The 70,421-nt window shown below is 45.0% G+C and overlaps 1 protein-coding gene across 5 annotated transcripts; it reads left to right on the top strand.

The window, feature by feature from the left end:
- The first annotated feature begins 13,672 nt into the window (after positions 1-13,672).
- LOC115464890 (E3 ubiquitin-protein ligase RNF220-like) lies at positions 13,673-51,679 on the top strand. 5 transcript variants are annotated; one of them, XM_030195258.1, is made up of 14 exons: positions 13,768-13,836; positions 13,935-14,012; positions 15,237-15,822; positions 39,475-39,598; positions 40,581-40,623; positions 41,203-41,274; positions 43,924-43,966; positions 44,646-44,692; positions 45,039-45,159; positions 45,403-45,502; positions 46,529-46,600; positions 47,381-47,483; positions 48,347-48,421; positions 51,334-51,679. In XM_030195258.1, the coding sequence occupies exons 2-14, from the start codon at positions 13,974-13,976 to the stop codon at positions 51,403-51,405; spliced, it is 1,497 nt and encodes a 498-aa protein (XP_030051118.1). In that variant the 5' UTR covers positions 13,768-13,836; positions 13,935-13,973; the 3' UTR covers positions 51,406-51,679. The 5 variants fall into 5 exon arrangements, with proteins under 5 accessions (XP_030051121.1, XP_030051122.1, XP_030051118.1 ...); XM_030195261.1 differs by lacking the exons at positions 13,768-13,836; positions 13,935-14,012 and adding an exon at positions 13,673-13,692; XM_030195262.1 differs by lacking the exon at positions 13,935-14,012 and having other exon boundaries at positions 13,737-13,783.
- The last annotated feature ends 18,742 nt before the right edge of the window (positions 51,680-70,421 follow it).

The raw sequence follows: 70,421 nt of genomic DNA, 5'->3' as shown, positions 1-70,421 counted from the left end.
CTGGATATTGGCCCCGAATATCCCTGTTATCCAGGTGACTCCCTGCTCTCCCCGTTATTCCTGGATATTGGCCCTGAATATCACTTTCAGGTGACTCCCTGCTCTCCCTATTATTCCTGGATATTGACCCTGAATATCACTGTTATCCAGGTGACTCCCTGCTCTCCCCGTTATTCCTGGATATTGGCCCTGAATATCACTTTCAGGTGACTCCCTGCTCTCCCCGTTATTCCTGGCCCTGAATATCACTGTTATCCAGGTGACTCCCTGGCATTGCCCATCGGTTTGCAGTCTGACCCCTCCTACATCAGGTTTAAATCCGCACTAAAATCCTGGTTGTTTAAAAAGGGTTTTTCAGTATGATTCTAAATTTACTGCTTGTCTTTTTGTTTTCTGTTTTTTTTTTTCCGTTATTTTGTCTTAGGTAAATTATTGTTGTGCTGCCTATCATTCCCCTTATTATTATGCTCATTTCTGTTGTTTTATTTTTTGGATTGCTGTTTATGTCTGGTTCATATTTTTGGATTATTGTAAACCGCATTGATACTTGGTGACTTTGCGGTATAACAAATTAAGGGGCCCTTTAACCAAGCGGCAGTAAAACGTGGTCCACGTGGGATTACTGTGGACAAGGCCACCTTTTACTGCGGTGGGAAAAAAAACTTTTTTTGAGTCATTAATGGCCGTCCGGTAATATCAAATTTCACGCCCGGCCATTTACTTCCTAAGCCCTCACCACAACCTATTTAGTAGCCAGTAAGGGCTAATCCAAAGGTAATCAGGCAGGATGTGGCAATGTGCCCACGCTGCCCAATTACCACCGGGAACGACTGCTCCCTGCACTACCGCTGGGCCCCTGGCGCTTCCAGAGGTAGTGCTGTTTTACCGTCCACTACATGCATGAGAGCCCTACCGCCGCTGATAAAAAGGGCAGTTAACAAAGAAGTAAATACCTCTGTTTAAAATTAACCATGGGAGCTGGTGTTTAAAACTGTGGAAACCCGGTGGTGGGAGGCGGGGCTGGTGGTTGGGAGGCGGGGATAGTGCTGGGCAGACTTATACGGTCTATGCCAGAGCCGGTGGTGGGAGGCGGGGCTGGTGGTTGGGAGGCGGGGATAGTGCTGGGCAGACTTATACGGTCTATGCCAGAGCCGGGGGTGGGAGGCGGGGCTGGTGGTTGGGAGGCGGGGATAGTGCTGGGCAGACTTATACGGTCTATGCCAGAGCCGGTGGTGGGAGGCGGGGCTGGTGGTTGGGAGGCAGGTATAGTGCTGGGCAGACTTATACGGTCTATGCCAGAGCCGGTGGTGGGAGGTGGGACTGGTGATTGGGAGGCGGGGATAGTGCTGGCCAGACTTATACAGTCTGTGCCCGGAAGAGGACAGGTACAAATCAAAGTATACACAAAACGTAGCACATATGTATCTTGTTGGGCAGACTGGATGGACCATGCAGGTCTTTTTCTGCCATCATCTACTATGTTAAAACAAATGTTGACTGCCGTCTACTATCAGGTCAATAGATTTGTAGTGGTGTTAATGTTTATGATTTATACCTGGAGTAATGAAAATGACATGAAATCGTTGTCACTTCTGCTTATAAGAATATGTTTTCTATTGCAGGCCCTCCGCAATGGAACAAGTTACCTGTGAGAAAGAAGCCCGACTGACTGCGTTTAAACACCAGTTAATGGACCTTTTGTTCTGTTTGGCTTGTTATGTGCCTGGAGAGCTGGGACTGAATTGATTGTGTTTTGTTATTTATTGTCCTAGTTCGCTTTTCTCAGTGATGCTGTTTAAGGCCCCTGTTTTCAAAGCCTCGCTAGCGGCTGGTGGCGCGGTGATGCCTACAGCCCATTCACTTTGTCAGCAGTGCTGCGCGGCTTTGTAAACAGGGAGGTTAGTGTTTTGTTGTTGAATTTGTTTTTCTTAATGTATGTACTATTGTTCTCTGCCCTGGGTTACAAATAATAAACTATAAACTTTTGTGGTGTTTACTAAATATACAATATTTCAGAATATGTAAATATTTCAAAATGCCTATTATTTCATCAAGATCCTGCTGAAAATGTACTTTAGTGCGGGGGTTCTCAACCCAATCCTCAGGACAGGCTAGTTTGCTTTTCAAGATATCTACAATGAATATGAGCAGAGAAATTTGCATGCACTGCCTCCAAATGTATCTCCTGCGTATTCACTGTGGATATCCTGAAAACCTGACCGGCCGGGTGTGTTCTGAGCAGTGGCATAGCCAAGGGTGGGCTTGGTTGGGCCCAGGCCCACCCACTTTGAGCTCAGGCCCACCAGTAGCAGCACACCTATGATGTGGCCCGCAGAGATTCCCAAGCTGAAAACTCCCAACAACTGTCCCTCCTGCCTGCATACCTTATAAATAGCAGATTTTCGCCTGTATGAAGCAGCAACTGATACATACTGCTTACACCTGCCCCACAGCCTTCCCTCTGATGTATTCCCGCCTATGCGGAAACAGAAAGCTGCATCAGTGGGAAGGATGTGGGGCCTACATAAGTAGTGTGTATTAGTTGCTCCTCACTGAAAATCTGAAATGTAAAAGGTGTGCAGGAGAGGAGGGATATTTGAGAGACCATATGGCATGCAGGCGAGAGGAGAGACCAAATCACCTATGGGATGGGGTGGGGTTCTTCTGCCCACCCATCTTGGGCCCAGGCCCACCCAGAATTGGGTGTCTGGCTAAGTCCCTGGTTCCGAGGCCTGGGGTGAGATTCCCTGCTTCAGTGTGTGCATGTGACCGGGAGCCTCATGAACTCTCATTTTTGCCACTGAAAATCAGTGCTAAGGAGCAACTGTCCAACTGGGCCTCTCCATTTAGGCCCCCGAGGATACGGTTAGGAGCCTGTGCTGTAAGGGCACCAGGTGTCCGGGTGTCATTATAGAATCCCAAAGGCATTACATTTAGACATCAGTGTTACAGCAGCCGCAAACCAGGCTTGAGTGTGGGTTTGTAAACGAGGCGAGGTCACACAATCCTTACAGTATCCTCTCAGTTACCTGTGCAAGTGGGAACCGCCCAGGCGCCTTCTCTGCATGCCCTCTTGATTTTCAGATGCGCAAGGGGCAGTTAAATGCGAAAATCCTAGATGATAGAATTTATCCTATTTTTAATTTTATTTACCCCAACACCACTTCTCTAGCCAGTTCTGGTCAGCTTTAAAAAGGGACAATTTAAACACTGAGCTCCTTTAAAACTGTACCCCACTGTTCATCCTGCAGGCATCTAGACAGGGCCTGCCCTAGAGGTAAAAGAGGGAGGCAGCGCCCCCTGCTGGTCCTTTGTGCAACTTGCTGGTTTTTTTTTTTGTTTAAAGCAGAACTGGTTATGTCTTTTACTGCAACATAATTTGTGCCTTTGGGCGAATCACCTCAGGTGCAATCCGTGGACAGGGAAATACCTCCTGTACCTGAATGTAGCTGTGCTTGAGCGAAAGCCAAATCAAGAAAGAAATGTTTGATGGGTAGGGGTTTAGTGGCGATGTGCATTGATTAGTTCATGAACATGTCTTTAAACATTTTCGTGTGTGCAAAATTGATTTACTGTGCATTAATCTATGAAATAACATGTTTCAAAACCTTTTAAAACAAATGTGTAAATGAACAGAACAAAAATCCCAAAAGTGAGGAAACAAGCCAACCGAACTGCCTGTGCAAGTGTGTAGAAACTTCACTGGCTCCCACTTAAGGAACGCATTGCGTTCAAGATCTGCACGATTGTACACAAAATCATTCACGCAGACGCCCCAATCTACATGTTAAACCTCGTGGACCTACCTCCCAGAAACGCCACAAGATCATCTTGCAAATTTCTCAATCTGCACTTCCCCAGCTGTAAAGGACTAAAGTACAAGCTGATGCATGCCACTACCTTCTCATACATGAGCACGCACCTATGGAACGCACTACCTACAGACCTGAAAGCAATTGACGAAATAACTAACTCGCAAATCTCTGAAGACATATCTCTTCAACAAGGCCTACAAAGAGAACCCATAACCTCACTAACCACTTTACCAACACACCCAACTGAAAGTTCACCTTCTTTACTCAACCCACTCACCCCCTTCTCTCTTCCCTTACTTAATCTCTGCACATCACTAATTTGTATCTGATATCCTGGAATGACAATGTCATAACTAAATTATGTACGCCACATTGAGCCTGCAAATAGGTGTGAAAATTGTGGAATACAAATGCAATAACATAAATAAACCAGTGTTAGAGGGAGGGGTCTGATGTACCTCGAATGAATTCATAACTGGAACAGTGATGTGCTCATAGAAATATTTAAAGCAGCAGACAGTGGGGCGATTAAAGGCCTTAAGAGATGTATGTGAATAGTGGAGTGTAATCTATCCAGCTAAAGAATGGACCTGATCATGTCCATACCACATTACCAAAGAACGGGGACGCTGGCGAGCCTGCTAAGAATGGCATGACCATGTTAAATAGATCTACTAACAAAGTCATGCTTAAGAAGGAGGCCTATGCCTTTCCTGGAAAGAAGCTGGATTCTGAAGACAGGGAAAGTCAAAGTCTGGTTGTAAGGATAAGAGAGATTACAGAACGAGGAGAGGAGAGAAAAGGAGATAGAAAGAAGAGAGAAGAATTAGAAAGAAAGAGGAGAGAAAAGAGAAGAGAAGATAGAGGAGAGGAGAGAAAAAAAAAGAGGTTTTATCTAGCAGCACAAAGCATTTGATTGACTGGATACCTTGTGATGCATTGAGAACAATGGTGCAGCAAAACCTCAGATCCTTCTTCTAAGGTGTCTTTACACTCAGCACCAGGTGCATACAATGTTTAACTAAAACAGTCAAAAACTGAACATGACTGAGTTGAAAGATGCCAAAGCAGAAAAAAAAACCCATTAGACCCAAACATCAACAGAAGATATGCAGATGCCCCTTCATTTCCTTAACATGTAGCTCCATCATCTCTCCTAGGAGTCCATTTCACGCACAGACCAGTCTTTCCGTGTTCCACAGTCTACATCATTGCAGCCACATCCCATGACCTCTTTGCATTTCTAGATGCTTTTCCCCATTCCTTTAGGATTGGTCTTGAACTACTACTTAACATTTCTAGAGCGCTACTCGGGTTACGCAGCGTTGTACAGTTTAACAAAGAAGGACAGTCCCTGCTCAAAGGAGCTTACAATCTAAAGGACGAAATGTCAAGTTGGGGCAGTCAAGATGTCCTGAATAGAGGTGTAGTGGTTAGGTGCCGAAGGCGACATTGAAGAGGTGGGCTTTAAGCAAGGATTTGAAGATGGGCAAGGAGGGGGCCTGGCGTATAGGCTCAGGGAGTTTATTCCAAGCATGGGGTGAGGCGAGGCAGAAAGGGCGGAGCCTGGAATTGGTGGTGGGGGAGAAGGGTACTGAAAGGAGGGATTTGTCTTGAGAGCAGAGGTTACGGGTAGGAATGTAAGTGGAGATGAGGGTAGAGAGGTAGGGAGGGGCTGCTGATCGAGTGCATTTGTAGGTTAGTACTACTACTACTACTACTACTATTTAGCATTTCTATAGCGCTACAAGGCATACGCAGCGCTGTACAAACATAGAAGAAAGACAGTCCCTGCTCAAAGAGCTTACAATCTAATAGACAAAAAATAAATAAAGTAAGCAAATCAAATCAAATTAATGTGAACGGGAAGGAAGAGAGGAGGGTAGGTGGAGGCGAGTGGTTACAAGTGGTTACGAGTCAAAAGCAATGTTAAAGAGGTGGGTTTTCAGTCTAGATTTAAAGGTGGCCAAGGATGGGGCAAGACGTAGGGGCTCAGGAAGTTTATTCCAGGCGTAGGGTGCAGCGAGATAGAAGGCGCGAAGTCTGGAGTTGGCAGTAGTGGAGAAGGGAACAGATAAGAAGGATTTATCCATGGAGCGGAGTGCACGGGAAGGGGTGTAGGGAAGGACGAGTGTGGAGAGATACTGGGGAGCAGCAGAGTGAATACATTTATAGGTTAGTAGAAGAAGTTTGAACAGGATGCGAAAACGGATAGGGAGCCAGTGAAGGGTCTTGAGGAGAGGGGTAGTATGAGTAAAGCGACCCTGGCGGAAGATGAGACGGGCAGCAGAGTTTTGAACCGACTGGAGAGGGGAGAGGTGACTAAGTGGGAGGCCAGCAAGAAGCAGATTGCAGTAGTCTAAACGAGAGGTGACAAGGGTGTGGATGAGGGTTTTGGTAGAGTGCTCGGAAAGAAAGGGGCGGATTTTACGGATGTTGTAAAGAAAGAAACGACAGGTCTTGGCGGTCTGCTGGATATGAGCAGAGAAGGAGAGAGAAGAGTCAAAGATGACCCCAAGGTTTCGAGCTGAGGAGACAGGGAGAATGAGAGAGCCATCAACAGAAATAGAAAACGGGGGGAGCGGGGAGGTTAGTAGGAGAAGCTTGAACTGTATGCGGTACCTGATCGGAAGCCAGTGAAGTGACTTGAGGAGAGGGGTGACATGAGTATATCGGTCCAGGCGGAAAATAAGACGTGCAGCAGAGTTCTGAACGGACTGAAGGGGGGATAGTTGGCTAAGTGGGAGGTCAATGAGGAGTAGGTTGCAGTAGTCAAGGCGAGAGGTAATGAGAGAGTGGATGCGAGTTCGGGTGGTGTGCTCAGAGAGGAAAGGGCGAATTTTGCTACTGTTATAGAGGAAGAAGCGACAGGTCTTGGCTATCTGCTGGATATGCGCAGAGAAGGAGAGGGAGGAGTTGAAGATGACTCTGAGGTTGTGGGCAGATGAGACGGGGAGGATGAGGGTGTTATCAACTGAGATAGAGAGTGGAGGGAGAGGAGAAGTGGGTTTGGGTGGGAAGACAATAAGCTCGGTCTTGGCCATGTTCAGTTTCAGGTGGCGGTTGGACATCCAGGCAGCAATGTCGGATAAGCAGGCCGATACTTTGGCCTGGGTTTCAGCAGTGATGTTTGGTGTGGAGAGGTAAAGCTGGGTGTCATCAGCATAAAGGTGATATTGGAAACCATGAGATGAGATCAGGGAGCCCAGGGAAGAGGTGTAGATTGAAAAGAGAAGGGGTCCAAGGACAGATCTCTGAGGAACTCCAACAGAGAGCGGGATAGGGGTGGAGGAAGAACCATGAGAATGTACTCTGAAGGTATGGTGGGAGAGATAAGAGGAGAACCAGGAGAGGACAGAGCCCTGGAACCCAAATGAGGACAGTGTGGCAAGAAGTAAATTGTGATTGACAGTGTGAAAGGTGGCGGATAGGTCAAGGAGGATGAGGATGGAGTAGTGACCTTTGGATTTGGCAAGGAACAGGTCGTTGCAGACTTTAGATAGTGCCATTGCTGTCGAGTGTAGGGGGCGAAAGCCGGATTGAAGCGGATTGAGGATGGCATGAGAGGAGAGAAAATCAAGGCAATTGCTGTGAACGGCGCGTTCAAGTATCTTGGAGAGGAAGGGTAGGAAGGAAATGGGGCGGTAGTTGGAGGGACAGGTAGGGTCGAGTGATGGTTTTTTGAGGAGTGGTGTGACTACAGCATGCTTGAAGGTGTCAGGGACAGTTGCAGTGGAGAGAGAGAGAGGTTGAGGATATGACAGATGGGGGGGGGGGGGGTGACAGTAGGAGAGATGGTGTTAAGTAAGTTGGTGGGGATGAGGTCAGAGGAACAGGTGGTGCATTTCGAGGAGGAAAGAAGATGTGCTGTTTCCTCTTCGGTGATATCAGGAAAAGAGGAGAAGGAGGCCTGGGTTGGTTGGTTGGTTGAGGGAGTGGGTTATAGGGTGAGGAGGAGGAGATGGTTTGGTGGTGAATTCGAGGTTGATCTTCTGCACCTTGTCACGGAAGTAATCAGCCAGTGATTGAGGAGAGAGTGAGGGGGGGTGGGAGCGGAGGGCACTTTGAGGAGGGAGTTAAGGGTGGCGAAGAGACGACGAGGGTTAGAGCTGAGGGAATTAGTCAATTGGGTATAATAGTCCTGTTTGGCGAGGAATAGGGAGGACTGGAAGGAGGATAGCATGAATTTGTAATGAATGAAATCAGTATGGGTGCGAGATTTCCTCCAGAGGCGTTCAGCCAATCGAGTGCAGGAGCGAAGGTATCGGGTGCAAGGGGTCAGCCAGGGCTGGGGATTAGTACGCCTTGTGGGATGGGAGATGGGTGGTGCAAGGGTGTCCAGAGCAGAGGAGAGAGTGGCATTGTAAGTGGAGACAATCTTGTTGACGGACTCGGAGGACATGATGGAAGGGAGGAGATCAGAGATACTAGAGGATAAGGTGGGAGGGTCGACAGCCTGGAGATTCCTGGGTGGTTAGTGTTGGGCGGGAATGAGGGGGAGAGTGATGAAGTGTGAAGGTGATCAGGTGATGGTCAGAGAGAGGAAGAGCTGAGGTGCAGAAATTGGAGGGTGGGCAGGTAGAGGAGAGGACGAGGTCAAGACAGTGGTCAGATTGGTGAGTAGGGGTGTTGGAGCTCAGTTGGAGGTTGAAGGAGGAGGTTAGAGTGAGGAACTGAGAAGCGTATGAGTCGGATGGGTTATCAGTGTGTATGTTAAAGTCTCCAAGAATGAAGGATGGGGATGAGGACTCAAGAAAAACGGAGAGCCAGGCATCGAAGTCTGTAAGGAAGGAGGGGAGGGACTTATCAGGGGGGCGGTAGATGACTGCAACTCTGAGTGGCAGCGGGTAGAATAGATGGATGGAGTGAACTTCAAAGGATGAGAAGCAGTGAGACTGCGGTAGGAGGAGAGGTTGAAACTGCAGGAGGGCAAAAGTAGTAACCCAACGCCGCCACCGCGGCCAACTGGGCGGGGAGAATGGTGAGAAAAGATAACCTCCATGGCATAGGGCCGCGACTGAGGCAGAGTCGTCAGGGGTGAGCCAGGTTTCAGTTAGGGCGAGCAGTTGAAGGGAACGGGAGATGAAGAGATCATGGGTGAAGGAGAGTTTGTTGCAGACCAAGCGGGCATTCCACAGGGCACACGAGAAGGGGAGGGGGGGGGGAAGAGGGGAATAGAGATGAGATTGGAGACATCGCGGAAACATTTGCAAGGATGAGATGAGGACAGGTGTAGGGGACCTGGGTTGGGATTGATGTCTCCCGCAGATAGCAGGAGAAGGAGCAAGAGAGTGCGGAGGAGGGTGGGGAAGGTAGGGTGACAAAGGCGACGAAGACGGGATGCGCTTAGGAGGAATGGGGAAGGGTTCATGGCAGGAAGGAGGTGTTGAAGGTTGAGAGATAGGAAGGAGGAGGAGGACAGTAGAGATGGTGAGGTGGTGGGGGATGGGGTGGGTAGGGTATTGCAGTAGTGAGCAGGACGGGAGAGGACATGGACGGGCAGTGAGTTCGTGTGGTATACAGCGGTGGGGGGAGGGGGGGAAAGATTAGGAAGGGACAGGGCAAGGAAGAGAATGTGTATGGGGGCCATAAGTAGTGACTGAGGTGTTTACGGGTGCATATGTAGTAACTGAGGTGTTAAGCAACAGGTAGGGCAGGAAAGCCGGACTGGAGGCTTAAAACTGGAACAGCAGGTAACAATTTGGAACAGAAGGTGGGTAGGCTGGTGGGAAGGCAGGTGGTTTGACAGGCAGATTGGTGGTTTGACAGGCAGATCAGCAGGTGGGGAGGTAGGTAGAGGGGCTGGCGGCGGTTAGGTAGGTTGATGGGGGGCAAGCAGGCAGGTAGGTTGCTGGGCTGGGAGACAGGCAGGTTGAAAGATGAGTAGTCAGTCAGGAGGTAGATGGGTTGGGAGGCAGGTAGGTTGTTAGGCTGGGGGCAGGCAGGTAGATGGGCTGGGAGACAGGCAGGTTGAAGGGTGAGCAGTCAGTCAGGAGAGTGATGGGCTGGCCAAGAGGCAGGCGGGGAGGCAGGCAGGTAGTTGTGCAGTTTTTACACCCTTTCTGGAAAGGTCAAAGAATAGTCCCTAGCCAAAGATTACAGAGTAGAGAAGATATGACCCTAAAATATGCGTAGTTTAGTAGGGATAAGATCCCTGGGTACAGTTGGGTTCCAGTTGTAATGGGATGATCCTAGGTAGAAACAGGGTCTGAAATAAAAGAAGGATAATCCTAAGCATACAATGAAGAGCACTTGAAGGTACAGGGAGTACAGAGAAAAGGAGGAGAGGTCCTAGGTGTAGGGAAGAGAAAGGATGGTCATAGGCACAGAATGGAGAGTGTTCCTTGGTAAGGGGAAAGGGGATGGAACTTGATACACTGCCTTTCTGAGGTTGCAATCAAAGCAGTTTATGTATTATATACAGGTACTTATTTTGTACCTGGGGCAATGGAGGGTTAAGTGACTTGCCTAGAGTCACAAGGATCTGCAGTGGGAATTGAACCCAGTTCACCAGGATCAAAGCCCACTGCACTACCCACAAGGCTACTCCTCTCCTAGGATGGAGAGGAGGGATGGTTTTAGGCACAGGATGAAGAGAAGAGGCTGATCTTAGACATAGGATGGAGCGAAGAGGAGGGATGGTCATAGGTACAGAGTGGATAGAGGAGGATGGAGATCCTAGACATAGGCTGGCGAGAAGAGGAGGGTTGACTTTGATATAGGGTGCAGAGGAGGGGTGGTCTTAGGTCTTAAGTGGAGAGAAGAGGAGGGAGTTGTGAGCACAGGGTGGAGAGAGGAGGAGGGTGGTAATAGGTACAGGGTGGAGAGAGGAGGGTAGTCCTAGGCACAGGTTGGAGAGATGAGGAGGGTGGTCCTTGGTATAGGGTGGAGAGAAGAGGAGGGGCACCTAGGCACAGGGTAGTGCGAGGAGGAGGCTGTTCTTAGATATAGGATGGAGAGAAGAGGAGGGATGGTCATAGGTACAGGGTGGAGAGAGGAGGATGTTGGTCCTAGGCATGGGTGGAGAGATGAGGAAGGTGGTCTTAGGTATAGGGTGGAGAGAAGAGAAGAGGAAGGGCACCTAGGCATAGGGTGGTGAGAGGAGGCTGGTCCTAGGTACAAGGTGGAGAGAGGATAGAAAGAAGGTTATCTTGGATATACAGTGGGGGAAATAAGTATTTGATCCCTTGCTGATTTTGTAAGTTTGCCCACTGACAAAGACATGAGCAGCCCATAATTGAAGGGTAGGTTATTGGTAACAGTGAGAGATAGCACATCACAAATTAAATCCGGAAAATCACATTGTGGAAAGTATATGAATTTATTTGCATTCTGCAGAGGGAAATAAGTATTTGATCCCCCACCAACCAGTAAGAGATCTGGCCCCTACAGACCAGGTAGATGCTCCAAATCAACTCGTTACCTGCATGACAGACAGCTGTCGGCAATGGTCACCTGTATGAAAGACACCTGTCCACAGACTCAGTGAATCAGTCAGACTCTAACCTCTACAAAATGGCCAAGAGCAAGGAGCTGTCTAAGGATGTCAGGGACAAGATCATACACCTGCACAAGGCTGGAATGGGCTACAAAACCATCAGTAAGACGCTGGGCGAGAAGGAGACAACTGTTGGTGCCATAGTAAGAAAATGGAAGAAGTACAAAATGACTGTCAATCGGCAAAGATCTGGGGCTCCACGCAAAATCTCACCTCGTGGGGTATCCTTGATCATGAGGAAGGTTAGAAATCAGCCTACAACTACAAGGGGGGAACTTGTCAATGATCTCAAGGCAGCTGGGACCACTGTCACCACGAAAACCATTGGTAACACATTACGACATAACGGATTGCAATCCTGCAGTGCCCGCAAGGTCCCCCTGCTCCGGAAGGCACATGTGACGGCCCGTCTGAAGTTTGCCAGTGAACACCTGGATGATGCCGAGAGTGATTGGGAGAAGGTGCTGTGGTCAGATGAGACAAAAATTGAGCTCTTTGGCATGAACTCAACTCGCCGTGTTTGGAGGAAGAGAAATGCTGCCTATGACCCAAAGAACACCGTCCCCACTGTCAAGCATGGAGGTGGAAATGTTATGTTTTGGGGGTGTTTCTCTGCTAAGGGCACAGGACTACTTCACCGCATCAATGGGAGATTGGATGGGGCCATGTACCGTACAATTCTGAGTGACAACCTCCTTCCCTCCGCCAGGGCCTTAAAAATGGGTCGTGGCTGGGTCTTCCAGCACGACAATGACCCAAAACATACAGCCAAGGCAACAAAGGAGTGGCTCAGGAAGAAGCACATTAGGGTCATGGAGTGGCCTAGCCAGTCACCAGACCTTAATCCCATTGAAACTTATGGAGGGAGCTGAAGCTGCGAGTTGCCAAGCGACAGCCCAGAACTCTTAATGATTTAGAGATGATCTGCAAAGAGGAGTGGACCAAAATTCCTCCTGACATGTGTGCAAACCTCATCATCAACTACAGAAGACGTCTGACCGCTGTGCTTGCCAACAAGGGTTTTGCCACCAAGTATTAGGTCTTGTTTGCCAGAGGGATTAAATACTTATTTCCCTCTGCAGAATGCAAATAAATTCATATACTTTCCACAATGTGATTTTCCGGATTTAATTTGTGATGTGCTATCTCTCACTGTTACCAATAACCTACCCTTCAATTATGGGCTGCTCATGTCTTTGTCAGTGGGCAAACTTACAAAATCAGCAAGGGATCAAATACTTATTTCCCCCACTGTACGGTGCAGAGAAGGGATAGTCCTAGGTACAGGGTGAAGAGGAGGGTGGTCCTAGATCTTCAGTGGAGATAAGAAGAAGGGGTCCTAGGCACAGGATGGAGAAAGAAGGAGGGTGGTCCTAGGTACAGAGTGGAGAGAGGAGGAGGAGGAGGAGGGTTGTCTTTGATATAGGATGGAGAGGACAGTGGTCCTTGGTATAGGGTGGAGAGAAGAGGAGGGTTGGTTTTAGGCATAGGATGAAGAGAAGAGGAGGCTGATCTGAAATGTAGGGTGGAGAGAAGAGGAGGGATGGTCCTATGTACAAGGTGGGGAGAGAGAGAGAGAGAGAGAGAGAGAGAGAGAGAGAGAGAGAGAAGGGATGGTCCTAGGTAGTGGTACAGGGTGGACTGCAGAGGAGGTGGTCCTAGGTACAGGGTGGAGAGAGGAGGGTGGTGGTCTGAGACACAGGAAGGAGAGAAGAGGAGGGTTGTCTGTGATATAGGGTGCAGAGGAGGGTGGAGAAAAAAGAGTGGTCCTAGGTCTTGGGTGGAGAGAAGAGGAGGGGGTCCTAGGCACAGGGTGAAGAGAGGAGGAGGGTGGTCATAGGCACAAGTTGGAGAGATGAAGAGGGTGGTCCTAGGGATAGAGTGGAGAGAGGAGGAGGGGCAACTAGGCAAAGGGTGAAGAGAGGAGGAGGGTGGTCCTAGGAACAGGATAGGAGGAGGGTGGTCCTAGGTACAGGGTGGAGAGAAGAGGAGGGATGGTCCTAGGTACAGGGTGGAGAGAAGGGGGTGGTCTTGACTGGGTGGAGAGGAGGGTTGTCTTTGATATAGGGTGCAGAGAACAGGAGGGATGATCCTAGGTATAGGGTGGAGATTGTAAGCTCCTTTGAGCAGGGACTGTCCTTCTTTGTTAGATTGTACAGCGCTGCGTAACCCTGGTAGCGCTTTAGAAATGCTAAATAGTAGTAGTAGTAGTAGAGGAGGTATGGTACAGGGTATAGAGAGGGGGGAGGGTGTTCTAGGTCAAGGGGGTGGTTCTAGGTACAGGGCGGAGCGAAGAGGAGGGGTTCTAGGTATAGGGCGGAGCGTGAAGAGTGCTCGTAGGCACAGGAAGTGGGCGGCGCGTTGCATTTGTCTTTCTGGGTGAGTTTCGGAGCTCTCTGGTTAGTCTCTTTCTGCCACTGTCAGATATGTGGGCGGTGCCTCTGCTGCTGAGACTGTGATTAATTTTACAGTGGGTCTTCTGAGATTAACGAAATGATTTTTCGTGAAAGCAGGTCGCAGTGGGTTAGGAAGAGTTTTTTTGTATGTGGAAAAAATTACCAGATGAGATTTGCCCGGAAGAGAACTAATTAACTAATTGTCTTTTTGCACTTTGATTAAAGTTGGGCTACAGCATCTAGCACTCGGGAGGCGGGATATGAATGTTATTTTTCGGATTGGATTCCCGCTGTGAAAGGGAGGTGGGTTGAAGGGGATGAAAGAGTTTGTTGAAATTGATTTTAATGGCATGTTGTCATTTATTTAATGCTGTAAATTTCTGCTGGATGTATTGTTTATGGTAATTTGTAAATACACATTAAAAATATAGATATTTTTATGTATATATAACTTAGAATCCCCAAATCTAACAAGAAACGAAACAGATTTCCAACAAAGCAAACTCTCGCAGCTGTTCGTTACAAAGAATAAAGTGTCTGGTCCCATCCTGGCCTTTATTCTCTGCAGCAGAGAGAACTGAAGGCTTTCAGGAGTCGGATCCGCTGAGAGTCCAAAAACGTTTCCAAATAGTGCCCCTCCCTGAGTCCTAATACTATGGAAAGGAAGGGAAAGGTGGCAGGGATGAGCCACGAGTCAGGGGAGGGTGAGTGAAGGTAACATGGTACAGCAATCTTTCACTTTATGTCCATAGACAGATAGCTGTGTGATAAGATTTACGAGAGTCCAATTTCTGTTTAAAGTGTGACAGTCCATCTGTGAACGAGAGACTGTATATCCTGCTTCCTTCTCTTACGAATGCCATTCAAATCTTCCACTTTCCACCCCTAGCAGTCCCTTCCCTAATCTCTCCCTCCAGTGCATCTCTCCACTTAGACAGGAAGTTAAACCACAAAGAAGTCTGAATTTGAAGGGCAGCTTATGTTGATTTCACTAACAGGCAAATAATAGGAGAAAGGGAGTAATTATGCAGAGCCTAATGGGATGAAGAAATCCTCTGGGGTGGGATGGGAGGCTGAATACACAACTGAAGAGGCTTTTTCTACCTTGGCCCTGTCTTATCCTCTTCCACCCTCTCAAAAAGCCTGGGATTTCCTTTGTGTGTGTGTGTGTTGTGTGTGTGGGGGGGGGGGGGGGGCTTCTCTGCACCCAAACTAATAAGGGGCCACAACAGACCAAGCTTTAGTCACCGGGGCAGTGCGAGTTTCCAGCACCTTCCGAACTTTGGCACAGGTTAAAGGGATTGACGGTGATTAATGTCAAAATGAAAAGAGTTTCTGCCACTTTTCAGTAGATGTGGAGAAGGAGCATCTTATTGCCAGTGTAAAACTTTTCCCAGGACAAAGCTGTGCCTTTCCCAGTTCCTGGGCCAGATGAGGGGTGGGGGAGTGGGAGGAGGGGGATGGAAGGAGGAGATTTTGCACTCATGTGTTTGACCCCTGCTGCCTTTTTTTCTTCCATTTCTGTAGGCGCTTGCTTGGGAGGAGAAGCCCTCCAGCATGGAGAACCCCTCAAGTCTCATCGGCTCCCTAAGCTCCCCAGCACTGCTGATCCTGGCATCCACCTCCGAGGCTACTCGGGGCAGCAGTGCCACATGCCAGCAACCCTGCCACTTCGGTGTTCCACTTACCCTGGAAAAGGCCACTCAGCTGCCCTTTCTCACCACAGCCTATTCCCTCCTGTACCACCACCCAGAGCGTCTCACCAGTCCTGCTCCTAGCAGAGACTATCCTTCCCAGCTTCTGCCAGTGCACACCCAGTTTGCAGCCCCCAATCTGGACCGTGCTGGGGTGGGAATGCTGGGCTATGGGGGAACTCTCCGTCCCTTCCCACCATTCCATCTGTCTGAAGATGTGGAGTGTTTTCCAGCAGGTTTACTTGCCAGCAGGAGAGGGGAGACCCAGGGCACTTCAGAGCCTCCTCAGGTGCGCTACCTGACACTGGAGAAGGACTTGGAGGCTCCTGGCACTGCAAACACCCGGGAATCTGGGTTAAATCCTGGCACAGCTCCTTTCAGGAACTCCCCTGTATCAAGACACATCCCCAGCAGGCGAGGTAAGAGACTTTCTGCGTTCCTTTCAACTAAGCTTGTTTGGTTGTACCTGGCTCATGGTCTCTCATCTCCACCTGCCGCCTTCTTCCTGAACCCTGGTCCTCTCGCTGCTTCTCTCTTTCTAATCTTCCTAACTGCATCTCTCTCTCTTTCTCTGTTGTTCCTTTCACTATATATCTCTCTCATTGCTCTCCCCTTCTCTCTGTCTGTTCCTCTCACTGTGTCTCTGCTATTTCTTTTCATTGTATCTTTCTGCTTTTTACTCTCATTGTATTTGTCTCTTATTTTTTCTCACTGTATCTCTTTCTGCTGTTTACTCTCACTGTATGTCTATTTGCTCCTCTCACTCTTTCCATTTTTTCACCTGAATTTATATGTCTCGCTTTTTATTCTTATCTCTCTATTCAGGCTGGTGCAAGGGTCCTGGGTGCCCTAGGCAAACCTCTAGCCTTACACTCCCCCCTCCAATTAACTTTCATGCCCCTAATCTTCCCCACCTCCAATACATTATGCTTTTAAATATTAAGCTTTTGTTTTGTGTGTCTGTGTGTAACCTACACGTAGTAGAAATAAGGATAAGTTATTTACCCAGGGAAGTGGGTTGTTTGAAAGTTGCCCACTCCTCCTGCAGGTAAAAGTGCACATTGATCCTTCTTTGAGATTGAGGCTGTAGAGATCTATTGTTTTGCTTTATCTTCAGCTGCTCTTCGCTGCCTCCCCCCCCCCCAAAAAAGATGCTGCCCTAGGCGACTGCCTAGTTTTGCCTAATGATTGCACCTGCCCAGACTTACTCCATTCTACCATTCCCTGTCTGATCTTCTTGCATCGCATTCACATGCTCTCTCCTTTCTTTCTCTCCCTTTCCCTTGCCATCCCTCTCTTTACCTCCCTTCCTCTCCCTCTCTCCTTTTCTTCCCTCTCTTTCTCCCTCCTTCTTCTCTCTCTCCTTCTGTCCTATCCTCTCTCTCATCTCTTCTCCCCTCTCTGTCTTTGAGTTTCTGTCCCTTCTTACTTCCACTTCTCCTCTTCTCTCCCGTAGTTTTGCACTGTTTTAGGTTAGGATCTGCCTGTGATGTTGGTTATGATGCTCATCTAATTCCTCATGGGTGAAATGTTAAAAGTGCTAGAATCTATAGGGCCAGAGCCCAGGAGGGGTTGGCTGAATAGCACAGGAGATGGGAGGTTGTAGGAGAGCAGCCTCCTGTTTTGTACTCCCTTGCTCTTTCAGGGGGCTTCCTATAGCTCTCTGTCGTTCATTTGGAGAATTAGGGCTAGCTGGACACAGATCTGATTGTGGTATGAAATAAAAACTGCTTGATGTAGTGTGGATTTCTCTTTGATTACTTGCCACAGAGCTGAAGTACCATGGGCAGGTGGGAGAGGACTGGAGGGGGTGTGAATTATTTAATATGGGCATGTAGAAGAGGGCTGGAGGGGTTATTGCAATCTGAAGCAGTTAGAAACTTGAATTTTAGGACTAGAAGAGAGTCTGGCAGGGGCATTAGGACTCGACTACGGAAGGAAAGTCTTACATTACAGAATGGGGTAGGATCGCCCAGCAGTCAAGGGGAGAGAAGAGGTAGGATCTATTTGCAAAGAGATTTTCTGTGCCAGCTCCGTGGGTGCTGTAGGTGCTTGAGCACCCCCAATATTGAGCAAATGCCTTGACTTTGTCCAAAGAGATGAGTAATTTGTGATGTGTTTAGCACACCAATCATTCTGAAAAGCTGGTTCCTATGCCTCCTCTTAATGCACACAGACACCGCTAGTCTAACCCTCTGCCCCTGGTATTAGACTACCATTCAGCAGTATCTTTGGAAGAGTTTCATGCTGATCCTCTAGATTTCCAGCTGCTGAGAGTCACATTTCCAGTCCTGCAGTGAGATTCTGTGTATGGAGTGTGTGGAATTTATTTTAGCTGGGGATACAATCTAATTCATAGCTGCTGGGATGATCTGTATTAGGATTTATTACTTGTTGGTGTTAGGCTTTTGTATTTGAGCTGTGTTTGTATTTAATTGATGCTGGGTTTCAGTTTTAAACCCAGTTAGCAGAGCAGGGTTTAAAAAAAGGTTTGGACAAATTCCTTTTTTTTAAAAGATAGACCCTGGGGAGGGCCTTTTCTTATTCCTAGGAGTAAGTAACTTGGATTGTTGCTACTATTTGGGTTTTTGTCAGGTACCGTACTTGTGACCTGGATTGGCCATTGTTGGAAGCAGGATTCTGAACTAGATGGACCTTTGGTCTGGCCCAGTATGGTGATTCTTCTGTAGCAGTATGAACTGTAATGTTCACTGTGTCTCCTTCCCTCCTCCCTGCCATACATTAGGGTCAGCTGTATTTTTCTTCTGGCCTTTTTTTATGGAGATTGGGTGAGAGGGGCCCAGGATTGTCTGGCCACCTGCAGGAAAGAGCCCTCCCCCCCCCCCCCCCTTTACTGTGTATCCCACACACATGCAACAAGAGAAAGAGAGGAGCTGAAGGAAGATAAAGCCTGTAGGAGACTGTAAAAGGCAGAAGGAAGGAGCAGCTAACACTCCACCCTTTGAGAAAAGCAAATAGGACTCCTGGAAACTCTCACAAGTCTGCAATTTCCTCCCCAGATGGACACTGTGTGGACACTATAGAGCAGGGTTGGGCAACCTTTATACCCAGAGGGCCACGTGAATGTCAGTAGCGGTCTGCTCACAGAAAGTTAACCAATTTGCCGAATAACTCAGTGTGATGACGAATAAACCTGAATTACTTCCAGAATGATCGCTTACCCTATATTTTGGTCTTTCCAAAAGGTTGCTGACACTGTCAAACAAGTCGCGTCCCGTTGTTGTACCCTTCAACGGTTCCACTGATGGCAAAACTCTGGTAACGATGCCGTTTTTTGTGTATACTTCCCATGGTCTCACAGGCCGCAGGTTGCCCTCCCTTGCTATAGAGGTAAATTAGAAAATGGGTTTCCCCCTTCCTTATGTGCTGTGTATGGTATGTTATGTCACATATTTCACAGTGCCATGATTCCCTGTCTTTTTTTTCTTTCGAGGCTGTAAAGACACTTCTTGTCCTGTCCAAATCCTGCCTATTAAGGACAAGTTGTTGATGTAATGGGCGGTGGGGGCGGGTAGGGTCAATCCTTTGCCTGATATTAAGCGAGATGAGTTCTGCAGGGTTAAATGTGCAACACAGGATTTGCATTACAGACTTTTTTTTTCTTTCACAAATTCTCATACCAAAGCTTTGAATTTTTACTGTAGCAATCCTCCTTATAAACCTAATTTTTACATTGGGGGCAGATACCTGGTTTATTCCTTGTGCAATATTTACAAGTTATACTGAGCCAGCTGCTGCCCTTTCTATAAGGGGCTGGAGTAGGGGGCTACAGTCCCAAATACCTGACACTAGGCCATTACAATCCCAAACCCCTGAAAATTCCAGGGGAGCTACAGTCCCAACTACTTGACGCTTCCTGGGTCATTACAATCCGAAATATCTGAATCTTCTTGGGGAGCTACAGTTTTGAAGAACTGTGTTATGTACTTCTGGTTTGGAAATAAATAAATAAAACATGAAAAAAAAACATTAGCGCATGAAGTCGCATGGCTTTGACAGATGACTGGCTTTCTTTAAGCCATAGCGCACCTCAGATTATTATTACAAAAACATGCGACCCGCTGAGTGAAAAGGTACCAAAAGTGGGATTACACATAGCAGGGATAAAAGCTATAAAAGTTTGGAGGGGCAGCTTTCATTTTTGAAAGCTTTGCCTCATAGGGTCAATAGAAAGGGACTATGTAATTTTTGTTTTCATGTTCTACAGCCTAAAAACTGCAAATGATGACGTTTGCTATTTTTAAAATGTATTTCCCCCCAAATGTACTTTTTTAATATTTATAAACCTTTCTCATTTTTTTAAAAGATGTAATTAATTTCCGCAGGATTATGCTGTTGATATGCACCTATAAGTCACATACTCCACTTTTGGTACCTTTTCTCTCAGCGGGTCACAAACACTTTTCCATTTCAGTAAGTGATCCATGTCTGTATTATCTGGGAGAGTTACTGGAAGGTTAATTCTGGGCTCAGCAGAGGGTGAACACACACAGTGGCTTGTGTTTTTCTCTCTCAACAGACAAGCCTCCCCGGTCCTTACACCCCAGCAAATTATGCTGCCCCCAGGCCTCCCTTTTTAAACAAAGTCTTTCTCTGGGATCTTGTCTTTTTGTGATGTTAATTCCTTTGGGGGAATTCAGCAGCATAGCATCTATTCTGGGAGTCTACAGGAGCACTGGAACAGATGGAGAGGTGGCTTCCTAAGGTCCTAGAGAAGGAGAGGGCAGCCAGACACCAGCAGCTCTTACCTAGAGGGGACTGGGGACAGTAGAACAGGAAACCCATGAAAAGCCAAGGGCCATGTTGATACTGTAGACCTCTCGTCTGCTGTGGTGCTTTGCTTTCACCATCCATTTTATCAAGGTTAGCGTCTCTTGATTCAGCCTTTGAACTTTCTGGATCCCAACCTGAGGTATGGGAACTGCGGCAGGCAGGATGTGCAGAGGACTCGGGAGGTTCATGGGTAGGATCTTTAGGTGCATTTATTTTTGTGCATCTCATGATGGGAAAGAACTTTACTCCTAAGCCAGGGAATACCTGGATAAAATTCACTGCCTGGGCTCTGTGGAGGAGTGACCTAGTGGTTAGAGCACTGGTCGGTTCAAATCCGTGAACCTTGTGATCTTGGGCAAGTCACTTAACCCTCCATTGCCTTAGGTACAAACTTGGTTTGTGAGCCCTCCAGGGACAGAGAAATATCCAGTGTACCTGAATGTAACTCATCTTGAGCTACTACTGAAAAAGGAGTGAGCAAAACCTAAATAAAAAAAACCCCCCAAAAAACATCCACTGAGCCCATGGGAACTTCTGGAGTCCACAGGGTGCTATAGGAACTAGAAGTTCTTTCTAATCAAGCCGGTGGCGCCCAGTAAAACTGGCGGCATTTCTGTATCTTTCTGCCACATTTTCTTGGTCTGGGACTTGAGGGTCTTCTCTCAATATGTTATACACAGTACTCGCTATTGCTTTCCCTCATTTAACACTGTGTTCACATGTCTCACATAAGCCTTGGTAATTATTTAGAACAGGCCGTGATTTTAGGGTAAGAACATTTGATTTACCACTTTCTGTGATTTTAAAATTGGACGTAGCTGGGTCAGTCCAGCAGGGTGTGAGTACAGTAATAGGTAGAGGTCCTCACGTTGCTGGTTCCGGGAGACCGAGGAAGCCGACTGTTCAGGCACTGGCCACGTGAAAGTACACAAGTATATCGGCATTGCTGTACTGGGACAGACCGATGGTTCATAAAGCCCAGTATTCTGTTTCTAACAGTGACCAATCCAGACCCAAAGCAGTAAAACAGATTTTATGCTGCTTATCCCAGGAACTAGTTGCCACAATTTGGGTTTCTGTCAGGTACTTGCGATCTGGCTTGGCCGGTCTTTGAAAAACAGGATACTGGGCTAGTTGAACTATTGGTCTGACCCAGTATGGCTACTCTTACGTTCTTATAAGTAGTGGATTTTCATAAGTCCATCGTAATGGCTTCTGGACTTTTCTTTGAGGAACTCCTCCAAATCTTTTATAAACCTTGCTATGCTAACTGCCTTTACCACATTCTCTGGTGATGAATTCCAGAGTTTAATTACACATCGAGTGAAGAAATATTTTCTGTAGTTTGTTTTAAGGGCCCTTTTTATAAAAGTACACTAGTGTTTTTAGCACACGCTAACTGTGTAGATGCTCATAATAATCCTCTGGGTGTCTACACACTTAACATATGCTAATTTTTAGCGCACGCTCAAAATGCTAGTGTGCCTTTGTAAACAGGGTCCTAAAATTTGTTACTTAGAAACTTCAGGGTTGATATTTAGCTGCTGGTAGTGTTATTCCTGGATATTCAGTTCCAAGCCATATGCAGTCACTAGCATTGAATATCCAGGTTTATGTGGCCAGCAGTTAAGCGCGATATTCAGCACCCATAAGCGATACCATATAAAAAAATAGACTTCATAAAAGTTAAATCAGACTGCCTAAGCCTAGGCGGTTAAGGGCTAAACACATTACTTTATCTTACAATGTACTTCTATACCACTGAAACCTAAGAACATAAGAGTTGCCATCCTGGGTCAGACCAGTGGTCCATCTAGCCCAGTATCCCGTTTCCAAACAGTGGCCAAGACAGGTCACAAGTACTTGGCAGAAGTCCAAATCGTGACAACACTCCATACTTCAAATCCCAGGGCAAGCTGTTGCTTCCCATGTCTGTCTCAATAGCAGATTACGAACTTTTCCTCCAGGAATTTGTCCAAACCTTTTTTTTTTGAACCCAGATATGTTAACCACTATTACCACATCCTCCGGCAAAGAGTTCCAGAGCTTAACTATTCGTTCAGTGAAAAAATATTTCCTCCTATTTGTTTTAAAAGTATTTCCATGTAAGTTCCTCAAGTGTCCCCTAGTTTTTGTACTTTTTGGAATGAGTAAAAAATTGATTTACTTCTACACATTCTACACCACTCAGGATTTTGTAGACCTCAATCATATCGCCCCTCAGCCGTCTCTTTTCCAAGATGAAGAGTCCTAACCTCTTTAGCCTTTCCTCATGACAAAGGAGTTCCATCCCCTTTATCATTTTGTTTACTCTTCTTTGAACCTTTTCTAATTCCGCTAATTCTTTTTTGAGATATGGCGACCAGAACTGAACGCAATACTTGAGGTGTGGATGCACCATGGAACGATACACAGGCATTATAGTATTTTTGGTCCTATTAATTCCTAGCATCCTGTTTTCCTTTTTTGGCCACCGCCACACACTGAGCAGTACATTTCAGTGTATTATCAACAGCAACACATAGATTTCTTTTATTGAGCGCTGACCCCCAAAATGGACTCTAGCATCAAGTAACTATGATTTGGATTATTCTTTCCAGTGTGCATCACTTTGTGTTTGTCCACATTAAATTTCATCTGCCATTTGGATGCCCAGTCTTCCAATTTCCTAAGGTCTTCCTGCAAGATTTCACAGTCCGCATGTTTTAACAACTTTGAATAGTTTTGTGTCATCTGCAAATTTAATCGCCTTACTTGTCCTGATTTCCATCTCATTTATAAATGTTAAATAGCACCGGTCCCAGTACAGATCCCTGCGGCACTCCACCCTCCTCCATTGAGAGAAATGACCGTTTAACCCTACCCTCTTGTTTTCTGTCCAATAACCAATTCCTAATCCACACCAGAACCTTGCCTCCTATGACTCTCTCATTTTCTCAGGAGTCTCTCATGGGGAACTTTATCAAAAGCTTTCTGAAAATCTAGATACACTACATCAACCAGCTCACCTTTATCCACATATTTATTCACAACTTCAAAGAAATTAATCAAATTGGTGAGGCAAGACTTCCCTCGGCTGAACCCATGGTGACTCTGGCCCATTAAACCACGTTTCTGTATGTGTTCTGTAATTTTATTATTTACAATAGTTTCCACTATTTTCCACGGCACTGACATCAGGTCTTCCAGTCTATAATTTCCTGGATCACCCCTAGAACTCTTTTTTTAAAAATCGACATCACATTGGCGACCCTCCAATCTTCAGGTACTACAGACAATTTTAATGACAGGTTGCATATTACTAACAGCAAATCAGCAATTTCATGCTTGAGGGGCCCTTTTACTAAGGTGAGTGTTCACCTGCATGTGTCCAATGCACGTCAATTTGGATCTACAGCCCTGGGCGGTAATTCAATTTTTTACGCACGTCCGATACACGTGACCGAAAACATTTTTTATTTTCTACCGCTTGACGCTAACCAGGCGATAATCGGCAGTGTTTGTGTGCTGGCGATTACCACCCAGTTAACGTGTGAGACCTTACGGCTAAGTCAATGGGTGGCAGTAAGGTCTCGGGCCCAAAATAGACGCGCACCAGTTTTCATTTTGCCGCACGTCCATTTTGGGCCAAAAAAAAGGCCTTTTTTGCAGGTACACTGAAAAATAAACCTGCACACATCCAATACACACGTCTACACCAGCGCAGGCCATTTTTCGCACACCTTAGTAAAAGGACCCCTGAGTTCTTGGAGTACCCTTGGATGCATGCTATCCGGTAAGGGTGATTTACTATTCTTTAATTTGTCAATTTGGCTCAGTACATCTTCCAGGTTCACTGAGATTTCTTTCAGTTCCTCTGCATCATCACCCTTGAAAACTATTTCCGGTACAGGCAAGATCTCTTGCGTTTTCTTCTGTAAAGACAGAAGCAAGGAAGATGTTCTACTGCATGTGGAAACTGAAAAGGATAAGACCACTCTTCCCAAGATTCGTCTTTCGTAACCTAGTGCAATCCCTCGTCCTCAGCCATCTGGATTACTGCAACTCATTATACGCAGGCGGCAAAGAGCAAACACTGAGGAAACTTCAAACAGCCCAGAACACAGCAGCCAGACTCATCTTCGGAAAACCAAAATATGAAAGGGCAACACCACTACGAGAGAAACTACACTGGCTTCCACTGAAGGAACGCATCACCTTCAAGGTATGCACACTAGTCCACAAGATCATCTACGGCGAAGCCCCAGCCTACATGTCCGAGTTGATTGACCTACCACCCAGAAATGCTAGGAGATCTTCCCGAACATACCTCAACCTCCATTTCCCTACTTTCAAGGGCGTGAAATACAAGACGCTACACGCGTCAACCTTTTCTCACACGAGCACGCAGCTTTGGAACTCACTACCATGCAACTTAAGAGCGATCCACGAACAAGCATCCTTCCGCAGATTACTGAAGACCCACTTGTTTGAGTCAATCTACGGAAAAAACCAAAACACATAGAGTCTACACTCACTTACATCAATGCATCACACATCCACTCAAGATCTCTCATTCCCCCCAATTCCACATTACTCATACATATACTTACAGGAATAGGTAAACCATGTGCCTAAATGTCTTAACACTACCCTTAAACTTCCTATTATCTCCTCCCAAAGTCTCCCTGTTGATGTCCCATTGTGATATTCCTAATGATAATTTGATTATCATAACTTGTACAATGTAACCCATAACCAATTTGTATCAACTGTATTCTCTGTATTCATATCTTATTGTAAGCCACACTGAGCCCGCAAAGAGGTGGGAAAATGTGGGATACAAATGCAAACAATAATAATAATTCATTCAGTTTCTCAGCTATGGCCTTGTCCTTCATGAGCTCCCCTTTCGCTCCTTCATGATCTAACAGTCCCACGGATTCCCTCGCAGGCTTTCTGCTTCTGTTGTTCCTGAAAAAGTTGTTATTGTGAGTTTTAGCCTCTGCAGCAAGTTCCTCTTCATATTTTCTTTAGCTTTCTTTATTAGTGCTTTGCATGTGACTTGCCAGTGCTTATGTTGCTTTTTATTTTCTTCATTTGAGTCCTTTTTCCATTCTTTGAAGGAGTCTTTTGGCTGTAATGGCGTCTTTTACTTCACCTTTTAACCACGCTGGCTGTCGTTTTCTCTTCTTTCCACCATTGCAAATATTTATTTATTTATTGCATTTGTATCCCACATTATCCCACCTCTTTGCAGGCTCAATGTGGCTTACAATATATAGTGAAAATGAGAGGAGAGTTAATATTAGTGTAACAGAAGTATATTGGGTAATGGAAAGTATGATGAAGATATGATATGGGGCACTGTTAACAATGCTTACTAGATATACAGTGGGGGAAATAAGTATTTGATCCCTTGCTGATTTTGTAAGTTTGCCCACTGACAAAGACATGAGCAGCCCATAATTGAAGGGTAGGTTATTGGTAACAGTGAGAGATAGCACATCACAAATTAAATCCGGAAAATCACATTGTGGAAAGTATATGAATTTATTTGCATTCTGCAGAGGGAAATAAGTATTTGATCCCCCACCAACCAGTAAGAGATCTGGCCCCTACAGACCAGGTAGATGCTCCAAATCAACTCGTTACCTGCATGACAGACAGCTGTCGGCAATGGTCACCTGTATGAAAGACACCTGTCCACAGACTCAGTGAATCAGTCAGACTCTAACCTCTACAAAATGGCCAAGAGCAAGGAGCTGTCTAAGGATGTCAGGGACAAGATCATACACCTGCACAAGGCTGGAATGGGCTACAAAACCATCAGTAAGATGCTGGGCGAGAAGGAGACAACTGTTGGTGCCATAGTAAGAAAATGGAAGAAGTACAAAATGACTGTCAATCGACAAAGATCTGGGGCTCCACGCAAAATCTCACCTCGTGGGGTATCCTTGATCATGAGGAAGGTTAGAAATCAGCCTACAACTACAAGGGGGGAACTTGTCAATGATCTCAAGGCAGCTGGGACCACTGTCACCACGAAAACCATTGGTAACACATTACGACATAACGGATTGCAATCCTGCAGTGCCCGCAAGGTCCCCCTGCTCCGGAAGGCACATGTGACGGCCCGTCTGAAGTTTGCCAGTGAACACCTGGATGATGCCGAGAGTGATTGGGAGAAGGTGCTGTGGTCAGATGAGACAAAAATTGAGCTCTTTGGCATGAACTCAACTCGCCGTGTTTGGAGGAAGAGAAATGCTGCCTATGACCCAAAGAACACCGTCCCCACTGTCAAGCATGGAGGTGGAAATGTTATGTTTTGGGGGTGTTTCTCTGCTAAGGGCACAGGACTACTTCACCGCATCAATGGGAGAATGGATGGGGCCATGTACCGTACAATTCTGAGTGACAACCTCCTTCCCTCCGCCAGGGCCTTAAAAATGGGTCGTGGCTGGGTCTTCCAGCACGACAATGACCCAAACCATACAGCCAAGGCAACAAAGGAGTGGCTCAGGAAGAAGCACATTAGGGTCATGGAGTGGCCTAGCCAGTCACCAGACCTTAATCCCATTGAAAACTTATGGAGGGAGCTGAAGCTGCGAGTTGCCAAGCGACAGCCCAGAACTCTTAATGATTTAGAGATGATCTGCAAAGAGGAGTGGACCAAGATTCCTCCTGACATGTGTGCAAACCTCATCATCAACTACAGAAGACGTCTGACCGCTGTGCTTGCCAACAAGGGTTTTGCCACCAAGTATTAGGTCTTGTTTGCCAGAGGGATTAAATACTTATTTCCCTCTGCAGAATGCAAATAAATTCATATACTTTCCACAATGTGATTTTCCGGCTTTAATTTGTGATGTGCTATCTCTCACTGTTACCAATAACCTACCCTTCAATTATGGGCTGCTCATGTCTTTGTCAGTGGGCAAACTTACAAAATCAGCAAGGGATCAAATACTTATTTCCCCCACTGTATGTGGGGTTTTCATATGTTTTAGTCATTAAGTACATAAGTACATAAGTACATAAGTAGTGCCATACTGGGAAAGACCAAAGGTCCATCTAGCCCAGCATCCTGTCACCGACAGTGGCCAATCCAGGTCAAGGGCACCTGGCACGCTCCCCAAACGTAAAAACATTCCAGACAAGTTGTACCTAAAATGAGGAATTTTTCCAGTCCATTTAATAGCGGTCTATGGACTTGTCCTTTAGGAATCTATCTAACCCCTTTTAAACTCCGTCAAGCTAACCGCCCGTACCACGTTCTCCGGCAATGAATTCCAGAGTCTAATTACACGTTGGGTGAAGAAAAATTTTCTCCGATTCGTTTTAAATTTACCACACTGTAGCTTCAACTCATGCCCTCTAGTCCTAGTATTTTTGGATAGCGTGAACAGTCGCTTCACATCCACCCGATCCATTCCACTCATTATTTTATACACTTCTATCATATCTCCCCTCAGCCGTCTCTTCTCCAAGCTGAAAAGCCCTAGCCTTCTCAGCCTCTCTTCATAGGAAAGTCGTCCCATCCCCACTATCATTTTCGTCGCCCTTCGCTGTACCTTTTCCAATTCTACTATATCTTTTTTGAGATACGGAGACCAGTACTGAACACAATACTCCAGGTGCGGTCGCACCATGGAGCGATACAACGGCATTATAACATCCGCACACCTGGACTCCATACCCTTCTTAATAACACCCAACATTCTATTCGCTTTCCTAGCCGCAGCAGCACACTGAGCAGAAGGTTTCAGCGTATCATCGACGACGACACCCAGATCCCTTTCTTGATCCGTAACTCCTAACGCGGAACCTTGCAAGACGTAGCTATAATTCGGGTTCCTCTTACCCACATGCATCACTTTGCACTTGTCAACATTGAACTTCATCTGCCACTTGCACGCCCATTCTCCCAGTCTCGCAAGGTCCTCCTGTAATCGTTCACATTCCTCCTGCGACTTGACGACCCTGAATAATTTTGTGTCATCGGCGAATTTAATTACCTCACTAGTTATTCCCATCTCTAGGTCATTTATAAATACATTAAAAAGCAACGGACCCAGCACAGACCCCTGCGGGACCCCACTACTACCCTCCTCCACTGAGAATACTGGCCACGCAATCCTACTCTCTGTTTCCTATCTTTCACCAGTTCTTAATCCATAATAATACCCTACCTCCGATTCCATGACTCTGCAATTTCTTCAGGAGTCTTTCGTGCGGCACTTTGTCAAACGCCTTCTGAAAATCCAGATATACAATATCAACCGGCTCCCCATTGTCCACATGTTTGCTTACCCCCTCAAAAAAATGCATTAGATTGGTGAGGCAAGACTTCCCTTCACTAAATCCGTGCTGACTTTGTCTCATCAGTCCATGTTTTTGTATATGCTCTGCAATTTTATTCTTAATAATAGCCTCCACCATCTTGCCCGGCACCGACGTCAGACTCACCGGTCTATAATTTCCCGGATCTCCTCTGGAACCCTTCTTAAAATCGGAGTAACATTGGCTACCCTCCAGTCTTCCGGTACTACACTCGATTTTAGGGACAGATTGCATATTTCTAACAGTAGCTCCGCAAGTTCATTTTTAGTTCTATTAATACTCTGGGATGAATACCATCAGGTCCCGGTGATTTACTACTCTTCAGCTTGCTGAACTGACCCATTACATCCTCCAAGGTTACAGAGAATTTGTTTAGTTTCTCCGATTCCCCCGCTTCAAATATTCTTTCCGGCACCGGTGTCCCCCCCAAATCCTCCTCGGTGAAGACCGAAGCAAAGAATTCGTTTAATTTCTCCGCTACGGCTTTGTCCTCCTTGATCGCCCCTTTAACACCATTTTCGTCCAGCGGCCCAACCGACTCTTTGGCCGGTTTCCTGCTTTAATGTATCTAAAAAAGTTTTTACTATGTATTTTTGCTTCCAACGCTAATTTCTTCTCAAAGTCCTTTTTTGCCCTCCTTATCTCCGCTTTGCATTTGGCTTGGCATTCCTTATGATCTATCCTGTTACTTTCAGTTGGTTCTCTTCTCCACTTTCTGAAGGATTGTTTTTTGGCTCTAATGATTTCCTTTATCTTACTGTTTAGCCACGCCGGCTGACGTTTAGTCTTTTTTCCCTTTTTTCTAATACGTGGAATATATTTGTCCTGAACCTCCAGGATGGCGTTTTTAAACAGCATCCACGCCTGATGCAAGTTTTTACTCTGCGAGCTGCTCCTTTCAGTCTTTTTTTCACCATTTTTCTCATTTTGTCGTAATCACCTTTTCTATAGTTAAACGCTAGCGTACTTGATTTCCTAGTTTCACTTCCTTCAATGCCAATATCAAAACCGATCATATTATGATCACTGTTATCAAGCGGCCCTCGTATCGTTACCCCCTGCACTAGATCATGAGCACCACTAAGGACTAAGTCTAGTATTTTTCCTTCTCTTGTCGGCTCCTGAACTAGCTGTTCCATGAAGCTGTCCTTGATTTCATCAAGAAATCTTATGTCCCTTGCGTGTACAGATGTTACATTACCCCAGTCTATATGCGGGTAATTGAAATCCCCCATTATTATTGTGTTGCCCAGTTTGTTTGCGTCCCTGATTTCCTTTAACATTTCCGCATCCGTCTGTTCGTCCTGGCCAGGCGGACGGTAGTACACTCCTATCACTATCCTTTTCCCCTTTGCACATGGAATTTCAATCCACAGTGATTCCAAGGAGTGTTTTGCTTCCTGCAGAATTTTCAATCTATTTGATTCAAGGCTCTCGTTAATATACAATGCTACCCCTCCACCAATCCGATTCACCCTATCACTACGATATAATTTGTACCCCGGTATGACAGTGTCCCACTGGTTATCCTCCTTCCACCAGGTCTCAGAGATGCCTATTATATCTAATTTTTCATTTAGTGCAATATATTCTAACTCCCCCATCTTATTTCTTAGGCTCCTGGCATTCGCATATAGACATTTCAAACTATGTTTGTTGTTCCTAAGTACATCATGCTTAGTACTTGACAGTATTAATTGGCAATCTTTTGTCTGATTTTTATTGTTATTTAAAGATACCCGATCTACTACAATCTCTTTTGCAACCTCACTATCAGGATACTCTATCTTCCCTGTTATGGTGATATCTTTGAAAGATACCTTATCCCGAACCATGCTCTTTTGAGCGACTGTCGGCCTTCCCCCCATTTCTAGTTTAAAAGCTGCTCTATCTCCTTCTTAAACGCCGATGCCAGCAGCCTGTGGTATGTCTTGTCGAAAAGATGTGTCTTCAGCAGTTTTCGGAAGTTGGTCAGTTCATAGGTCGCTTTTAGGTTACGTGGCAATGCGTTCCAGAATTGCGTACTCATATAGGAAAAGGTTGATGCGTACATTAGTTTGCAATTTGGACTGGGCTTCCAAGATGGTATTTTTTAATAATGTCCATGCCTGATTTAGTGTCCTAACCTTAGCAGCCAATCCTTTTAGTTTCTTTTTAACCATTTTCCTCATTTTATTATAGTCGCCCTTTCGTGAATTAAATGCAGCTACAGTAGATTTTCTTTGCGGGCTCATCCCAGATAGTATCTCAAACTTGATCATGTTATGATCACAGTTTCTTAGGGGACCCAACACCGCCACCACTTGCACTGTGTCCTGCACACCACCAATGACCAGATCCAAAATGGCTCCCCCTCTCGTTGGTTCTTGGACCAGTTGGTCCAAGAGACAGTCGTTTATTACACTTAGAAATTTTATCTCCCTGGCACTCCCTGATAAAACATTTATCCAATCAATATCGGGGTAATTGAAATCGCCCATTATTATAGCGTTGCTCAATTTGCCAGCTTTCCTAATCTCTTTAAACATTTCTTCATCTGTCTGTTCGTTCTGTCCGGCGGATGGTAGTACAGCCCTACAAGAATACTCCTTCCCTTCACACATGGAATTTCTGTCCATTCCATGCATCATGTGAAATGTTTATTTTATTTGACTCAATTCCCTCTTTAACATATAGCACAACCCCCCTCTAATTTGATCCTCTCTATCATTGCGATATAATTTGTACCTTGTTAACACAGTGTCCCATTGATTGTCCTCTTTCCACCAAGTCTCTGAGATACATATTATATCTACCTCAACATTTAGTGCTATATATTCTAACTCTCCCATCTTATTTTTTAGGCTTCTAATATTTGTATACAGACATTTCAAACTGTTTTTCCCCCCTTTGATCAACAAGCTGGTTAGAAGTTAAAGGAGATAATGTGCATTCTTTATCCTGCTCTCTCATTAAGCACACCTGGGTTACTTTAAGCATTTTTAAAACCTCTCTACTGGGATTCCTTAAATGTCCTGTTTCAGTAGTATCCTTCAAGGATATTCCTCATCGAACCATGTGCTCCTTGGCGACTGTTGATTCTCCCCCCCCCCCCCCCATTCTAGTTTAAAAATGGCTCTTTTTTAAAAAAGTTAGCGTCAGCATCCTGGTTCCATCTCGGTTAAGAAGGAGTCCATCCTTTTGGAGCAGTCTCCCCGAATGTCGCCCAGTTCCTAACAAATCTAAATCCCTCATCCCTGCACCATGGTCTCAAGCACGCATTGAGACTTTGGAGCTCTGCCTGCCTTTTATGTCCTGCGCATGGAACGGGGAGCACCTCTGAAAATGCTACCCTGGAGGACCTGCACTTCAGCTTTCTACCTAAGAGCCTAAATTTGGCTTCCAGAACCTCCCTTCCTCCCACATTTTCCTATGTCATTGGTACCCACATGTACCAAGACAGCCGGCTTCTCCCCAGCACTATCTAAGATCCTGTCCAGGTGACGTGTGAGGTTCGCCACCTTCGCAGTAGGCAGGCAAGTGACCAGGTGATCCTCATGTACACCAGTCACCCAGCTATCTACATGCCTATTGATCAAATCGCCAACTACAACAGCTGTCCTAATCCTTCCCACCTGGGCAGAAGTTCTTGGAGACATATCCTCGGTGCAAGAGGATAGTGCATCCCCAGGTGGGCAAGTCCTGGCTACAGGAGTACTTCCTACTTCACCAGGGTGATGCTTTCCTTCTAGGAGACTTCCCTCGTCCAAGGCAGCACAGGGGCTGCCAGACTCGAGGTGGGACAATGTCCCTGTAGGTCTCCTCTATGCACTTCTCTGTCTCCCTCAGCACCACCAAGTCTGCTACTCTGGCCTCAAGCTAGGAGCTCTTTGCATCGGGCACACATATGTAACCGCTCACCAACTGGGAGAGAATCATACATGCGACACTCAGTGCAAAAGACTGAACAGCACTCTTCTCGATACTGGACTGTTGTGTCCATATTAGTATTTTTGAGTTTTTGAATAATTTAAAACTTGCTAAGGTATTAAGGATATTAGTTTAATATAAAAATGTCTTTAGCTTATATGGTATATTGTGTGATTTATTTAGTGTTTTCTTCTTAGAAAATAATGAAATGTAATTAAAACTCTGTAAGATCACTCCTCCCTTGTTGTTCTAATTAGAATAATTGACTATAAATGAAGAATTGTCCTAGGGGTGGGCGGGTGTTGGGGAGGTTCTTAGCAGTTTACAATAATTGAAAACCGAGACAATCTCTTGGAAAGCTAAAAATAAGCAAAAAAAAAATATATATATCCAAGAACTAATTTTGACGGACTTCTTAATTTTTCTTGAATAAGAAAAAACATAGCTGAGCAGCAAAACAAATATTAAAATCACTCCAGGACCTTGATGCTTGGACTGCAGGGAATCTATCAAATATTTTAAATCTCTTTACTCCCTTAATAGATGGAGAAACAACAAGTGAGTTATGAAATGATCTTCTAACCCTACTTTTAGAAGTAAATTCAAAATGGGCAATTCACCATTTAAGATCTTGTATAGGAAACAAAAAAATCTGAACATAATCCTCTCCTCTATAGGCCAAAGCAATTCAGCAGAATATAAGGAAAAAAATTAATCTGATTGCATTGTCCTGAGATGTTTGTAATTGCCAGGTAACTTGTCTAGATGCACCCAAGTAGATGAGGTTACAGTAGTCCAACTTGGACAAAAGCAACGCCTGTACCAATTATCTGAAGTGTTCAAATTCAAAATACTTTCTTATGCGTCTTAAATTTCTCAAAAGAAAGAAAGGATGCGCTGTTAGTCAAAGCATTACATTGTGAATTAAGGGATAAATTCTGATCAACATAAACCCCCAATATCTTTATTATAGTAGAAAATGAATATCTAGTTTGGTTCACTATTATATGGGCCACTAAAGGGTCAGGATTATTTTTAAGAAGTGAGAATTTGGTTTTATCAGTGTTGAACTTGAGTCGATAACGTAACATCCAGGAGCTAATCAGTGTTGAACGTCTTTGAACAACTGATGATACCGAATTTATAGATGAGTAGTTCAGAATTAACAAGCTCCAAACCCAAGGGGATGTAAGAAGATTTTAAATAGTGTAGGTGACAAGAGAGATCTCTTCGGAACTCCACAAGGATTTCTCCAGCTATCCGATAACTTCCCATTCTGTTTCACTTTAGATCACCTAGAAACCAAAAATCCTCTGAATCACTTTAATTCTTTACCATCAATGCCTACAATGTATAAGTGCTGGCTCCACCTCCAGACTGCCCACAAAATAACTTGCTTTGAGTTTAATGGTTTGTGGGGACATCCAGCAGCATGAACAGGTTAAGTGTCTCATAATATCAGCAGATAGCCATGAACTCACTCTTTCTGCCCTTTCATTGCGTGTCTCCTAGTATAGTTGGAAAGAGTAAACAAGTGATTCACGTCTACCCGTTCCACTCCGCTCATTAGTTTATAGACCTCTATCATATCTCCCCTCAGCCGTCTTTTCTCCAAGCTGAAGAGCCCAAGCCGTTCCAGCCTTTCCTCACAGGGAAATTGTCCCATCCCTTTTATCATTTTTGTCGCCCTTCTCTGTACCTTTCCTAATTCCACCATATCTTTTTTGAAATGCAGTGACCAGAATTGAAAACAATATTCGAGGGGCGGTCGCACCATGGAGCAATACAAAGGCATTATAACATCCTCATTTTTTATTTCCAGGGTTATGGGAGATAGAGTGGATGAGTGGGGAAGGGGCCTTTATGTACTTCTCACATAAGAGCCCTGTTATACCTGTAAAATTAGGCCCTTGGAGATTAAGGATTTATGTACCAGAACTCTGTTTCTCTCATTCTCCCTCATTTCTTTCTACCTTTCCTCCCCAAATCCCTCTGGAGCGCCCCTCTCCATTGCCTTGATTCCTTTTCACTGTTTGAATACAGGGTGAAAGGAGTTATTCCGGGTCATTTAGCAGTGACTGGGTAGCTTGGGGCCTCAGCTCTTCATCCCTCCCCCCCCAGCTGAGATGCATTCAGGACCCCATACTGAGAAGCACTTTTCAGCAATTAGTCCTGTTGACACTTTGTCAAGGATTAGGAAACCCCCCCTTTTCCATCCACTGGGAGGTCCTTTCCTCTGCCTGCAGACCCCCCAGCTAAGTGGAAAATTGCTAATTTCAGGGCACTGGTAAGGTGACAGTATGTGATCACTCTCTGACCTCCCAAGCCTTTTCTTCTCCATCTTACAAATTGCACATTAGTGGTTTGTAGTGCAAAAGAGGCCCCATCTCCAGGCGGAGACTAAGGGCAGTGTTGGAGGGATCCTGCGGCAGGATTCCAGACTTTCCTTTGGCTTCATCAATTAATTGGTTGGAAAATGCAAGATATGAAAGCTTCAGGATCGGGCTTCTGTTGCTCTTTCTGCTGTCCGTGCTGGGTGGTCTTCAAGTCACATTAAAGTCTCCCACTGGACAGGTCAGGGAAGGCTGGTGTATATAATGTGTCACTTTAGTAGCAGGACAGAAAAGTCCATATCGCATTCCCATTTCCACCACAGTCCCTAGAAAAAAACGACGACTTTCTACAAAAACTGGCCTCCTAAATTTGAGCCCTACTTTTGGCCAAACTTAGAAGCCTTAACTCCCTGACGGTCGACCCGCGGCATCAGCGTTTTTGAAAGAACTGAGTGCCGCAGGCTGATTTCTGTTCTCCTATTTAGTTCCAGCCCCTCTCAGGAACCAGCACTGAATATCCGGCACTCGGTCACTGGCCATATTACGGCTACGGCTGTACCGAATGTTCGTATTTGATTCGATTTGGCCCCCAATAGGGCCTCAATTACATTATTCATATTCAGCTAAACAGCGGTTTCAATTCGCATATGAATAATCCAGGGCTTTACTGTGCTACATCCTACTTGATCTCTGATTTCTCGTTGCTTCTTTTCTTATCTGTTATTTTAAAGCTGAATATTCATATTCGGACGGATAGTGGTTTAAAGGGCTCTACTGTGCTAAATCCTACTGAAATAAACACTTGATCTTTGATTTCGCGTTGCTTCTTTTATAATTTGATATGTTAAAGCTCAATCCCCATTGACCAAATAGTTTTAAAAAATGCCCTTCGGTACAGCTCTAATGTTGGCAGCATTAGAGAAACGGACACCTGCCACTGAATATCCAATAGGCTGCGTCTGCCGCGACTCTTTTCACGCATTTCCCAAGCACTTATCGGATTGTGCCATGCCATTCTCCCCAGATTTTCAGTGTCGCGCTCTGGGTATATCCAGGGTTCACCCGAAGAGCCAGATTTAACCAGGCAGCTTTCAGTGTCAGGCCCTAAGTTTCAGCTGAAAATTCATCTTAATGATCAGTGTTCTCCAACCTTTTTCATGTAAAGGGCTGCAATGGGAATAAGAGAAAGCACTGAGGACCACCGAAATATTTCAAGCTTACTCATAAAAGCCTATACTAGTTCAATATCGCTGAATGTGTAAACTGCCTTCATCTGGTTTTTCAGGCCAGGTATTGAACACAAATAATAAACATAATATAATATGTCAAGGATATATTTATTTTGGCTTGTCAAAATGATTATTACAAAATCTTACATTCCGCATTATCCAAGCGGATTACAGTGGGAACATTCGAAGTAAGACAGAAGACGACGGAGTCGCTGGGATGCATTGGAACAAGATGCAGTTCCGAAGTAGCAAATATCATAAACGAAACGCCTGAGCAACACACCTAGGCAGTGCACTTTTTCTAGTGAAAAAGGTGCCAGTACTCAAATGCTAGGCCACCCTTCAGGGGTGGGGGTAATCACTGAGGGACCCTCCCCACAATAGCCAGGCCCCCTGCAACCAGTCACAGAACCTATGACAAGGCAGAATTGGTGTGTAGAGCCTGAGCTCTTTCATTAAAACTTGAGGACCCTGGGTCAATTTTACCAGACAATGGAAAAGGTGCCGGTACTCTACTGAGTACCCCCAAGTACCCCCTCAAAAAAAGCCCTGCACCTAGGAGAGATTGTTGGCAGTTACCAGTGGCGTAGCCACAGGTGGGCCTGGATGGGCCAGGGCCCACCTAATTAGGGCTCAGGCCCACCCAACAGTAGCACACATTTAGCAGTAGCTGGTGGGGATCCCAAGCTCCACCAGCTGAAGACTTCCACCTGATGGAAATGAAAACGCTACACTCCATGATACCAGCACATGCTCAGTTTTCAGCGCATGCGTGCTGCAGACTGCCAAGGTGGAAAGAAGTGTTTTCCCGCCAGCTGAGATTTGTTTTTGTGGTGCTTGGGGGGGGGGGGGGGGGGGGAAGAGAACACTCGGTGCCCACCCAAAATCTGTTTTCTGGCTACGCCCCTGGCAGTTACTATATCGTCTGATTATTAAACATGAAATATTGATTCTAAACTTGCTTAACGGTGGCTTCTCAGCTGTAGCCAATATCATTACTGAGCTGCCTGTGTCTGCATATCGTTTACCAGCGCAGTCTGTCGAGGGCCAGTGGCATCAATGAGCTTCGTTTCTGAGCCTAGTGTTGAAATTCAGTGACAAGCGCCTAATTTAGGAGTTTAGTAAAATTTTGAGCCCTACTAAATTTTCAGAGAGGCCATTTTAGGAGCATAAATCTTTGAAATATCAGGTCTGATATTTCTGGTTACTAAAAACATTGGTCAGTCTCTCCAGACTTCCAGACACATGGCTGGACGTCACTAGACGGAGCCAAACTGCCTGATTTCAGCTTGAAATGGGCATCTAATCTCTGCTCCATTCAGGACTTCTTCCTCAGCTGTCTCTCACACTCTCTGCTGTCTATATAGTCTCTGGCCAATACTCAGTCCCACGCTGAGCCTGGATACGCAATGCCGGGCTGTTTCCGGTAAACAACATTGTATAGCTTAATACAGAAAAAACACACTGCCTTGTTCTGTCTCCCCAGCGCAAGTTAATTCATCCAACTTCTATTGTTGTTAACAATCTCATCCTTCCTATCTCTGATTTGAAGATTTTGGGTGTTATCTTTGACCGTTTTTTAACATTTGAAAGACAACGGCACAAACACAGATGGTGTTCATCATGCTGTGGAAGCTGAAGCAGGTACTCCACCTCTTCGCGAGGCATCTCTTTAAAAATATGATACAATCATCAGTGCTTTGTCACACAGACTACTGCAATGGTACGTTAGCAGGGTGTAAAGACTTTGTTTTGAGGAAATTACAGACTGCCCAAAATACAGCGGCAAGACTTATCTTCAATAAAGCCCGGTTCGATAGCGCAACGCCTCTTCTTGCTAAACTTCACTGGCTTCCAATCAAGGAGCGAATTGTATTCAAGGTTTGCACCATGGTACACAAAATCATCAATGGGGTTGTACCAGATTACATGCTGACCATGATCGATTTGTCTGCCAGAAATGCTGACCCGACATCGCGATTATATCTCACCATGCATTACCCAAGCATGGCTCTATTCAGGCGTCAAGCTTTCCATTCATCAGTGCGCAAAACTGGAATGCACTTCCAAGAGCAATAACCAGTCTGAGTGACTACCTTCTTTTTCACAAGGCACTAAAGACGCATCTGTTTGCAAAAACATTTTCTGTAAGACCTATGTAGGGCTATAACCTCTGCAAGCATGCAAACGTGGATTCTGGTTGAACCCATTCTTTTGTACCGTTCTATGTAAAGTGTCTTTTCTTTCTTGCACTTTTACTCTTCATTTCTAATTTGTCTCTGATATCACCCAGAGATCTCTCTCTCTCTCTCTCTCTGGTTTTGTAAGCCACATTGAGCCTGCATGTTTGTGGGGATAATGTGGGGTATAAATAAATATCCGGGGGGGGGGGGGGGGGGGGTTGACCAGTTTAAACTTAACCGGCCAAGTCAATATTCAGCACTGGCCGGTTAAGTTTACAGAGACCAAAGAGAGGCCTGCAAATTTAGCCAGCAATGCACTAAATATTTGTGTTAAGCCAGTTATATTGTACAATATAGGCAATTAGCTATTAAGCGCTAATTAATATCAATACAGATAAGCGGCTATCTCGCACAAAATATTAGCACTTAGCTGAAGTCCTATTTAACCGGCCAGGAGCTGTTCCTGGCCAGTTAAATGGCTCTCAATTTCGGCTGGATTGTCTATAATTGTATCTCGTACTCTGTCTTTGCTCTCGCATTCTTGCTGTCTGTGTATTCGCTGGCCTTCTTCTCTGATGGTGTCTCTCTCTCTCTCTCTTTCCGCTCTGTGTCTGCCTTTGTTTGTAGCTTTCATAATCCGTATGGGTAGCAGGTGCTTTCTCACCCTTTCAATAAAGCAGGCTAATAGTTGGCAGTTAGGGGACTGGGGGGGAGGGAGAGAACTGATAAATTGATGGTTAACCAGACGCTGACCTTTATTCTAGGCCAGACTTACCATGGCTTTTCCCTTATTCTATGCTTTTATGGAAAACCTTCATAAATCAGGCCCTTTGTTAGGATTATGGAAGCTGTGGGGTCCATGACCTGGAGAGGGACTCACCAGTGCCAGCGCCTGAAGGGACTCTAATAGTGCTGGACGTCTCTTTGACCAGGGCTGGAACTTCCCTTAAAATTATATTTTTTTCTAGCCAGACGGACCTTAATTTTTTAAAAAGATCCAGCTAAAAAAAAAATTACACAAAGAAATATATCGATAACTCTTACAGTCCCAGCCTTTCCCAGCAGGAGGTGCTGTGGTGAATAGTACAGGAGCATTGATTGCGGGGTGAATGCTCACAGCTCCTGCAGTTCCAGCCTTTCCCAGCAGGAGGTGCTGTAGAGAATGGTGCAGGGGCATTGGTTGTGGGGAAGCTGAGACTTGTGCATTTTGGCCTTCCTCATGAGCAGATGGTATTTGAACAGTGATGCACATTCACTTCAGGTACTGCATGTGTACAACGATTTCTGCTCTTGTTTTTCAGGAGATAAGACAGTGGGGAGCTGTTCACCCCTCTATTGCCCCCTCTGTGAACAGGAGCTTCAGCATGGACACTTAAAAGAACATCTTCAATACGAGTTCGACATTTTAGTCCAGCTCTCAGACAGGTAAAAGGACCTCTCTTAATCGTTTTATGGTTTATCGGCTTGATAAACTGCTTCTTTCGTACACAGGTCACATTGGTTTACAAAATAATATACTTAAGATAAAATGCCATAGACAGAGCAAACATTCATGAAGTAACAGTAAAAACCATTCACACTTAATTGTCATTCACTGCTTGCCAAACCAATGATTCCCGATTGCAGGCCCAAAATGTCATTTGAAAAAAAAATCTGTTTTCTGCGCATCCCGAAAAGAGACAATGATGCTGTGGCCAGGAATTCCACCAAGCAGGGGATAAAAATTAGAAAGCGCTGGTTCTGGAAAAGTCTTTTTCACACTCCAGCCTATCACTCCCCAGTTCCCTGTGGGCCGAGTCCTCGGAGTTCCTGCCAGTATGAGGTAAAGCATTATTCAGTGGCCTGGTACTGGACCTGCGGGCTGAATCCTGGGTGGTACCAAGGTGGTGTGTGGCAGTTCTGTTACTGGACCTGCAGGCTGAAATCTCTATAACCGGGTCGATGCTGTCTGTGTAGTGTGGGTGGGGGTGTCTCTGTGGTGTTGGCAAACTAATGTTTAGAGAGCTTCATGCTAAGTGAACCCTGTAGGGTTAGGAACATGTGTTTCTGGCTGGGACACGTGTTGTTTCAGTTCTGTTTTGTTGTTTTTGAATTTCTTTTATTACGTATGTGATCTTTGTGATTTACCTCTGAACCTAATTGTGGTGATTTTCAGCTTTTACCTGCATAACCTCTCTGAGTTTACCTGCTGAACGAATGACTCTGGCAGGGGAATATCAGTGCTGAATTTGCATATTAATTTTAGTGCCGTCACCGGCTTCTTTGCCACTAAAAACTGACCCTGGTGCCTAAAGTGACTGAAAATCGCCCTGAATTTAAGTCCTGAGCACTTTTTGACACGACCCTTTAATCTGCTCATAATTACTGCTGGCGCTCAGAAATGGGTCATTTCTTTTTCTTTTTCCAGCCTGCAGGAGGCGCCACAGGAGGACGAGGATCTCTCAGAGCAGGTAATGGCCTGAGGGAGACGGGATTGAGCCTCAGAGAGAGGGAATGAGTGGCTTACTCTGCTCTTGTGTTGCCCCACTTTCAGTTTAACCAGGTCATGTATTACCTTGGAGCAATACAGAAGCATTATAATTTTCTTGGTCTTATTTTGCATCCCTTTCCTAGTAATTCCTAGCATCCAGTTTGCTGTTTTGAAATTTGACCTGTCAAGTTTGGGGGTAGAGGGTCAGACTGATGCTAAGGGGAGAGACCCCAGACTCCTAGTGGGTAGGGAGGGGGGGGGGAGGTCAGTCTGGCAGTGGGAGGGAGGAGGAGAAGGATGCCCACACTGGCATTAAAGTTCACCAGCAGTCTGTATCTTAGATTTCAGCAGGCCCTGTGCACAAGCCTGATCCTTTGTGTGGGCGATGCTTGGGAAATTTTGAAGACACTTGTGAGATAATGGGGCTCATTTCAAAGCACTTAGCCTTCCAAAGTTCCATAGGTTTCTATGGAACTTTGGAAGGCTAAGTGCTTTGAAAATATGCCCCATTGCAATATGTCTGAGGGAGAAAGTCATGCGATCTTTTATCTCCTTGTAGTCTGCTGGCATGGAGAGAGAGGGCACGGAGTCCCCCAGCAGCTGTCCCCAAGCCTCGGAGGATAGGCAGCAGGTAGGTATTCTGTGAGGAAGGTTGATGTCCTCAGTCTTTCACTATTGTATTTACTGGCTTTTTAATATACCTGCAGTCGAGGTTCATATTATTAGATTTCTTCCTTGATGCGAAGCTCACATCACTCTCTGTAAGATCAGTGCTCAAGGGTAGGTGCAAAGTCTGACCACTAGGGGGCACTGAGATTACATTGACTCGTGCATTTCTGAGAGATTTGCATTGAAGAGCTAGTGCAGAGTCTGACCACTAGGGGGCACTGAGACTACATTGACTGGAGAAATGTCTTAAGGTTCACAGAGGTCTAGGAAAATTTACCCAGTATGAGCTTCACATCTTCCTACCTTCACCCCCAACTTTTTCAGGTCTGAATTTTCCACAGGGATTTTGCAGCCTTATCAGTTTTAACCATGTGCGTTTTAATACATGTATTTATTTGTTATAATTTAATATATCACTCAAACTAACTAGCAGACCTGAGCTGTGTACATAAAATGATATAAAATCAAAAAGTGGGAAAGGAACTACATTTTTAAACAAGAAAAATATACCTCATTGATATAATAACAAGCAGGAATCAAATGCACAAACTATAGGGATCAGGGAAGGAGGGGCATAATCTGGAAAAAGGAAGAGAGGGTGAAAAGGAAAAGCCCCGCGAGCAGTAACCCCTCTCGGGAGTTTCTGTTATAGGCTTGTTGAAATAATCAGGTTTTCAGCACAGTTTTAAAGTTTTTAAATGAAGCTTCAGCCATGACGGTTAAAGGAAGAGCGTTCCAAAAGAAAGGGGCAGAAAAAAAGAAGGCCGGTGATGAGTAAATTCAGGTTGGGCAGATTTAAGACTTGGAAGTACAATGCGAAAGTCATTGATAGAGCGAAGTAAGTGTACTGGAGAATAAGGAATAGTCAAGAATGCCAGATAGTCAGGAGTTAAGTACATAAGTATTGCCACACTGGGACAGACCAAAGGTCCATCAAGCCCAGCAACCTGTTTCCAACAGTGGCCAACCCAGGTCACAAATACCTGGCAAGATCCCAGAAAGGTTCAATACATTTTATCTGCTTATCCCAGAAATAGCAGTGGATTTCCCCAAGTCAATTTAATAATGGTCTATGGACTTTTCCTTTAGGAAGCTGTCCAGACCTTTTTTAAGCCCCGCTAAGCTAACCGCCTTTACCACATTCTCTGGCAACGAATTCCAAAGTTTAATTACACGTTGAGTGAAGAAAAATTTTCTCTGATTCATATTTTATTTATTTATTTATTTGTTACATTTGTATCCCACATTTTCCCACCTTTTTGCAGGCTCAATGTGGCTTACATAATACCGGTAACGGCGTTAGCCGATTCCGGTCTGAACAAATATAAGGTATGAATGAATACAAGGTAATATTGTGGTAGAATGAGGTACATGTATGGTAGGTACAATTGGGGTGAACTTAGAGAGGGAGAAGGGGAGGAAGATTCAGGTAATGTCCATTACGGTCTTTGGTTACATTGTGTCGCAAGTTTCCAGGTATTTTATGTTGGGTTGGTGGGGTATGCTCTTCTGAACAGGTCTGTCTTTAGTGTTTTCTGGAAATGTAGGTGGTCGAGTGTAGTTTTTACTGCTTTTGGCAGGGTGTTCCATGGTTGTGCCCTTAAGTAGGAGAAGCTGGATGCATAGGTGGATTTGTATTTGAGTCCTTTGCTGCTTAAATTTACTACTTTGTAGTTCCAGCTTGAAACACCCTAAAAGTTAGTGTGAGAAGTTTGAATATAATTTGCTGTTCAACAGATAACCAGTGTATGAATCGAACTCAGATCTGATTCACTACACAAAACTTTAGGATAACCTCAATCTAACAGTGAATCTTAATGCAAATACTCTCGTTTATTTAAAAATAAGGGAGGAAAAAGACCTCGTACAACTGCAGCAAACATCATAAAGAATGGGAACGCTGAATCCGCGAATCCATACGCACACAGTTAAAAATAGTAATCATAGGTCAAAAAAACCCTTCACTTTAAATTAGCTTAAATATGCAAGCAAAATAGCAAAAGAGTCTAATGTTTCACAAAATCTTCAACACACGTGTCATGCAAATTAAAGTCACAGTATGTGAACACTTATCTTAGTAATAATCAAATCCAAATGGATGGTCACTCAGTCTTAGCAGGAAACTTAAAAGCAGCTTTGGGAAAAGCTTTTAAACAGAAAGGAGCGCCCGCCCTCCTGGTGGAGGTGATAGGGACAAAAAGTGTGGGATATAAAGGGCAAAATGATACTTTAAAAGTTGGGAGCATTTCCACTCCAAGCAAAACTTATGACTCTCACACTTTGAAAAAGCCACAGAGAGGGTAACCTGAGAGGGGGGAGGGGTAGCCTACACAGAGCATCAGGTACAACCCTGAAAACAAGAGGGGGTCGAGTAACCTGCATGGAGAGACAAATATGACCCTGGCATCTTTCTGGGCAGACTGGATGTGTCCTGCTGGTCTTTATCTGCTGTCATTTCCTATACTGTGATGACGTTGAAATTGAGAGGGGGTAAGAACGGGAATTATTGGAGAAATGAGGCAGAACATGAGCCCATGTCCTCACACGCTGGCAGGGGCAGGTGTCGGCCTGCTGTTCTTCTTGGTCTTTACTCTTGTTTCCTCTTTCACAGACATTTCTCCAGGTGAAGTGCAACAGAGAGGCTCGACTGGGAGGTAAGAGGCACCTTCCAGCCACTCGGAATGTGGTAACGAATGCTCTGAGGATCGAGGTGACCATCCTTATTCCAGTGTGTATCAGGAACGCTAGTGAAGAGAACCATAGCTGATTATTCATCTGCTCAGGGATCAGTGCAGAGACTGTCTTAATGCTGTGTTTTTTCAGTGTTTGGTACATGAGAGGTTGGTGGCACCTCACATTTCTCAGGGCAAGAATCCGCTTTGTCAGATGTATTTTTATCTCAGTAAGTGCAGATCTGTAAGGTGCCATCAACCTCTGATGTCTTTCCTGCCACAGACTTGCCCCTCTGTTTGGGGGCCTGATAACTCCTGTGGCTGGGGATGGATTGCCGTCATGAGGCGTAGGAGGAGAAAGTGGAGCGTGTTCCTAGAACTTTGCCTACTGAAACTTACCTTGATTCCAGTTGTGTCAAGGTTAAAATTTGCTTCAGATCTAGGCATGTGGGTAAACTGTCCTCACGTGTTTTATTCAATATATGGAGGTAGAAAAGCGTTTTTTTTAATAGTCTCACACGCTTGGGGAGTGACCCTTTAGTGAAGGGAGTAAATTTGTGTAAGAGCAGCCTAGAATATAAGGAAAGCTAGTGGATACTCCTTGAGATGGAGGTTCCTGTTAAATCTCTCCTTCATGAGATCTTTCTCTTCTTCCCTACAGCCAGGGCCGGGAGGTGTAAAAGGATCAAGTCCAATCTGGATGAGCGGGTGAGCGATTGAATTATTGCAGATCTACCTAGAGAGGAAAATGACTCCTCGGTGGCCCCTCGCCCTCACTCCCACTCAGTCTCGGTCCTTTTTCTGGAGTGACTTTCACTCCTCGTTAACAATTTAAATGGAGATTGATAGAGATGAAGTCAGACTCCTTCTGCTTTTGACCATAAAGATGGACCTCGGAGTTGTGAGTTGGGTTTCTCTCCTCAGTCTTGGGTCTCTCTCACATTTAGAAAAAAAGAGTTTCTGCGCACAATTGAGATTCCTCCTAAGATTGAACTCTAATCAACTCATGAAATACTTTCTCTCCCCCTCCTCCTCGCTGCTTCTTGGAGTCTAGCTGGTGGTGCCCTTGTTCAGGGATCCTAAGCTAGAAGAGACAGAGGATGAACTTTCTGCCGGAGAGCGCTGGGGAGAAATTAACTACCAGGGTCAAAAGAAAAGCTTCTTGGAGATGAAAGGTGGGGACAGAGCATGTGTGACAGGGAGGCACTGTAAGTGTGTATGTAACCTGGATTGGCCACTGTTGGAAGCGGGATACTGGGCTGGATGGACCATTGGTCTGACCCAGTGGGGCTACTCTTATGTTCTGTGTTCTTATGTGTGTTGGGGCGTGAGGGTTTCTGCTTAATGTGAAATATTTGACCTGGAACAGGAGGCAGGAGAGGTCACGTCAGCCAATGTTAACTTCTTATTTATTCAAGCAGACTGTAGACCATCCTCCCCCAGAAGTCCGTGGAGTCAGGAGAATGACGTGGACGTGGATTCAGAGGCAGAGGACCTTCCTGCCTTTGCTAAGCAAAAGTATCTTTTCTGGTCTCTAGTTCTTACTGGCTGAACCCCCACAGTGTGGGGACTGAGACCGCGCCGGTCTGGCTACCGGCTTGCCCAAGTTTTACTGGTGATAATGGTGGCGAGGGGACCATGTTTGAGAAGGCTGTAGGAGTGAGAGGGAAGCACTATATGTGAGAGAGAGAGGGAGGCAGGCACAGCATCTTTAGATTCCCTTTGAGGATGACAATATATGTATTTATTTAACCGCCTTTATGAAGAGATTCACCCACAGTGGGGGTGCACTGCAGCTCTTTGTAATGATGTTAGCAGCTGCCCTTCCAGAAGAGCGGACGTTAACATTTCAGTGGCCCCTTCAGTGGGGTACCTGCTTGCCAGCCGTCTTGGCTTTAATGGGCAGCATGCTGGAGGTTTTTCCAGAACCTTCTCTGTTACTGATTGAATATCTCTGAGATGGTAGTTCATGGAGGAGGGTGAGGATGAGTTCTTTTTCATAGCTGGTGGGAAGCTTGGTGGAACTGTCTCAGGTCCTGATCAGAGACCTTTAATTTTGCTGTAAAGTTTGTGGCACAATAATTTTAGGCGAATTATCACTGGAGAGACTCTTTCTGTTCAGGGGGTTGCAGTAGGCTGTTTACTATTTTGAATAACTGTTGGAATTTGCAACCTGTGCAATGCTGTAAGAGAAATATTGTTTTTGGCTACTGTTAAGGCTTGGCCATGTCATAAAGTGTAGCCAGTTCTTGTCTGTATGAGATTTATTCCATCTCCTTTTCAGTTTATGTCGCTGATGCTTAGAGACCCATGGTTCTGGGGACAAACAAGGGAAGCATTTGCGAATGGGGCATAGGACTCTTTATTGAAGGAATGTTTTTTCTAAGGTCCTCACTAAACTCTGTTGCTGTAGTCATCTTTTCATTGACATAGGGGTAGTATAGGGTGTCAAGGGCTAAATTTCTCGTATTTAGAAACTTCAGTAATAATAATGCAATCATAGATACTTCTGGAAAGTACTAGTTTTCTTCACTGATTACTCAGACATACAACATCAGATCCAAGGAATTCACTGGGGGACATCGATGATGGATCTGGCAACCTGATGGATAAATGGTAGGTCAGGCCTGCTGTGCTCTGTCACTTCTTCCCAGTTTCTCAGCAAATCATTAAGCAGGACCACATACACAGAAAAGGTTGTTTGTGCTGGAGAGAAGATCAATCATGAGGGTGATGGGAGGATGGGTAGGGATCATGTCCCTGGGGTGAGGATGATGGATCAGGAGATGAGATGAGGTTCTTTCCTTGGGGTGAAGTGATGAAGCAGGAGGATGGGAAGGGGTCTTGTCCTTGGGGTTTGGGTGATGGATCAATTGTGAAGCGCTGCGTACGACTGGTAGCGCTATAGAAATGATTTGTAGTAGTCCTATAGGTGCTGGGATCATGAGAAGGAAATAATTCCTATCCCAGTGGTCAATGAGGTGGGCCAGAAGGATGTGAGGGGATCTTGGCCTTAGGGTGAGGATGATGGATCAGAAGATGAGAGGAGGTCCTTTCCATGAGGGTGTGTGTGTATGAGGATGATGGAACAGGAGGTGGGAGGAGGTCCTTTCTTTGTGGGTGAGGATGATGGATCAGGGAATGGAAGGAAGTCTTCTCCTGGGGTGAGAGTACTGGATCATTAGATGAGTGGGTGTCCTAGGGTGATGAATCAGGGGGATGGGAGGGAGTCTTCATTTGGAGGATTTGGAGAGGGGCTTATCGGGGGGGGGGGGGAGGGGGGTTATCCCCATGGGTAAACATTTCCAATCAGGAGAAATATTTCCAGTAGTAGAATGGGAGAAGTTGGGTCTATCACATTCACTTTCATGTTCATCTTCCTTCCTGTCTTGGCAGCGAGAACAGATCTGCAGTTACGATGGAAACCCTGAAGCTTCAAATCCAGGAGCTGACTGAAAGGTTACTCCGTTCTGACTTGTACAAATGTCACATTTGTTTGGTGAGCTCACTTCCCTTTTCCCACCCTATCATTTCCATAAGTCTGCAGTTACTTTCCTGTATAGAGATTTACCTTCTCCTCTCTGCTGACCACATAATTTCTCTTGAAAGATTTATCTCTAGAAGTCATTTTTATTTATTTATTTAAAATATTTTTAAACCGCACTTATCTGCAAATTCTAGGCGTTGCACAAAACCAACATATATGAAATAAAAAAACAAATTCAATATACATCAAAACAAACAATATTAAAATATATAATCAGACCATAAAACTGCAAATAAAAAAAAAAAAACTCTTGTTGCTTCTTAAACTGTAAAACTGAGCTTATGCTTCTGATCTCATTAGGGGGAGTGTTTCAAAGACGAGCCCCTTCAATCTGGACCATTGTAGAGCGATGTTGGTCCATTCTAACATGTCAAAAACTGGGGACATCTAATAACAATTTATCAGTAGATCTCGGACTGTGACATAGATAATATATTCTCAGTGCAGTCACAAGTGCTAACCAGAGACATATCGAGAAAGTCCTGTAAATAATCGGGCTGCTGCATTCTGAGAAATTTGCAAGATGTTTAGGCAAGCCTAACAGTTCAGATTTGCAATAATCCAGGATAGGACAAACTAAGGCTTGCATCATAGTCTGAAAGTTATCAGCTGATAAGAAATCTTTCAATCTAGGAATAAATTTTAACCTGAAAGAGGTCTTTTGAACAACATTACTCACTTAAGATTTAAAGGGCAGTGAGGAATAGCGAGACATAAATGTCATCCATCATAACCTCGGAAGGAACAGTGCCTTTTGACATTGACAAAAAAAGAATTGGTGATTTAGCAAGTTTGTCTGTCCCTTTCTCTCCCAGGACTCCTATACTGTTCCCCTCACTTCGATTCAATGTTGGCACATACACTGTGAACAGTGCTGGCTCCGCACACTGGTACGTATCCGTGTGCATTGTTTGTCTCCCACTGTCTCTCTGTCTGCCTGGCCATCACATTTCTAATCTGGGTTTCTGGGAACAAAGATTCTTGTGTTTCTGGAGGGTGACTGAAGTTATATCTCAGGTGTCCCTACTTGCAGGATCTTGAGTGAATGAGGAGAGGATTGAGCAGGGTTTGGTGGTGTGGTGTGGGGTTATATACAACTCCCTGCATGGTGTGAATACCCCTAGGTACAATCCCAGTGGGAAAAGTGGCCGTGACTGCAGTGGCTTTTTGAATAGATAATTTTTGAGAGATCCTGCAATTCTTGGGTTCATTGGTGCTGGGGAGTGTGTGGACTTCTCATACTAACTGTCATGGAACGCCTAGCTAGCCGCCTGGTCCCACGGCCACTTAGAGGGTCTATCCCCAGCACAGCTGAGGTCCACCTACCGCTTGTGCTCTACACCAGCACCCTCCTCCCACTGACTAGGTCCCAACTGCCTCTGGGTGAGTCTCCTGCTCAAAAGGTGTTCTCCAGTGATTTCTAAGTTATAGGGGCCACACTCCCAGTGGTCCCACAATTCCTAGAAAGCACTCACAGACCCAACACACAGACCATCAGGATTCTTAATCAGTCCAGACAAGCAGAGGTAATAAAATAAAATGTTTATTGTCATGAAAAATTAGAACAATGAACAGAAAAGGTGCAATCAGCAAAACTGTAACAGGTAACTGAAATAGGATTAGTTATAAAACTATCTAAATATTTGTTTACTATCTAAATAGTACCTGGGGAGTTCATAGGTTATCAAATGTAACTGTTCACAGGGCCTCAGCAAAGAGATATTTCTCTCTCTTCTCCCTGGCTAAGATGGGAGAAAAAAAAGCCAGTACATCTTAGATGAATCTGAGCTCCTGGGCCAATCAGAGCCCAGAGCAACACGTTTTCAAAAGTATACTGCATCTTACTTCCTATTTGTGTTAGACTAAAGAAAAAACAGTAATTTCTCTGTAACAGCTTTAAACAAAAACATGCACCACCTGCTGGCCAAACTAGAGCAATACACTTCAAGAAGTAGTACAGTTTACAGGCTTAAAACCCACTGTTATGTCACACAAACCTTTCATGAGCATTTAGAGCAGTGGGCTGAGAACCAGGGAATCCAGGGTTCAAATCCCAGTAATACTTCTTGAGACCCTCCTTTGTCTCAGATTTAAACGTAGACTGTAACAACACCCCCCCCCCCCCCCGGGAGCTGGGAAATACCTGCTGTACCTGATCTACTATTGAAATGGTATAAGAGAAATCCGTAATCTTTAAATCGAAAACAGTATTCCTCCTGATTATTCAGCCAGCGGCAGGCAGCATGGTTAGCTGCTGACCCCAGATATTCAATGCCTGGCCATGACCAGCATTGAATATCTGGTTTTTTATTGGTTGGCTTTAACTTAACCGGCTATGTGAATATTGATCACTGGCCAGTTAAGTTTACAGCAGCTAAAAACAGGACTGCTATTTAGTTGGTCCGATTTGCTCACTAAACATAGCTGGCCGCTTGAATATTTGTGGAGAGCCATCTGTACTGTGCGATATAGCCGGTTAGCCGCTATACACCAAATCCTAATATTCAGCAGAAATAACTGACTATTTCCCGCTGAATATTAGCGCATAGCCTGCGAAGAGTTATTTAACTGGCCAGGAGCCGTTTCTGGCTAGTTAAGTAACACTGAATGTCAAGGCCATTTTGTTTTGGTCTGTTTAAAAGATATGAAAGCCACAAAAAATACTGTGACTCAATGTGATAGCACAGCCATTCATTAAGCAAGGAGGAAAAAGACCTCATATAACCGTGGCCAAAAAACGGCATGTGAGACCGGACCGCAAAATCAGCTGATCAACGTGCACACAGTTAAAAAAAAAAAAAAAAGTAATCATTGGTCAAAAAAACATCCTGTGAAATTCACTTTTCAAAACAAAAAACAGTCTTAACAGCAATGTCATGCAACATGGAATCACCAAGAGCACTTATCTTAAGTACAATCTACGACCATCTAAGCTTCAGGAAATCACTAAACACCAACCTGTTCATAAAGGCATACCCTTCCGACCCAGCTTAAATGCCTAAACTCTGCAACACAGCAAAAACAAAGATCGTATTGGACACTATATAACCTTCCCTATCTTCGACCCCTATTGTGCCTGAAACACACGTACCATCACCTTGTATTTGTTCCTCTACTGGACTTGGCGAACGCCTTTACGGTACTTTGTAAGCCACATTGAGCCTGCAAATAGGTGGGAAAATATGGGATACAAATGTAGTAAATAAAATTAGTGTGGTGAATCGGTTCTCAGTCGCTCCATCTAGGCAAGATAAGTGAATGACAGTGAGGTCCCTTACAGACAGGCATAGCCCTGAGAGAAACCTGGGGGCGCAAGGTGCGTTCGAAGTGTCAATGATCAATTTGTCCTGCAGTTCACACTAATTCTCGCAGCTAGCTGCGTTCTTCATTGACGCACGAGCTGAGTACAGACAGGAGGAACCCGGGGCCGCAAGGTACAGACATTAATCAGCTGATCTTGCGGTCCAGTTTCACATGCTGTTTTTTTGGCCATGGTTGTATAAGGTTTTTTTCCTCCTTGTTTAATGAATGGCCGTGCTAGTTCATTGATTCACAGTATTTTTTTGTGGTTTTCACATTATTTGATTCAGTGAATCTGATCTGTGGGTATTTTTTTTTTTAAATCTGTTTAAAAGATAGGCAGAAAAGGGCAGGAGTCAAACCTTTTCCCAGTAAACAGCTTGTTTTCCCTGTCAGGTAGTGAGGACGGTGTCTGGAGCTTTTTCTCTGGAAGTCAGGAGAGAGAGGTGGGTGGGATGGAGACAAGACCCAGAAAAGTGACGAAAATCCTTTTCCATCCCAGGGTTCAAAGAAGCTATGTCCCCAGTGCAGCACCATAACCTCACCTGCTGATCTCCGTCGAGTCTATTTCTGAGGGGATGGTGAGGTGACTGGACTCTAAACTCTGACCAGCTGTGACCTCTCTTCACTGCATCCAGAGCTCTCACCAAGGTGTTGGGTACAAGCTTTGCTGGAAGATCTTGAACCTGGATCTCGCTGAGCTCCTGAACATTCCTCCGTTCTGTACAGCCCTCGATAACATCATGGATTTGTGATTCCTGACTCGCTTGGTTTTTTTTGAGTAATGAATGAGTTTTCTTTCTGTTTGCTATGTAATTATTTGATTTCTTTTTGTAATAAACTTTTCATTTTGGAGAGATTTTCTGGAACACAACAGTGTGTGTGGGGATTGGGTGGTTTGAGTTTGTGACATGACTGGGGTGTCAAGGCCTGCAAACGTCTGCGTTAGCAGCAGCGTAAACAGGGCAGTTCTGTAATGGGGAGCTGAAGTTACACACAGAAAACAAGCTGTGTCCATTTAAACCCTGTGGTATAAAAACAGAATCGCAGTGTGTATTCACTCGTTAGCAGAATGGTTTTCATCCCATTTCTTAAAGTTGAACATAGATAAAACAAAATGTATTCTGATTGGCCAATCCTCTAGCATATGGAAGGATAATATTGTAAAGGTGGCTAATCCTCTTTTTAAATTTTAGGTATCATTTTAACTAGTACTTTCAGTCCAGACTTGCAAGTCCAAGCCTTGAGTAAAATTGATTTTTTTTATACGCTGGGAACGGTAAGAAAATACTTTGATTTTGACGCTTTTAAATTAATTGTACAACGCTATATATTGGCCCAGATAGATTACTGTAATAGTGTTTATCTGGGATGTTCAAATGATACAAAATACGGCTGCTTGTCTTATGTTTTCAGCTCATAAATTTGACAGGGCTTCACCCTTACTGATAAAGTTGCATTGGCTGCTGGTCGAGGCTGGCTTGTACTTTAAGTTGCATACTCTTCTTTTTAAGATACTTTATGGCAAGACCCAATATATATGAAGGATTTTGTTTGTCTTTTGTCTGGGTCAAATTTTTTTTTTTTACAAAAAATCCATTTGTATTAGCGTTTCCTGGTCCACAAGGAATGCAGTATAAACAGCCCTTTTCAATTACTTTTCATTATATGGGGCAGCACATGTTTGGAATTCTCTTCCAGATTTGTACAATTTCAGACTGGCATGTAGGAAAAAGTTAAATATCTTTTATCTGATTAGAATTTATTTCACGTACTTATGTGTAGTTGATATGAATTCTTTTAGAAAGTAATAATTGATTCTTCAGGTTTGTCTGAACTTTTGATTGTGTAATCTGCAAGGCTGCAGTGAAATATAAAGAATGTATCAGTACACATATGGAGGGCTTTTCGCACATATGCCATAGGATACACATGTGAAGCACTTCTTGTGATGAACTTGTACATGACCTGGGTGGAAGCGTGCTTAAGGATGGACTTTGGGATTACGGTGAAGTCACATTGTATTTGTGCACCCAGTCCTCAGGGGACACCCAGCCAGTCAGGTTTTTTTTTTTTTTTGTGTGAAATTTATTTTATTATTTTCCATTAGAAACACAACAACATAATCGCAATTTCATTGTACAGAGATTAATTCTTCTTAATCTGTGAACATGTTTCCAACTATTCCCCCCCCCCCCCCCCACCAGATACATACAGTGGTGGAAATAAGTATTTGATCCCTTGCTGATTTTGTAAGTTTGCCCACTGACAAAGACATGAGCAGCCCATAATTGAAGGGTAGGTTATTGGTAACAGTGAGAGATAGCACATCACAAATTAAATCCGGAAAATCACATTGTGGAAAGTATATGAATTTATTTGCATTCTGCAGAGGGAAATAAGTATTTGATCCCCCACCAACCAGTAAGAGATCTGGCCCCTACAGACCAGGTAGATGCTCCAAATCAACTCGTTACCTGCATGACAGACAGCTGTCGGCAATGGTCACCTGTATGAAAGACACCTGTCCACAGACTCAGTGAATCAGTCAGACTCTAACCTCTACAAAATGGCCAAGAGCAAGGAGCTGTCTAAGGATGTCAGGGACAAGATCATACACCTGCACAAGGCTGGAATGGGCTACAAAACCATCAGTAAGACGCTGGGCGAGAAGGAGACAACTGTTGGTGCCATAGTAAGAAAATGGAAGAAGTACAAAATGACTGTCAATCGACAAAGATCCGGGGCTCCACGCAAAATCTCACCTCGTGGGGTATCCTTGATCATGAGGAAGGTTAGAAATCAGCCTACAACTACAAGGGGGGAACTTGTCAATGATCTCAAGGCAGCTGGGACCACTGTCACCACGAAAACCATTGGTAACACATTACAACATAACGGATTGCAATCCTGCAGTGCCCGCAAGGTCCCCCTGCTCCGGAAGGCACATGTGACGGCCCGTCTGAAGTTTGCCAGTGAACACCTGGATGATGCCGAGAGTGATTGGGAGAAGGTGCTGTGGTCAGATGAGACAAAAATTGAGCTCTTTGGCATGAACTCAACTCGCCGTGTTTGGAGGAAGAGAAATGCTGCCTATGACCCAAAGAACACCGTCCCCACTGTCAAGCATGGAGGTGGAAATGTTATGTTTTGGGGGTGTTTCTCTGCTAAGGGCACAGGACTACTTCACCGCATCAATGGGAGAATGGATGGGGCCATGTACCGTACAATTCTGAGTGACAACCTCCTTCCCTCCGCCAGGGCCTTAAAAATGGGTCGTGGCTGGGTCTTCCAGCACGACAATGACCCAAAACATACAGCCAAGGCAACAAAGGAGTGGCTCAGGAAGAAGCACATTAGGGTCATGGAGTGGCCTAGCCAGTCACCAGACCTTAATCCCATTGAAAACTTATGGAGGGAGCTGAAGCTGCGAGTTGCCAAGCGACAGCCCAGAACTCTTAATGATTTAGAGATGATCTGCAAAGAGGAGTGGACCAAAATTCCTCCTGACATGTGTGCAAACCTCATCATCAACTACAGAAGACATCTGACCGCTGTGCTTGCCAACAAGGGTTTTGCCACCAAGTATTAGGTCTTGTTTGCCAGAGGGATTAAATACTTATTTCCCTCTGCAGAATGCAAATAAATTCATATACTTTCCACAATGTGATTTTCCGGATTTAATTTGTGATGTGCTATCTCTCACTGTTACCAATAACCTACCCTTCAATTATGGGCTGCTCATGTCTTTGTCAGTGGGCAAACTTACAAAATCAGCAAGGGATCAAATACTTATTTCCACCACTGTACTTCCCTCCTCCCCCCCCTCTATCCAGTCAGGTTTCAAGATATCCACAATGAATATGCATGAGAGATTTGCATACTAAGGAGGCAGTCCTTGGAAGTCGGGCTTCCATGATCATTTGGAGATGGAGACGTGTTATGAGAGAAATCTCAGATCTTTTTAGGGGGCTCCAAACTGTGGGTCAGTTTTTGAAAATGACCCCTAAAATCACAGTGACCAAGCTGAGGTCATAGGATCTTAGCTGTGTGTTAAGGTCACTCTGGGCTTTGGTAGGATTCTGGGCATCTGGTATAGGAAGCTTGATTTGGCTCTGTTAATTTCTCTCTTGTGGATCTTTCTCTTGCTGGATCAGGCTTCAGTGTTTGGGATATCCAGCATGTAAGGGGTATCTCCTGTGTGTTGACAGGAAACCATTCTTATTTTTTTGCCGAGAGGAGGAGAAATTCTCAGAAGGGAAGTGAAATGAGGAAACACCTCCAGTGTGACAAACGACTTCACGGCCAAGTCCGTAAGGGAAGGACATGACAGCAGCTGCAAGATGTGGGTGTCCTTCCCATCACTGGCCCAGGTTACCAGTATCTAAGGGAGGGAGAGTATGAAAGACACACATGTACTAATTCTGTAAGATAAATTATTGGAACTCTTTGAGATTCTTAGAAAAGATCTGTACTGCGATCAGGGCCGGTGAAAGTGTGAAGCACTACAGGATCCTCGACTGCTTTGACCGTCCTCAGTAAATTTCTGAGTAGGGGGTCATTCCTTGCAACCTCCAGGTTCTTTAAAATCTGGTTACAACATAAGAACATAAGCATTGCCATACTGGGACAGACTGATGGTCCATTAAGCCCAGTATCCTGTTTCCAATAGTGGCCAATCCAGGTCACAAGTACCGGGCAAATATCCCAGAAAAGAAAAACAGGTTTTATGCTGCTTATTCTAGAAATAAGCAGTGGATTTTCCCAAGTCAACCTTAATAATGGCTTGTGGACTTTTCTTCTAGGAGATTATCTAAACCTTTTTCAAACCCTGCTAAGCTAACTGCATTTACCACATTCTCTGGCAACGAATTCCAAAGTTTAATCACATGTTGAGTGAAGAAATATGTTCTCCGATTTGTTTTAAATTTACTACTTTGTAGCATCATTGCGTGCCCCCTAGTCCTAGTATTTTTGGAAAGAGTAAACAAGCGATTGATGTCTACCCATTCCACTCCACTCGATATTTTATAGATCTCTCTCCCCTCAGCCGTCTCTTCTCCAAGCTGAAGGGCCCTAGCCGCTTTAGCCTTTCCTCATAGGGAAGTCGTCCCATCTCCTTTATCATTTTTGTTGCCCTTCTCTGCACCTTTTCTAATTCCATTGCCTCAGGTACAAACTTAGATTGTGAGCCCTCCTGGGACAGAGAAATATCCAGAGTACCTGAATGTAACTCACCTTGAGCTACTACTGAAAAAGGTGTGAGCAAAATCCAAATAACTAAATACATGGGTAACTGGCTGATTGGGCAGCTCCATACACACTCTACTGCTGGTTCTCTGAATTTGGGGCTGTCCTGATCTATTGTTTCACTGTGACTGCAGCTGCTGTTTGTTGTTCCCTGCCTGGAGATAGAAGGACATGCAGATGGTTTTTTGAGTTGTCTGGGTCTATTGTTTTGCTGTGAGAGCAGCTGCTCTTTGCTGCCCCCTTCCTGCAGGTAGAAGTAACTGCTGATGCATCTCTGAGTTTGTGGCTGTGTGACAGCAGACTGGGCTATATATTACATTTGCTCTTTTGAGCTTGGAGTTGGCTCGGTTACACTGATAATTTTGAATGTTCTGCTTTTAGTTGGTTAAATAATAAAGCTGTGGCCAAGTTGTTACCATTTGAATCCAAGTATCTGGTTCTTTTAATCTAATATGGGATGCGCCAGGGCTTGGGTCATGGTGAGATGGAAGGGAGTAGGTTCCTAGCTCAGGGTTTCCATGAGAAGGGGACCATGTGCCACCTGGGTCTCGGCAGAACTGAAGGGACATAAAACAACATTGGTTATTAAAGAATCTGTGGGATGAGGAGGAAGTGACATACAGGCTCTGAGATCACGGACTGAGGAGAACAAAAACTCCACCCTGGACTTTCTCACTCAGTTTCATCCTCCACATAATCCTGCTTTCTCAAATGTTTTGTGATTTTTTTTTCTTTAATGGTGGGAGGCAGTAAAATGGATTTAGCACTTCCCTGTATCTCTTGACTAATGTAACGCCAATTTTTAAAAAGAGTTCCAGAGGTGATCTGGGAAATTACAGACTGGTGAGCCTGATGTCGGTGCCAGGCAAAATAGTAGAGACTATTATAAAGAACAAAATTACAGAAGCATGGATTAATGAGACAAAGCCAACATGGATTTAGTGAAGGGAAATCTTACCTCACCAATCTATTACATTTCTTTGAAGGGGTGAATAAACACTATTTATTTTTTTATTGTATTTAAAAACTTTTATTCTGCTTGATAAAAGGTGAACCAGTTGATATTGTGCATCTGGATTTTCAAAAGGCATTTGACAAAGTATCTCAAAAGACTCCAGAGGAAATTGGAGAGTCATGAGATAGGAGGTAGTGACCTAGTGTGGATTAGAAAACCCAGAGTAGGGTTAAATGGTCAGTATTCCCAATGGAGAAGGGTAGAAAGTGGGATTTCACAGGGGTCTGGGCTGGGACTGTTGCTTTTTAACATAGTTGTAAATCAGCTAGAGATGGGAGTAACTAGTGAGGTAATTAAGTTTGCTGAGGACACAAAGGGCCCTGTTTACTAAGGTGTGCTAGCGTTTTTAGCATGCACTATGAATTAGCGTGCGTAAATCCTAGAGACACCCATAGGAATATATGGGTGTCTCTAGCGTTAGCGTGCACTAATTTTTAGCACATGCTAAAAACGGTAGTGTGCCTACAGCACGGCTTAGTAAACAGGGCCCAAAGTTATTAAATCGCAAGAGGACCTTATGAGACTGAGAGACCAAATGGCAGATGACATTTAATGTGAGCAAGTGCAAAGTGATGCATGTGGGAAAGAGGAACACAAACCACAGTTACATGATGCAAGGTTCCACATTAGGAGTCACCAACCAGGAAAGGGATCTTGGTTTCGTTAGTGATACGTTGAAACCCTCTGCTGAGTGTGTGGCAGCGGCTAAGAAAGCAAATAGAATGTTATTATTAGGAAAGGAATGGAAAACAAAAATGAGAACATTATAATGCCTTTATAGTGCTCTATATTGACCACATCTCGAATACTGTGTGCAAGTCTGGTCACCACATCTCAGAATAGATACAGTAGAATTAGAAAAGGTACAGAAAAGGGTGATGAAAATGATAGAGGAGATGGAACGACTTCCCTCTGAGGAAGGCTAAAGAGTCTAGGACTGTTCAGCTTGGAGAATAGATGGCTGAGGGGAGATATGATAGAGGTATATAAAACACTGAGTAGAGTAGAACAGGTAGACGTGAATTGCTTTTTTACTATTTCCAAAAATACTAGGACTAGGGGGCATGCAATGAAGCTACAAAGTAGTAAATTTAAAACGAATCGGAGAAAATATTTCTTCACTTAACAAGTAATTAAACTCTGGAATTCGTTGCAAGAGAATGTGGTAAAAGCAGTTAGCTTAGCAGGGTTTAAAAAAGGTTTGGCTAATTTCCTAAAACAAAAGTCCATAAGCCATTATTAAGATGGACTAGGGAAAATCCACTGCATATTCTAGGATAAGCACCGTAAAATCTGTTCTGCTGTTCTCGGATCTTGCCAAGTACGAGTGACCTGGATTGGCCACTGTTGGAAACAGGATACTGGGCTTGATGGTCCTTTGGTCTGTCCCAGTATGGCAACACATGTTCTTATGTAAGTGTCCCAGATACAGTTAATGTTCTCCTGTGTTCCTGGTGTGTGCAGATGACAAACTTTTACCACTCATTAGTGAGACTGTCTAGATGGGAAAGATCTCCAGATGTTTGGCAAGCTTGGAAGGGCTGAGGGGTATTAAGGTTCAGCCTTGTGTCAGTCAATCTGCGCGATAGCTTCTGTCTACCATTACTAGAGTAGAAGAGGTAACCCCAGTCTGTGCATCACAGTTTCTATGGGGCTACAGGTTGAAGAGACACAGAGACAGCGAGGCAGTCCTGCTATTTCCCAGGGCAATAGTTATCCATCTGTATCCTCAGCGTTCCGTGGTACTGTCAGTGTTTCCTTTTTATGGAAGATGAGTTCCCTTTCTGGGAGCAGGGCTGGTCTTAGGCCGAGGTGGCCGCATAGGGCCTCGCGCCTCAGGGGGCCCTGTGTGGCATGCCTCAATGCCTGCAGTCAGTGCAGTGACCGTTCTCTGCCTCCTCCCCTCTCGCGAGTCTTGCGACCAGTCCGTTCAGCCACAGTCATTTTCCTGCAGTTCTACCTCCGGGCCACTTGGGGTTTATGTGTTTCCTGGGGATCCTTCTGGGCCTTACTGACTATTCTTCCCTCTCTCTGGTGGCCGCCTGGCATCTTCGGCTTTCAGTCATGGCAGCGGTCAGAGGGCTGGTGCTGCTGCCTTACCTGGGTCATGTGGCGTGCCCGCTCAACGGAGGTGTCTGTGAGGGCAGGGGTCGTAGTCTGGCGGCGGACTATTCAACTAACGAGAAGGAGAGAAGCTTTACTTACCTAAGCAGAAGCAGCTGGAAGAGGAACCGGCGAAGACAGCATGAAACAGAGAGCATGAGTAGAGGCAGAAGGGTGACTTTCCCCGTCCAAAGCTAGTATCTGAGGGTGGGAATAGAAAATAAAAAGACATCCCGTTCCCTTTTGACCTTTGATCGTTCTCTGGTTCCTACTGCCACTAGGCGAAAGGGTCTTTTTTTTTTTTTAATCGTGGTGTGTAATTTGTATGTTTGGGTGGTGAGTGTGAGCTCTGTAGTGATCCAGATGCACGTGGTTTCTGTTTTCCACATGCCGGTTCTGCTCTTTTTCCTCCTGTCGGTGCTGCAAACGTCTCCCCTCTCCTTCCCTGCACAGTGCGGGTGTGTGGGAGCTTCCACTTCTTTCTTTCTTTTGTTTTTCCATGAAATTTTATTAATTTATAATGATACAGGGATATGAGATGCAAAACACAAGGAATAATCAAATTGTCAGATCAAAGAATATCAATATGTATATAACAGAGAGAGGAGGGAAAGGGTAGGAAGGTAAAGGAGGGGGGAATAGGGAAAAGCAAAATTATAAATACAATCAATACAGAACCTGCAATTTTCCTCCAGTTTTTTTTCTTGCCTTGCCTTTTGCGGTGGGTTCGGAATAGTGCACTAAAGCTGTGTTACTCTTGCCCGCTCCCCCAGGTTAAGAAAAAACGAAAAAGGTAGGAAGGAAGCATGAATAAAGCTTTCTCCTTCACCCCTGTCACTTAGAATCCCCCCCCCCCCCACCAAAAAAAACCCAATCAGAACTAATGTGGATTGTGTGCATGTGTGTTTGAATGATCCAGTTTGCTTTGAAAGTGGTACGGTCCAGCGTACAGAGCCGAGCTTATTTTTAAATTAGAATGCTATTAACTGAAGCAACATGGCACGGTCGGTCTCATCTGGAGGAGCAGAGGAAGGATGGGGAGTTTTCAGGACACTCGAGAGAGAGCAACTAGTTTGTTATCGTCTCTTTGACGTGCACCTTAGTCTCTTCTTCTCTGACGGAAATGTGGATCAGGCCTGGCCAAAGGAGGAATATGGTCATAGAGGTATCGGAGCTATGCTGTGTTACCGGGTGTTGAAACTGTGCACCACATACCTCTATGGGCTGCAGCTGGCGCGCGGCTTCTGGCCCCTCTTAATGATAGCATTGTGCTTATTATTTCAATCAGTTTTTCTGTACAAGTTTAGCTTAATTTGTCTTTATTTGAAATTTCATAAATAAAAAATTTTCTAAAAATTGAATAATTTTATCAATGGGGTGAGCTAGGGTGGGGCAGGGCTAGGCCAGGGGTGGGGCTAGGATGGGGCCCCACCAAATTGGTCTGCACAGGGCCCCGCACTTGCTAAGACCGGCCCTGCCTGGGAGATGTGATCCTCTCAGAAATTGTTACTCTACACTTTAACACAACAAATAGACAAAGCTATCGTGAGGGGTGGGTAAGCAGGGCAGCTGTCCTAAGGGCCGAGCCTGGGGTTGGAAGCTGCCTTATTGAGTCAGCCTGCAAGTATGAGATTATATGATACCTAAGGTATCTCTTGTCCTGGACACTATTTCGTGTAGTAGCTGTCCTGTTTATAGACTAACCGATTTTTTTGAGATCTGAGCTTGCATTTGTTCTGGGTCACTCTGTAAGGTGTCACCAGCCTTTCTGGCTGCCCCTCTGGAAGTTTTGATGGTAGGGGGGAGAGAGGATCAGTGGATATGCCATGCATAACTAGAGAAAAGGGAACAGAGAAAGCGGATGGTACAGCTGGTTCTTGGGAACTTCCTTTGAGAGTGTCAGCATGTCCTGAGTTCATGAGCACTTGGCCCTATTGCAAGAGTCTCTGTCACACAGAGACTTACCCCTGCTGGTAAAGAAAGCCCTTCTGTTACCCCCCCTCCCAAATCACAGTCTCATACATGTATACACACACACACACACACACACACATGCAAACACACAATCACAAAGATCTATACACATATTTACATACATAAACACAAACTCACATATGTACATAAACACACACCCTTGATCACAAACACACATCTATAAACAACCCACACAATCACAGATACATGTATGTATATATACAAAGATACATATCCATTATCACAAACTCACGGACATCTGTATACACACCGAAACATACGTTGTCATGGACAGGGTGGCTCTGGCGATGATTGGCTCCCTTTCTCTGAGTTTGTCTCCATTAGCCATGTTCCACAAAAGAGCAGTTCATGTGAATAAGCTTCTTTTCCAAACAACACAGTTCTTTCTTAGGCTTTTAAACAGCAAACACAATCTTAGCTTTGGTAGATCAATTACCTCTGCAGTACTCCTGCTATGGCCTTTCACAAGGAAAGTACAGTCACCTTCCTTGTTCTCCTTCTTAGGCAAACCCCCTAGTCACTGGGAATGGATGAGGGGCGCTCCCCCATTCCCTGGTCTTTGTATGGCTGAGGTTTGGGGCCTCGAAAAGGCCTTCATCCCTTCTCTCTCTCCTTAGTCCTTTTAATCAGTCTTTAACAACTTCGTTCTGCCCAAAGCTTTTCCCAAACTTGTCTGTGAAAAACAAACAAAATCCTACAGTACTGGCTTTTAGTCCATGGCCACAAGGGCTGAGGCAGCCACCTCCCTTGCACTGTTACTTGACACACTGGCCCACCTACTGCTGCGACGTGACAAAAGTTCATCCACGTGAAAAAGGTTCATCCAAATTCAACTATTATGGGAACAAGACCCAACCTGTCCAAGTTTTGGAAAATCTTCCTCCGGGATCACACAGGTTCCAAAGTATATTCACAGATACAATGTATAAACTGCAGTTCATGTGATAAGAAGTGCCCTGGTCTAATGCCAAAGATTTAAAACTTTGTATCTCTGAATATACTTTGGAAACCTGTTTGACCCCTGAGGGAAGTTTTCCGAAACTTGGCCAGGTTAGGTACTAAATGTTAGGCCTACTCCTTCACCTAAGTGCTATCACATAAAGACAGTGGGTGACAGAAAATGCTTAAGTGCTGTCTCGTAAGGACACATAAGTGACAGAAAACGTATAATTGCTATCCTGTAAGGACTAAGAGCCCCTTTTACCAAGCCGCAGCAAAAGGGGACCTGCGCTGGTGTCGGCGTGTGTTTTTCACATGTGCCGAGGCTCCCTTTTACCTCAGCGGGTAAAAGGGAAGTCTCTCTTTTTCCTACAGGAAATGGCCATGCGGCAAGTCAAGCATTTGCTGTGCAGCCATTTTGGAAGGGAGGTACACTCCAGCACTATAAAAATATTTTTGTAGCGCCGGATATGATGGCGTGCTAGGGGTGGGAAGTACTGCCGGGCTGCTGCAGTACTTCCTGTTTACCGAGTGGGCTTTCCACCGCTTAGCAGAAGGGGCCCTAAGTGACATAATGGAGTCCGTTTTTGCCTTGCGCCAGGGCCCTTTTTATTGCAGCAGGTAAAAAAAGCTCCTTAAGAAGATATAGCCATGCGGGTAGCACTTACCCCCACCTCACAAGTCGTTGGTGAAGCCCCACTTGGAGTATTGTGTTCAGTTTTGGAGGCTGTATCTTGCTAAAGATGTAAAAAGACTGGAAGCAGTTCAAAGAAAAGGCACAAAAATGGTATGGGATTTGCATTACAAGATGTATGAGGACAGACTTGACCTGAACACCTATACCCTGGAGGAAAGGAGAAAAGGGGTGATACGATACAGGTGTTCAAATATTTGAAAGGTAATACTCTGCAAACGAATCTTTTCCAGAGACGGGAAGGCAGTAGAACTAGAGGACATGGATTGAGGTTGAAGGGGGGCAGACTCAGGACCAGGGCCACCGAGAGATTGGGCCAGGCCCGGGGCAAGGCTGCTCTCGGGCCCCCCCCCCCCCCGAGGTCATCGTCACCGCCACCCCCCTCCGTCCACCAGCGGGCCGGGCCCCCCTGAATTCAGATCATAGCACCTCACCTCGACCTCGCTCCGAGTGAAAAAAGTGCAGCAGCGGCAGAATGCAGATCGCTTCTTTGGGCCTTCCCTCCCTGTGTCCCTCCTTCATGCAAGTTTGGCGGGTGGATGTTTAACAACAGGCTCTCTCCCCGGTCCATCTCTGCGCCCCCCCCCGTCCACCTCTGTGCCCCCCCCCCCCCAAATTGCAGAGCTGGCTATAGCCGGGGAGAGAGCCTGGGGGTGGGCAATGCATTACTCCAGGAAAATAAAATTAAATGATCCCAGGTTCCAATCTAATTCATGTTTAATGTGGGATAAAATGCCATACATGCTGGCCCAGTATCCGATTCTGCTGCTATCTGTCCTCTTAACTTCGTTTCCAGGGCTTCCTTTCCATTTATTTCTTTTCTTTCCTCCTTTCTTCTTCATTTCTTGCCCTACATCCGTAAGTAAAAGCTGGGTCCTCCGCAGACTTGACTGTTCAGTGGATCCAGCTTCTGCCTATTTTCTTCATCCATGTGCAATTTTTCTTCTCTCTTCCTTTTCCCTCATCTCATCTCCTTCCTCACTCTTCCCTCCCCTCCATCCACCCATGTCCAGCAACCCTCCCCTCTCCCCCTCCATCCACCCATGTCCACCCATGTCCAGCAACCCTCCTCTCCCCCCCTGCCCTCCCCTCCATCCACCCATGCCCAGCGATTCTCCTCGCTCCCCTGCCCCCCCTCCAGCCACCCAGGTTGTCCAGTGGATTCTTCGGGGCAGGCAGGAAAGATCCCCAGTTTTTCCTGGCCGCTGCTGGTGCTGACTCTCCAGCGGCGCTACTGGCAGCCTCTAAGACTTCAGCAGAAGTCTCGGCGGCCATTTTTAAAAGCGATCTGGCAGCGGGGGAGGGTCGGCAGCGGGCAGGCAAGACTGGGCATCTTTCCTGCCTGCCCTGAACAATGCCTTCTTCAGGTACTCGGAGGGACCCTGTAGCTCGGGGGAGGGAGGGAGGAGAGCCAGCTCGCTCTCAAGAACAACCGGCTCTTGCGAACCGGCTCCAGCACACCACTGGGTGGAGGGGATTATGGTGCTGGGCCCCCCTTGGAGGGCCGGGCCCGGGGAATTTTGTCTCCCCTCTCCCCCCTCTCGGCAGCCCTGCTCAGGACTAATGTCAAGAAGTTTTTTTTCACGGAGAGGGTGGTGGATATGTGGAATGCCCTCCTGCGGGAGGTGGTGGAGATGAAAACGGTAATGGAATTCAAACATGCGTGTGATCAACACAGAGGAATCCTGTTTAGAAAGAATGGTTCCATGAAATCTTAGCAGAGATTGGGTGGCGACGCCGGTAATTGGGAAACAAAACGGGAGCTGGGCAGACTTCTTCGGTCTATGCCTCTATGCCCTGACTGTGACTGAATAGATAGGGATGGGCTGGAGAGTAAATTTTAAGGGGCTTCGACGTTAGCTGGGCAGACTTCTACTGTCTGTGCCCTGAGAAAGGCAAGGGCAAATCAAACTCGGGTATACATATAAAGTATCTTGTTGGGCAGACTGGATGGACCGTACAGGTCTTTATCTGCCATCATTTACTATGTTACTCACACCCGTGGTAACCCGGGCATCACCGATGATGGCCAGGTTAGCGCCGTGCTAGAAATTACAGAATAACTTTCTGTAGTGCTCGAAATGGCGAATGCTCGAGGTGAAACTTATCACCGGAGTCCATGATGGGCCGGTGGTAGTTCCGGGTTGCTGCACGACAAACCTGTTGACGTGCAGCAAGCCTTTAGTAAAGGAGCCTCATAGTGCGTGAATGAAAGGAGATGTTCCCATGGGTGGAACACGGGCAAGGCTGCCTCTTATGTGCAGTACTTACAGAAGAGTGTAAGATACAAGTGCCCTTTCCACATTTAGGTAACTGCATGTATGTTAGTCTTTGGTTCCTACATTTTAGATACCCCAGTACTTGGTTGTGGTAGTAATAATAACATTCATCATCATCATAGTAATATCAATAGTAAGTATTATTTTTATCATGTATGTTATCCTAATAATAATAGTAATAATAATAATCATGACAGCAATAAAATTATAAGAATAATAGCATAGATCATAATAACATTAGTAATAACATATTCATAATAATAACCATCATCATCAGAGGAGTGGCCTAGTGGTTAGGGTGGTGGACTTTGGTCCTGAGGAACTGAGTTCAATTCCCACTTCAGGCACAGGCAGCTCCTTGTGACTCTGGGCAAGTCACTTAACCCTCCATTGCCCCATGTAAGCCGCATTGAGCCTGCCATGAGTGGGAAAGTGCAGGGTACAAATGTAACAAAAATAAAATAGATACTATTGGAGATTCTACATGGAATGTTGCTACTATTGGAGATTCTACATGGAATGTTGCTATTCCACTAGCAACATTCTATGTAGAAGGCTGCGCAGGCTTCTGTTTCTGTGAGTCTGACGTCCTGCACGTACGTGCAGGACGTCAGACTCACAGAAGCAGAAGCCTGTGCGGCCACATTGGTGATCTGCAAATAGTAGCAACAGTGGAGGAGTGGCCTAGTGGTTAGGGTGGTGGACTTTGGTCCTGAGGAACTGAGTTCGATTCCCAGTTCAGGCACAGGCAACTCCTTGTGACTCTGGGCAAGTCACTTAACCCTCCATTGCCCCATGTAAGCCGCATTGAGCCTGCCATGAGTGGGAAAGCGCGGGGTACAAATGTAACAAAAATAAAATAGATACTATTGGAGATTCTACATGGAATGTTGCTACTATTGGAGATTCTACATGGAATGTTGCTATTCCACTAGCAACATTCCATGTAGAAGCCTGCGCGGCCACATTGGTGATCTGCAAATAGTAGCAACAGTGGAGGAGTGGCCTAGTGGTTAGGGTGGTGGACTTTGGTCCTGGGGAACTGAGTTTGATTCCCACTTCAGGCACAGGCAGCTCCTTGTGACTCTGGGCAAGTCACTTAACCCTCCATTGCCCCATGTAAGCCGCATTGAGCCTGCCATGAGTGGGAAAGTGCAGGGTACAAATGTAACAAAAATAAAATAGATACTATTGGAGATTCTACATGGAATGTTGCTACTATTGGAGATTCTACATGGAATGTTGCTATTCCACTAGCAACATTCTATGTAGAAGGCTGCGCAGGCTTCTGTTTCTGTGAGTCTGACGTCCTGCACGTACGTGCAGGACGTCAGACTCACAGAAGCAGAAGCCTGTGCGGCCACATTGGTGATCTGCAAATAGTAGCAACAGTGGAGGAGTGGCCTAGTGGTTAGGGTGGTGGACTTTGGTCCTGAGGAACTGAGTTCGATTCCCAGTTCAGGCACAGGCAACTCCTTGTGACTCTGGGCAAGTCACTTAACCCTCCATTGCCCCATGTAAGCCGCATTGAGCCTGCCATGAGTGGGAAAGCGCGGGGTACAAATGTAACAAAATAAAATAGATACTATTGGAGATTCTACATGGAATGTTGCTACTATTGGAGATTCTACATGGAATGTTGCTATTCCACTAGCAACATTCCATGTAGAAGGCTGCGCAGGCTTCTGTTTCTGTGAGTCTGACGTCCTGCACGTACGTGCAGGACGTCAGACTCACAGAAGCAGAAGCCTGCGCGGCCACATTGGTGATCTGCAAGGGCCGACTTCTACATGGAATGTTGCTAGTGGAAAAGCAACATTCCATGTAGAATCTCTTATAGTAGCAACAGTGGAGGAGTGGCCTAGTGGTTAGGGTGGGGTGCTGGACTTTGGTCCTGGGGAACTGAGGAACTGAGTTCGATTCCCACTTCAGGTACAGGCAGCTCCTTGTGACTCTGGGCAAGTCACTTAACCCTCCATTGCCCCATGTAAGCCGCATTGAGCCTGCCATGAGTGGGAAAGCACGGGGTACAAATGTAACAAAAATATTTATTTTTATTATATATATTATAATAGTAATCAATCAATAATAATAATAATAATAGTAACACAATACAAATAATAATCATAATCATAACAGACTGCCTGCCTATGGTCCTTTATGCCCATGATCACATGAAAGTAAAGATCTAGGGAACTCTACAATTTGTTTAGAGAGGTGTGGTAGCCGTGTTAGTCCACTTTTAAAGGTAATCAATAGAAATAAAACAAAATAAAACATGGAAAAGAAAATAAGATGATGCCTTTTGAGTAACTTCTTCCATGTTTTATTTCTATTGATTACAATCTGTTTAAAATCACCAGTGTCCAGTATCCTGGGTCACATGTGTCCCTTCTCCGGCTGCCCTGTTGTCTCTGAAATTGAGCTCATGGCTGGAATTCATGCTGAGCACATAATTTTCCATGTATTCAGCAAGATACTGAGGGGTCCTTTTACTAAGCCACGGTAAAAAGTGGCCTGCGGCAGTGTAGGTGCGTGTATTGAGCATACACCGGGCCAGTTCTGCGTCTGCAAGAAAGGGCTTTTATAATGGGACGGGAAAAGGGCCTGCGGTAAAACTGAAACCAGCACATGCCCAAAACCGGCCTGAGCCCTTAACACTACCCATTGATCTAGCGGTAAGGGCTCACATGCTACACGCGTGATGACTGGTCAGCGTGCCCACTGGAAATGACATGCATGGGAAGAAATAAATCTGAAATTATCGCCGGGGGGGGCTCGGTAGTCTGGCAGTAGTCTTGTTTTGGCATGCGCTGCAAATGTGTAAAAGGGCCACAGAGTGAGTGTCATTTTTGGGTCTTTTGGTGCATGAATTCTCCTCTGGCTTAATGCTATGTTGGATAACCTTTTGGTTGGAGTTGTTTTTAATTGTTATTTTTAATTGCCTTTGGCACCTAACCATTGTACCTCTACCCAAGAAATCTAGACTGTTCCAATTTTTGATTGTCTGCACTCCTTGTCCTTTTTGTCCTTTAGATTGTAAGCTCCTTTGAGCAGGGACTGTCCTTCTTTGTTTTTGTACAGCGCTGCATAACCCTTGTAGCGCTCTAGAAATGTTAAATAGTAGTAGTAGTTCTCTATATAGCATTTTGGAGCTGTGACATCAAAATATAAATAAATAAATTGATGATACGACACAGCAGATTTCGAGCTGTGTCAGGAGGAAGAACTGAGTTTCTGTGTCTGATCATGTGAGCTGGAAGCTGGGAAAGGAGACAAAGAAAGGCAATGACTGGGGACTTTCTCCAAGTGAGCAGTTGCGAGTTTGGGACTTTGCTGTACTTTCAGTGAGATTCTCTGAGGGAATTTTCCTCCTCTTTTGCATGGAGTTGCAGTAATCCTTCTCATATACCCAGGGTGGTGGCCTCAGCCAATCTTCAACTTACACTCTCTCATCAATGAACTTTCAGGTTCCTATTCTGCCCCTTCCCCACCAAATCATGCAGTGTGTGTGCATCATCCATACAAATCATGAACTGTTTATGAAAGTGATTTACCCAGGTAAATGAGCTGTTTGAAAAATCTCCTCTTTTCCTGCAATTAAAAGTGCACATTGATGGTTATTTGAATTTGTGGCTGTCAGGATCTATTGTTTTGCTTTGATGGCAGCTGCTCTTTGCTGCCCCTCAGAAGCTGGTGCTCTAGGCGACTGCCTAGTCACGTCTACTTTCTTTCTTTCGACACGCTTGATATACTGCCTTAACTAATACTGTAGATCTAGATGGTGTAGAATATAATAATAAAACCAACATAAGAAGTGGTAAAAAGAACTCCATTGTAATGATAGGAAAGTATCACATCCATTCATACAGACAACTATTACAACCAAGAAGTCAACAAAAGAGAAAAGTGAGTTAAAAAAACAAAACGTTATGAGAGTGGTCGGACATGGGCATTGTTTTGGTTGAGCATCTTCTCAATGAGGAAGGCGTTTTTTTATTCTTTTCAGGATTTACAGCAGAGGCTGTCCCTAACTCACACAGATTATTTTGCTTATCGGCAGCTGCACCATAATTATACTAACTTAGATTACAGGGCTGTGCATACAAGGCTGGGTCAGAAAATTCGAGATTTTTTGGAAGGAGATGTTTTTAGTCAGGTTTCTGTATCAGGTTTATATAGAGCTTTGATTTCTCTTCTCCCTCCCCGAGAGTATGGTCCTCTTATGGAGGCTTAGAGTAGAGACCTTGGATATGACTTGGAGGGGGTGGATTTTCTAAAATTGATTAAAGCTATTCCAAAGCAGGTTGGAAATGCTGAACTTCAGAAGAGTCAATACCGAATACTCCATATATATATATATATATATATATATATATATATATATATATATATATATATATATATATATATATATATATATATATATATATATATATCAGGCCAGATGTCAGCAGGGGGGGGGCACACACACGCAATACCTTTTTTCATGCCTTTTGGCAATGTAGTGGCATTCAAGCATTTTGGAGGTTGCTTCATCGATACTTAGGGATTCTTTTTGGTCATCGTGTAGTCTTTTCTGGAAGGGAGTCATGCTGAATAAATGGGAGGCATCTCGGACAAAAATTTGCGCTTATTACTATGTAAAGCTTATGCATTGGGAAGAAGTGCATACTTAAGCATTGGATGCAGGAGGAGTCTCCCTCTTTTTGGTACTGGAGGAATAGATTGCATGCCTTCATGTTATGGGAAGCAAGGGCTGTTCGGAATTCCCCAGAGGGAAGAAGGGCTTCCACGTCTATCTGGAATTAGTATCTCCCATAAAGCAAGAAGTGCTGTATTGAACAGGTTTCAGAGTGTTTCCTAAGTTGGTACTGTTATATTAGGGGTTGTTTTGGGGTTCTCTGCTTGGGTAGGGGAGGGTGGATTGGGAATACTGAGCGTTATCCTTTCAAAGATGGCCTGGGGTCATAAGAGTCCAGATGCCGGGTCATCTCGGTGTATGCTTACGATATGGGTTAAAGTAGGGTTGGGGGAGAGGGGGTGATCTTACTTACAACCGTTAAAGTTGAAAAGAAACTGGGGTAGTGAGGGGGGAGGGTGCGAGAGAGTCTTCTCCCAAAACAAAAATGGGATCACGTGTTATCCAGCTTTTTGCTGTATGATGTTTTTGCTTATTATTAAGTTATGCTTGATTGCTGTTGTGTAATCGCTTGATGTTTTTGTCTAGACTTGTTGTTTAGTTGTTAGATGTTGGATTTGTTTGATCCTGAATAAAAATCGTTAAACCTTAAAAAAAAAAAAAGTTATGGATC

Source organism: Microcaecilia unicolor, chromosome 3 (genome assembly GCF_901765095.1).
Source record: "Microcaecilia unicolor chromosome 3, aMicUni1.1, whole genome shotgun sequence".
NCBI lineage: Eukaryota > Metazoa > Chordata > Amphibia > Gymnophiona > Siphonopidae > Microcaecilia > Microcaecilia unicolor.
Note: the sequence above shows the minus strand (reverse complement) of the source record. Positions and strands in the feature narration are given on the sequence as shown.

Excerpts from the sequence above, each read along its gene's own strand:
- LOC115464890 (XM_030195258.1), top strand. The coding sequence starts at position 13,974 with ATGTTATTTTTCGGATTGGATTCCCGCTGTGAAAGGGAG. Across the intron at positions 41,275-43,923 it reads CCTCGGAGGATAGGCAGCAG|ACATTTCTCCAGGTGAAGTG; the intron begins GTAGGTATTCTG and ends CCTCTTTCACAG. Across the intron at positions 45,503-46,528 it reads CCTGCCTTTGCTAAGCAAAA|ACATACAACATCAGATCCAA; the intron begins GTATCTTTTCTG and ends CTGATTACTCAG.